At 33.6% G+C, this 66,937-nt stretch overlaps 3 protein-coding genes and 1 long non-coding RNA gene across 11 annotated transcripts; 3 read left to right on the forward strand and 1 right to left on the reverse strand.

The window, feature by feature from the left end:
- The first annotated feature begins 244 nt into the window (after positions 1–244).
- LOC114162627 (uncharacterized) lies at positions 245–860 on the forward strand. The gene has a single exon (XM_028046579.2). The coding sequence runs from the start codon at positions 314–316 to the stop codon at positions 734–736; it is 423 nt and encodes a 140-aa protein (XP_027902380.1). The 5' UTR covers positions 245–313; the 3' UTR covers positions 737–860.
- A 4,428-nt stretch (positions 861–5,288) lies between these two features.
- LOC114164678 (uncharacterized) lies at positions 5,289–17,837 on the reverse strand. 8 transcript variants are annotated; one of them, XM_028049424.2, is made up of 28 exons: positions 17,599–17,836; positions 17,336–17,510; positions 17,128–17,255; positions 16,907–17,023; positions 16,500–16,646; positions 15,947–16,324; positions 15,693–15,847; positions 14,572–14,693; positions 14,362–14,453; positions 13,981–14,227; positions 13,833–13,902; positions 13,053–13,216; positions 12,876–12,946; positions 12,614–12,784; positions 12,259–12,330; positions 12,007–12,108; positions 11,616–11,705; positions 8,057–8,132; positions 7,891–7,984; positions 7,740–7,809; positions 7,399–7,578; positions 6,930–7,052; positions 6,751–6,834; positions 6,477–6,661; positions 6,220–6,358; positions 6,078–6,137; positions 5,889–5,993; positions 5,289–5,808 (listed from the first exon to the last, which is right to left on the reverse strand). In XM_028049424.2, exons 1-28 carry the CDS (start codon positions 17,698–17,700, stop codon positions 5,695–5,697), a joined length of 3,633 nt encoding a protein of 1,210 aa, XP_027905225.2. In that variant the 5' UTR covers positions 17,701–17,836; the 3' UTR covers positions 5,289–5,694. The 8 variants fall into 8 exon arrangements, 7 of the variants coding, with proteins under 7 accessions (XP_027905225.2, XP_027905224.2, XP_027905223.2 ...); XM_028049423.2 differs by having other exon boundaries at positions 15,932–16,324; XR_014984321.1 differs by having other exon boundaries at positions 6,477–6,678; positions 15,693–16,324; positions 17,599–17,837.
- A 4,494-nt stretch (positions 17,838–22,331) lies between these two features.
- Positions 22,332–25,451, forward strand: LOC146883648 (uncharacterized). The gene is made up of 10 exons (XM_085666674.1): positions 22,332–22,388; positions 22,480–23,004; positions 23,056–23,109; positions 23,206–23,281; positions 23,466–23,702; positions 23,759–24,018; positions 24,728–24,856; positions 24,958–24,983; positions 25,177–25,267; positions 25,344–25,451. Exons 1-10 carry the CDS (start codon positions 22,332–22,334, stop codon positions 25,449–25,451), a joined length of 1,563 nt encoding a protein of 520 aa, XP_085522800.1.
- An 8,325-nt stretch (positions 25,452–33,776) lies between these two features.
- On the forward strand, positions 33,777–36,144 carry LOC114162168 (uncharacterized). The gene is made up of 2 exons (XR_003599148.2): positions 33,777–35,345; positions 35,426–36,144. It is a non-coding gene; the product is annotated as an uncharacterized LOC114162168 (long non-coding RNA).
- The last annotated feature ends 30,793 nt before the right edge of the window (positions 36,145–66,937 follow it).

The following is a 66,937-nucleotide window of genomic DNA, read 5'->3' on the forward strand; positions in this document are numbered from 1 at the left end:
CGCGTTAAGTGATGTACCAAATTCCAATTGCAATTTTTGAAGCGTTTGATTTATGACATTAATTAATAGTAGTTGGTTGACCTGTAATATCCTGCCACGTACCCTTGTGGTGGCTTCCATGTTCTTCTTTATGAATTATCGTGTTTTGAAAACCGGAACACTCTGGGCAACTTCATAGGTTGCTTAGAATTTATTTATCATGAACACCACCTCCACACGTCCTTAAACCGACATAAAAACATATATATATAGAAGAGATGTTTAATGTTTTGGAGATAGCATTTGGTTTAAATTTGTTTGGTGATTGTGAGAGATGGGGCAGAAGGTTGGTTTAGAGGATGTTTTGAGATACTTTGATGAAGATGGTGATGGAAAGGTTTCAGCTTTGGAGCTTTCACAGGGGTTGGGGATGATGGGTGGAGAGCTTCTGATGAAAGAGGCTGAGATGGCAATTGCAGCTTTGGATTCTGATGGAGATGGGTTGCTGAGTTTGGAGGATTTTGTTACTCTCATGGAAGGTGGAGGAGAGGAACAGAAGTTGAAGGACTTGAAGGTTGCTTTTGAAATGTATGACACTGAAGGCTGTGGTTTTATAACTCCAAAGAGCTTGAAGAGGATGCTTAAAAAGATGGGTGAGTCTAAGACCCTCCATCAATGCAAAGCAATGATCAAACACTTTGATTTGAATGGGGATGGCTTTCTCAGCTTTCAAGAATTCAGAATCATGATGCAGTGACTTCACTTCACTGGATTTCATTCATTTTTTTCTACATCTCTTGTCGTGTATTCTGGTTTATTACATGGTGTGTACTCAGTGTCTTTTTGTCTTGTGCATAATTCTCATACTAACGTTCTCTTCATTCTTGCTTTCCAAGTGAAAAGAAAATTCCTGAATAAGCAACTTCATTCAATTCTTAGAATATCACTAAACACAGAACGATTATGAGTTAGACATAAGTTACTAACGTGGTGAATTTATGGTTAAATTGTCTAAAAATAACTCTAGCTTGATTTTTGTCTTCCATATTTTGTCATCTTAAAACCAAACTTTTCATATTTTCCATAACTTTGGTTCTGTTTAATGCATTGATGAAAATTCAATTCAGTGTCCTGTTATTAATGTCATAATAATATGTAATGAATCTTATCAATATATCCAACACTCACAATTAATAGTGGTTTTATACTAATTGGAAACTTACCATAACATGTTAATTGATAGGAAACTTACCAGCTTCTGATTAATAATAAATTTTATTTTCCTTCTTGTAAGTTGTGAATCACTTCCATTAAAAATTGTGACGAAAGAGAACATGTTTGACATTCATTTCTTCCATTCAAAAAAGTAAGCACAACTACCAACCAAATACTACTATATTTTAGCATTTTGTTTTACCTAACGTGTTCCATGCATTTCTCAAATTTTTCCAATAATTCTCATCGCTATATATATTGGACAACTAATCCCCATGAAGTCATAACAACATTAAACAATGTTAACAAATTTGGCCTTTTAAAAATAATGTATGAAAGATAACGAAAATAAAGTGTGAAACCTTTCTACCTAAGTTGTTGGTCGTTGTACATGGTCTATTTTAATAAACAACAACATTCTATTTTTTGGTAATATTTTGCGAGATACTTTTTTTGAATGCCTATATGATGTATGAGAAGGAAACCATGAATAGTGTGAACATGAAAATAATAGTATCATTTGTTAACTATAATAACAACATTGTATTTTAACTTCAAAGGAAAAGCAGTCATTAATCTCATTACCATTCACTGTTAGTTGATACATTGGTTTGTTATTCTGAATATCCTTCAGCACTTTGTCATTTTCGATGAAAACATGAAACTGTTAATTTGAGGATAAAAGATTTCGAAATAAGTTAGTTTTAACAGAATTTGAGGGTTTACCTAGAGTGTTATTCATCATCTTTGCCACCTTTCATGAAAGAATGAACCTTATTTTGTTTAAGTGCATTTTTCGTTTGATTTTCATCCATATTTGAATGATGATAAACTTGAGAACTCTATTGAAGAAGAATATGAGCATATGAGCATGGGAGATGTTTGAATATACAAATTGAAGAAAACTAATTTGTTTTAGAAAGTGTAGAAGCGTAGATTCTTCAAATTGTACAACATGATTTTTGAAATAATTTTTATGAATTTTTGTATTTTATTAGTAGAGAGTCAGGTTTTTTATCCCAACCATATGTAGTGAATATCATAGAAAGAGTCAATTAGACGATGGTAAATAATAAAATCAATTTCACTTCTATAATAGAACGAAGTTAAAGTAGATAGTCAATTTCTATATACTTGCATATATATCCTAGCAGCATCCATTTTCCGATCAAACTCAATTGAAGAGAGGCTATTGAGAATGCTCTTGGTGCCAGTTATCTGAATCAAGAAATTCAGATATACACAAATAATGGTCAAATTTCATATTCAAATGGATGTAAAGTTCTGATCTTACCGGATCACCAGCCATTATAATCCAGGATGATTTGATGTACGAAATGAATTATCCCCACTAAATAGACAAATGTAAACCCTCAACAGAATATTGAACTATTAAAACCCTAAACATACATATATAAAGGACTAAAGCCATATATAACAACAAAATTTTTGAAATTTGAATTTCAATTTTGAAAACTCTAATAATATGCAAGAAAACAACACCAATCAAACTCAATTGAAGAGAGGATACTGAGAATGCTCTTGGTGCCAATTATCTGAATCAAGAAATTCAGATATACACAAATGATGGTCAAATTTCATATTCAAATGGATGTAAAGTTCTGATCTTACCGGATCACCAGCCATTATAATCCAGGATGATTTGATGTACGAAATGAATTATCCCCACTAAATAGACAAATGTAAACCCTCAACAGAATATTGAACTATTAAAACCCTAAACATACATATATAAAGGAATGAAGCCATATATAACAACAAAATTTTTGAAATTTGAATTTCAATTTTGAAAACTCTAATAATATGCAAGAAAACAACACTTATCAAACTCAATTGAAGAAAGACTACTGAGAATGCTCTTGGTGCCAATTATCTAAATCAAGAAATTCAGATATACACAAATAATGGTCAAATTTCATATTCAAATGGATGTAAAGTTCTGATCTTACCGGATCACCAGCCATTATAATCCAGGATGATTTGATGTACGAAATGAATTATCTCCACTAAATAGACAAATGTAAACCCTCAAAAGAATATTGAACTATTAAAACCTTAAACATATATATATATATAAAGGAATGAAGTCATATATAACAACAAAATTTTTGAAATTTGAATTTCAATTTTGAAAACTCTAATAATATGCAAGAAAACAACATAAAAACAAAGAAGTTGAAACTCTAAAAAAAGATAAAACCCTTAAAATTTGCCAAAAAAGGGGTCACCAATGCATTGAAGAAGGAGTAAAGCATAAGTATATTTGGTTTAAAAAATAGGGTTTACAAAAAAAAAAAGAGAAACCAAACCTTCAAATTTTGAACCATACAATGAGTGACTCTTATCACAACATTCGGTCAAACCTGCAACTGAAAGTAAAAGATCAAAATGGCAAAATGCAAAATGGTATTTCAGATTCAAAATCATGCAAAAACAGATAAAGAGAATAAAGAGTAAGAAAGAAAAGGAAAGAGCGGTTGAAAGGAGAAGATAGTATGGAGCAACATTTCCTTCCACAACGATGAATGTTGACCATGTGAGCGAAAAGTAGAAAACAGAGAGAAATACTTCCTAAAGAAGCTTGAATGAGAGGGGAGGCAGAGAAGGGCAAAGAGCTTAACTTTTTCCATAGAAAGCAAAGAGAAACACTAAACCCTTAACTTTACATGAAGCTACATGAAGTGAGTTTTGTTTATGCTTGATAACATAGGAGGACGTGGTGAGAGGTTAGGCTTTATTACTCTATTGAGAAGAGAAACTTGTCTTAATGTAAGTAAGATCACATATTATATTTTAATTTAGAAAACTACTAAAAGTGGTAAACTTTTTGAATTTTGTTGTAGATATTTTTTATATGTATTATCTTTTATCATTTCTGTATGATTAAAATTCAATAATTATTATAATTAAAGAGATATTATTGATTTGTTAGAAATTTAAAATTATTATTTATATTACCTATTATCAATTTAACAATTATTCTAACACGTGTATAAAATCATTATTAACATAAATTATGTGTTATTGTGAATTAAAAATTTGGTCAACGTTATAATATTTTTAATTTTAAATTAATTTTAAAATATATATGCGAGATTATCATGGCGAAGAGAATATTTACTGTGTTGTTTTTCCTTCAACAATAGTACTTTTATTATAAAAAAAAGTATTTAATATAAAAATAATATTTTTATTTCTATAATAAAAAACATGGTGAAGTGGTACTAAATTTTTACCTGTGTTGTTTCCATTGTAAAAATAATATTTATATTTAGATATTTATGTTTCAACTTTTTATTTAGATTTATATTTATATTTAAAAATAAAATAAATAAAGTGGGTATTTGAAAAGGGACATTTGCCATTGAGATAAATCAATGTGTCGACATAATATTTAACCATGTGTAAGTATCACACTTTGTCATTCGTCAAACAAATAGATTGGGTAAACTTTCTTGTTTTAGTTAATTTTTGAGTGCTGCTTTTTGTGGTTGAGTAAAACTTTTTACACTTTGTACTACCTTCAATTATATTATATATAAATAAATAAATAAATATTCCACATGCCAAATCTTATGGGATACCAACTAAATACACCAAACTTAAATCAAAATTCGTTCATTTTAAAATTTTAAAGACTAAAATGTATTAAATTAAAAAAAAAAATGAATTCCTTTTCAACATGCATGTATAATAACTAAAAACATTTAATTCATTCAAAATTTGTCAAACCTTATTTTATTAAAAAATAAAACACCACCTTAATTTTAATTTTAATTTTTTTCATACCAGAAAACTCTAGTGAAATATTTTAAGAAATCCAGGATCAAAATATCTATAATCCATAGAATCACAACGGGAATAATGCAGACATTTTTGTTTGTTCAAAGCATGATAATCCAATGGATACATTATCCTGTCTAACAGACTGGATAAATAAGAGTAAATAACTAGTAGACTCACTAGTGATAAACTCATTAACGATTTTATGTGGAATATCCACAAATTTTACCAAAACGCCGTTAATATTGCAAGTATTGAAAGTTGAATAAATTTTGCATTGTGAAGGAGAATGAACTAAAAGGGGTTTTCTATGATATGACGCATATGTACATAAGACAGAAAGCAGGGATGATCTAAATGCTTATTGTTTCCATTAGGAGGGGCAAATAAATGCTTTCACAGAGAGATATTTTCAACACACATCCTCTGAGAGGTGGTGGCCAGGGGATGAGGAACAAAATAGATGATGCAGCAGAGCCTGCCCACTATTCTTCTGCAAGGCTCCACTCCTTTCAAAACCCACCATCCCACAGGTTAGGATCAAAAAATACTCGAAAAACCTATATTTCACCTTATAAACCAAACAGCTCGGCATCAAGCCCTGCAAGCGTTATGAGGCCGGCACAAAACTACAAATACTGGAGGCTTCTGGACATGAGGGGTAGCAATAACAAAACATTTGTACAAAGGGTTTTCTCACATGAAATAGCTTAGTGTTCTTTTTACTCTTGAACCACCTTCACCGTATAGTTCATTCCATTGTTGAAGCTCGGTCATATTTACGGATTCAGAGGAAACGCTTGCACACACCTGTTTCAACATCACAAAGTTATATATTTCTATTTCAAGAGAGGGAGCATCTTCCTATTAAAGAGATCCTTTTCATTTACCTGTTGATGAGCATATTTGAAATCTTCCATGTTTAAAGATCGGATATCTGCACTTCCACTTATTGCCGGAGCAGGTCTACCTTCTGCTAGAGCAGCAGCCCGTTCCTGCCATGCATCAAATTACACCATGAGTGTACAAGTCGTTGATGCAACCTCAAAACATTCTGACTTAAAAGTAACTAGGCATACCTTTTTTTCCTTCTCTAATATCTCTTTAATTGGACAGTGTGCAGCAGTTACACACAAATTCTGCAATAAAAGAGCAAGCATGAAGGCACCCATAACCTTAAATTTAAAATGTGTACAAAATTAAAAAAGAATGCCCATTAACCTTAAGGTCACTTCCGGAATATCCATCAGTCATACTTGCAATTGCATTCAAATCAAGACCAGAAGACAAATCTTCTTTTGCCAGTATAACTTTCAATATTTTGGCTCTATTTGGAGCATCTGGCAAATTTACCATTAACCTGCAGAAGACCAATTTGATTAAGAAAAACTTCACACATTTATTCGTTTCATTAAGACCCCCTCTCTTCCCAAATAAGAACACCAAGGAATTGAAGTGCAGTTGAACATGGTGTTCACCTCCGAGGCAGCCTCCTTATGACAGCTTCATCTAGGTCAAAAGGCCTATTAGTGGCTGCAAGAACAAGAACTCTCTCAGTATCCTTTGTGCGTAAGCCATCCCAATTCACCATGAATTCATTTTTCATCTTTCGCATGGCCTCATGCTCCCCAGGATTTTCCCTCCTGCCCAACATGCTATCAACCTATACAAGAAGCCATACTAGTTTTCACTGATTTATTTTTCAACTGATGAATCAAAAATAAACTAAAAACATTCGTGCAAAAGGCTTACTTCGTCAACAAATATCACGCTAGGAGCAATTTTACTTGCCAAGGAAAAAACAGCTTTCACATATTTTTCGCCCTCACCAAACCACTGAAGCAAAATTGGAAAAGAACACAGTTAAAAAACGAAAAAAAAAATAACTGACAGCATAGACGTTAAAATAGTTCCAGTGAAACAAACCCAACCTTAGATGTGATACTGGACATGGAAATGTTGATAAAATTTGCACCAGCTTCAGTAGCAACTGCCTTTGCAAGCATTGTCTTGCCTGTTCCAGGAGGACCAAATAAAAGAATGCCCTTGCATGGCTGCATGGAAGTCAATCAGAATCACAAAATCTGATCAGTAAAAAACTTGACAATGGGCGGCCTAAAACTTTACATTATTTTAATATTTGTGATTATTATTACTTAAGTAAACTAAATATATTTCAATATTAACAACACCAAAATGAGTTTCTTAAAAACAATTGCATATCACTGAGCAGGGTCAGATTATTTATTTTCCGTTGATCAGGTCAAACAGCAAAAACAAACTAGTAAAAAGCAGGGAAGGAAATAAATAACGATAGAATCTAACTCTAACTCCAACAGTCAATAGACAAAGGGGAATGCCTGTTAAACAATAGAATGTATGTCAATGTGTAAAGTATACCTTGGTTAATTGCCCTTTGCAAAATAACTCAGGCCTCTGTAAAGGAAGCATAACCAATTCCTTCAATGTATCCTTGACATTTTCAAGAGCTCCAATATCATCAAAAGTAACACCAATGTCGTTAGGTGGAATAACATCAGCCAAAAGCCTCTTTTCAAACTCATTTTCAGTTACAATATCCTGATTTCAAAAACATAAGAGGGATATTTCAGAAAACAGCACTCACGAAATCAAATGGTTAAACCCAATAAACAGAATAATTTCCAAGTAGTAAGTTGGGAACAAAGTACTGCATGTCGCTATCTCCCACAATCAAAGCAGCAAAAGTTCATAACAACAACCTTAAGAGACTTCTTCAGGCTTTTTGACTCATTCTGGATAGACTGTAAGATGCCAATTCCATACTGGATGCTGGCAGAATAAAAAATAGCTAATGATTAATAACATGACCCTAGTGTGTTTTATATGTGTGCATGTACATTAAATAATTACCTCTCACAAGACAACACAAGTTTTGCATCAGGATCAGTTTCAGCATTCTGCATGAGATGTCGGCTTATAGCCCAACCAACAATCTTCTCTGCATCTGCAATACAGCAAAAATGATATAGAAGAGATTTAAACAGTAAAACCTTAAGCACTTACTAGTAGAACATACTTTCAATACTAAGCGTTTGATCCTTAATGCACAAGGATTCAACCCCATCACATTCCACCCCACAACGGCTCAAAACCTATAATTATGAGAAAGAATTTAGTACATCATGAAAGCAATTACAATCAACACAGCCAACATGGTCAAATAGTGAATTATTTAAAAAGACTAAAAGAAGAAACACAATTATAGCTGAAAGAACGTATGAAAGTTGTTTAGGAAACCAGTAACAGAATATAAGAATAGAAAACATCTTTATTTAATATTGAATGAAACAAAGAAAAAGAAGCAATTAATCACGAAGGGGGCCCTTCTACCAGTCGTTCAATTCCCAAATGCCATTGTAATAGTTTAGAATGCCCACTCTTATCCTTACGTCCTCCTACTTATTTAACTACCCCCCACAAAATTAACACCCAAAAATGTACAATTTTATTGAACAATTGAATATGGTAGAATGAATTCTTCTCTAGAACCCTAGAAACATTCATCCTTATTCTCATCTATTTTTGGAACCAATACCCCCAACAAACTTACTAATCCCTTCTAACTAACTGCACCAAATTTCCCTATCTAAACCTCACTTCCCTTGCGTCAGAATTTAGAGGGGGACCTTTAACATGAAGTTATTTAATGAAAAGGACCTTCTCCATATGTTAAACAGAGCATCCATAGGCATTTTAGTCAAAAAGGCTACTATTTCCTACACTGAGTAATTGGGTGCAAAGTTTTAAATACAAAACTGAGTATAAGTAGGAGGAAACCGGTTTCAAATAAGCTCAATAAACATTTCTTTTAACCTAATACCCCCACTAACCCTTCCCAAGTATGTGTTCTTTTTCTTGGACTGGCCTTGCTGCTTGATGCTGGTCGCCACCGCCGCTCATCGCTGGTAGCCATCGTCCATCGCCAGTCGCATCTGGTCTCCACTGCTTACTGACAGTTGCCACCTTTCACATTCTTCTAGACCAAATATAAACTCTTTTAATTATCTATATCCATATATTATATTACTTTTAATTCTAATATTTCCGCCATAACCCGATATGATTTCCTCCGTAACTTTAAAAAGGATTTTTAGGGTATCCGATATCAATAACACTAATTGATGCGGAGGATGCTTGCTGCATTGGGGGATCAAGGGCCATGTCGAACCTTTTGGTCGTATGATCAATCCAACCCATGAGAAGCCCAACCTTCTTCTACTAGGGTTACGTTAGCATACATGAGCGCTGCCCTTGCAGTCACCAACGCTTGCCACCCTCACAATGAGTGATGCTTAGCCTTTGTTTCTTTACTTTTTATTTTGCTCACCACCTATGTTCCTTTTAGGGTTCCTTTACTCATCTAGTTGCCTTGGTTGTTTTGTTGGCAGCTCAAGTTTTGAAAGAAAAAGATGACATCCACGCTTATTGGTTCTTTATATGGAGGACTTCTGCATTAAATTTTAGTATTTAAACTTATTATTATTTTGTACGAGTTATGTTTGTTATTTATCTTATTTTTAATAATATGAATATAATCTTTTATATTCATAACTCTTACTAGTGGAGTTACGATGTCTTATTGTCTTTCCGATCCCCGATCCCCTTACAATCCTCGAGTTTGACAACATTGGTCTAATTCTTATGAAAAACATCCACGCTTATTGGTTCTTTATATGGAGGACTTCTGCATTAAATTTTAGTATTTAAACTTATTATTTTGTACGAGTTATGTTTGTTATTTATCTTATTTTTAATAATATGAATATAATCTTTTATATTCATAACTCTTACTAGTGGAGTTACGATGTCTTATTGTCTTTCCGATCCCCTTACAATCCTCGAGTTTGACAACATTGGTCTAATTCTTATGAAAAACTAAAAGCATGCTATTCCGATAATTTCTAAAAGAGACAAGGAATTAACTACAGAAAACTATACTGTGATCATTAATACTACCCAAGGCTCCCCAAGAACAGGCTAAAGTTCCATTAAGAAACTTACATAATTCCTATCTCTTCATAGTTCATACCACGTTATTTAATTTTCTTTGTGGGCCATGCCTTCACCCCTTAATTTTGAGTCTATAACTTATGCAGCTAGTCATCAAGGGTAATACACGAGTAACAAAAGGTTACACTAACAACAATAGCAGTAATACTAAAGCATAACAACTGCAGAACAACAACGTAATAAATAGCAACCCCTGTCCCCACTGTCTCATAAGATCTAAAGTTGTACCACAAAGACAACATTTAAAATCATTTAGAAGAATAAACCTTGCACAGCCATAATTGCATTTCAAACATCCAAAGACCCACTACAAACCTAAGATTATTTATAAACAATAACCCTAGTAATAAATGTGTAGCCACATAAGAAATGACAAGATATGGAATGATTGTGTATTAGAAAATATTAGTGCAGCACTGATTGAGTAAAAGATTACGGTTAATAGGTCATCAGGTTATTATGGTTTGGACAGATGCATAGAATGTCAGTGAAAGCACCAATGAGAAAAGTAGATTGAATGATTTTCAACCCTGTTAAACTGATGAAAGGAGAGCCTTGAAGAATATTGGAAGAATTCCGTTTAGGGGAGACTCGTGGTATATAATTTCGGTAAAAATTTTATCTTCAATCAAGCCTAATGTCATCATGCAATCTATATGGCTAACATCACTTAGTGGCATAGGGCTTTAATTGTTGATAATAACATCTACGCTTGGTGCGTATGTGTGTATGTATCAGTCAAGACAATCACATTAAACAATAATTTGGATGTAAATAATATCAAATTTATAATGAGAAATTACATTCAAGCTTCTTTTCAACAACATAATTGATGTAACCATGAATTCTATGCGCAGAGCGTGTGGACAACATCTACGCTTGGTGTGTATGTGTGTATCAGTCAAGACAATCACATTTAACAATAATTTGGATGTAAATAATATCAAATTTATAATGAGAAATTACATTCAAGCTTCTTTTCAACAACATAATTGATGTAACCATGAATTCTATGCGCAGAGCGTGTGAACAACAACAAATAAAATTTGGCTCAGACACTTCAGAACAAGTTTAAATATCATATCCAGTCGATTTAGTCCCCTCAAAAATGAGTAGTGCACAAATTGCAAGGTGAGAAAGTAAAGGCAATCATTCATTTAATGTTAGATTCATTTATGACGCACTTCAATCAAAACCAACAAACAAATGTATCTTTTTTTTCTCACTTTATACACTTGCTCACTTTAGAAGAGCTAGATCCATATCAATTAAAGGATGAACTAGCTCAAAAATTATACTAATATCTTGTACAAAATCTACTTAGGTCCAGAACAACCGATTTGTCTTTAAGCACCCATTCCATGTCACCCATATAAATATAAATATAAAACCAAACGTATCACCCAAAAGTAGTAGATCCATAACTAAAAAGACGCAATCCACAAAAGTAATTTTTTGAAAACCAAATATATGGTGTAACTTAAGGTTAAATAATAATAATAATAATAATATGTCTTACCATGAAACAAATTGAATTAAAATTACAAGCTCACGCAAGAACTTACAGAACGTAAATTGTGCAAATTTCCTTTAATTTTAAGAGTCTCAACATCTCGATCAAGTTGCTGCTTCCAAGATGCTAGAAGTACTTCATCCTGGATCAGGAAACATACATTGAATATTGTTAGATATAGAACAATTCATGTACCTTCGCCCAACAGTTTGAATTTCTTATTCATAACAGTATAAAAGGTTCTATATGACCAAATGGTGACGAGTTCAATCCTTGGAATTTTTCTAACTGAAACTGAAATTTAGAATTATATCAGCATTATCCTTGCTCCAACCCAAGGGGATTTTGAGTGAGCGTGTGTAAAATATAAAACCATTTCATATACCTTCATCCAACAACTTAAAAATTTTGGTAGTTGGTTTGAAAGAAAATGTTATACAAACCTGAGGCATGTGAATTGTCACTTTATTCGGGAAAAGTTTAGTTAATGTTTTGTTTGGCTTTGGGACCTCCTTTCCCCTGTCATGCAATCTTCCAAAACTATCCTGAAAGAGAGAGAGAGAGAGAGAGAGAATGAGGGAGGGACGTTATTGCAACATAGAAAGCCTAAAGAAGACATGTAAAGTATGTACTGATAATCTTGTTCTGTTCTTTCAAATATAAATACTATACTCAAAAGGAGATGATATTCTTACGGGGAAAGCCAAATCAAGAAGAGCAGTCTGATTACTGCCAAACTTCGTAAAAAGTAAACCCCCAGGATGTGACTGCAAGAAAAAATAGTTAAATATCAATAACAAAATCATTTATACACATTCATTAAGACCAAGAATGAATCGATAATACAAAGGACCTTGTATATCTAATTTGTATCTTACTTTAACAACGGACATCTTTATCAGTTTCTCAATAAAATATAACCAGATATATATAAAGCCCACAGCTACCAAAAATATAGATCACTGGAAACTGATAAAGTCAGGTAAAAAACCAAATGATATGGCAAATAGATTATACAAATCTAGCATTACAAAAACACACAATTATCACCTTCTCCTTGCGACTGTCAGTGTGAGTATGTGAACCTATTACCACCACATTGTCCGGAAGATTTTCAAGCCTACTTTTAAATGAAAATGGATCTCCGTTTCCTACTATAGACTTCTCTGCATCTTTCATGAACAAAATGAAGGGTTCATTTCTGCTCTCACTGACCACAACCTGAAAAAAACATGTTCAAACTCTTATTGTAAGATTAAGAGACTGTATAATAGATTAGAGGGAAATGTTACTAAGTGGAGTAAAAGGTGACCTCAAATAATGTATTAATGAGTAATTTGTCAAGTTCTTCAATGCCACTGTTTTCCAACCGAAGATCATTCACTGGAATGAGAAAAAGATAAGTTCAAGATGTAGGACAAAGATAAAGTTTGTAGATAAAAATACAAAATATCTAAAAAGATGATTTATAAGACAGATAAGAGATTACCATGGCAGAAAAATCCTTGACCACCCTCACAGCAACCTCCAAGGTCAACTCCATCAGGTATGGGTTTATCAAATCTTACACCAATTTTTGACAAGGGATTATCATCAAAAAGTAAGACAACCTTCCCCCGACTTCCATTAGGTGGACCCCTGTATATGCGATTGCTGAGCAAAATTATAACCAAAAATAAAAACAATTTCACTTTGTTTGGTAAACAATATAAACAAAAGAAAGCTACTATATTATCCTTAATCACACAATCAGTAGATATCATTTTAATGAAACTGAAAGCAAAGCAAGTATTAGGCCAATAGGGCAGTTTGTACCTCACATTTTTGCCCTACATTTATTTGATTACCAAAAATGAAAGAAAAATAATTTCTAATACATCCCTCCCATTTTCGTTTCTCTCACTTTTTCCTAACCCATTTCTCCCTAAGCAAAGTAAAAGTTGCAATGCAACCTAGAGTGGATAGATATAGAATATTGTTTAAGCAGATAAAAAAACAGTAGATTTGGCATTGGCATTGGCAATGACTCAAGTAGAAGTGCTATTTATCTCCTGTAACTGGTATAGTTAGCTTAGCTTGCTGTCAAACACATTGTATTCACACACAAAATCATACGTTCTATAATTAATTATTTAAAGTGATTTGGGTTACCATGATTCAATCATAAATTGAGGTGATATGTGACTGTTAAATTTGGTAAAACAAATTCCACCTTGTATCAATGAGATCGTGAGAAATGGAAACTAGTTGAGAACAGTTTAGCACAAACCTGTACCTTGTAGAAATTGTCTGAAGCTGATATATTCCCCCAGAAGATGAACTGTATTTTACCCTGTCACCTGAAGGATTATATCTGAAAAACATTAACCTTTGTGACAAGTTAAGTCTCCTTAAATGGAGAAATGAAGCAAACATACCTAGTTTAAAGACACAGTTTTTAGCTGCCCCAGATGTAGATGGTAAATTATCAGTTTCAAACTTAAGTTGAGACTCAAAGCCACATGGAGTAGGTTCATTTGAGGAGTTCTGTGTCTCTGGTTCACTAGCTGGTGGATCCATGCTCCCAGCCATGTCTGTAGTTAAAGGACTTTGTTTAGCACAGCCACAGGATTTATCACCATTAAATCCATCTTTGAGCAGCTCAGCTTCCTTGGAAGTTAAACCCTGTTAAATATGAACATTCAACAAATGAAGATTCATAACAAGCTTACAGGTAAATAACCTTCAATGGCACATTAATGAAAAAGGTGTTCATGGAATAATCCAAATATCAGATGAATAAGAAAACTTTATCTTACACCCAAAAGCGAATGGCTATCAAATATGAGCAATTTAGCTCCAAAGTGTTTCGCAAGTGCTTTTGCCAACATCTCCTGATATATTTCTGACCCTGCAAAAAAATGGCAATTGAGAGAAACAGTGAGTTAAGAAAGGAAGGAAGTCAAAACCAAAACAAAATCATTGGAAAAGAAAAGATATAGGAGAGCAGTAATGCAATTCGCATACACCTGCAGGTCCTGAAAGTAGAATACGAGGGTTTATTGTTGTAAGATCAGTGGTGTACTTTGCATGTTCTCTATGCTTCAGGTGTATAAAGCAAGCTGCAATTAGAACATTTTTTGTATTCTCACTGAAAGAAGATATAAATATGGTCAAAAACGCTATCAACGATCAAACCAAGAAGCTATAACAATCAAGTAAAATGCATGAATGACAACACAAATGTAAAATCATATTGAACTCCAAAATTTGTATTAAAAACAAAGAACCTATAAAAATATTTCACAGTCGAGGTTTTAAATTGAGGAAAATATCACATGATACAGCTAAACAACTCATTATATACCCCTGTCAAACTAAGGTATTGAAGATCATATTAAACAGAAATGCAACCAAGCCACAATTTAAAATCTTTTTCAAAATTAACAACCACGTGTCATGCCACTGCCAAGTCCTACCAATACACATTGGATGAAAAGATAAAGCTAAAATAATTATCTTCAACCATAGTTGATAAAAAGCAGCACTGGAAATATGGCATCCAACTGCAAATGACAAATTCAAATACAAAACAGTAAAAGGAACCAAGTATAGAAGAGAAGACAAGAAATTATATACAAGGAAGCAACTGCCTCGATTAGTCTCTCTTTCATGTCATAACATTGTACCTGTTTCTTTAACCAATATTTAGTTCTTATCCCTGCTTCATATTTCAGCTCATAATGTAAGAGTAACTGAATTTTCCATCAGTATTTAGTACATATTGCGTGAATAAAAGGCTTTTTGGGTTGATAAGGGAAAAACTAGGTGTTGTTTTCCAATGTAGCATGGAACCTTTGTTAGCAATGTAGCTCTAACACGGTAAAGTCCATACATCTATCTAGTATAGGATATAAAAGTTCCCATTTATACAGAACAAAATTGTAATTGCTTAAAAATGACTAATTTATTTCCTTTTATAAATTTTAAAGAATGCAATTGCATGTTCAATTAGTCTGCAGGAAACAAATGTACATGAATTTTGCAATGGGAATTATCTTTAAATAAAGGAGAATGATAAGAAAACACATGAAAGGAACAACAATGAATGCAAAGCTGTGGAATTGACTGAGAAATCCACTAGTTATACCTTAAGTAGTAAGGGAAGTTGTCAAAGGACACTTCTATTTCATTCCTATCCAGTATTGCAGCATGAACATCCTCTTTAAAAACTGCACTGCGAACAGAAGTACCAGAAGTCGATGCAGCTTGCACATCCCTCGTCCCATGTCTTTCTTCAAATACCTGTTTAAAGATACTTTTGCTCAATTTCACTTTACAAGTAGATCCAGCTAGAATCCTGAAGAAAGGCCCTAGGAAAGCATTCACCCCAGAGATTTTTACATTGCCTGCCTCTGTGCCAGCATCATCTGAATCGCAATCCATAGGCAAATTCTTGTCGCTTGCTCCAACATCAGCAGCTTTGTCTGTCGCTATATTTGGAGGAGAGTTGCCTTCCAGACCATCCAGCCCAGTCTCTGTACCATCAGGGAGAACAGAATGACTAGGAACATCAGTACCCTGATGAGGTTTACCGGCAGTCTGAGATGGAGACTTCCATCTTGTAAGATCCGGTCTTAGGCTAGAAAGGGAAGCCAGAATAGAAGCTCCAGCCACGGCTGAAGGGTCTCCAGCCCTCCTTTCAATCTGGAAATACTTGCTGACACCACCCTGAATTTCTGCAGCCTTAACTGCGACTTCAGGATTTATTTGCTGAAAAATCTAAGTCAAAATAAATCAAGGAACCACATGCAGACAGAGATAGAAAAGGAAGAACATAAATACTTAATACAAGGAAGCAAATAGAAAAGTTTTATAACCCCGTTTTAGATAAAAAGAAAAACAGTAGTAGGAAAGACTGACAACATATTCGAATGCAAGGAGTGTAAAAGGATACATAAGAATGATTCCCAATCAAACCAAAAACCACCTCGTCCCCCGAGTTAAGCACACAACTGGTACTCTTCTTGACGAGCGTGCCATTCACTACCACCGATCCTTTGCTACCCGTACTTTCTAGCACGGCCACAGCACTTCCCTCGCGCTGATCATTTCCAGAAACAACAGTAATCATACTGCACATACATATCCTACGATATTTACCTCAAACAACTGTAAAGAAAAAAAAAAGGAAAGAAGCAAACCAAGCACACACGTTCGCACAAACATTCACGCACATCTCAATAAACAACACAAAAGAAAAAAAAAAAAATCGCTGGCAAGTGTCAAGGTTTGTGGTCGGAAAAAAAAAAAAGCAATCCTTCCATTCTTCGCACAATCACAAACTCCGAGAGATGTGTGTACCTGCGTGTGCTTGATCTTACACAAATTTCCACTAATAGTCTGATCCTTCAACGGGAAATTGCAACCCCTACTAGACCCAATAGTAAAGTTGGGTGTGCAAATTAAAACATTGGGATTCTGCAGCAATAACAAAATTGAACTCCAAGTAAACAAAATCTGTAGTGACCCCCAATTTCACTCAAAAACAAAAATAACAAAAAATTAAAATATTAAAAATTTACCTGCGCAGATTGAGACAAGAGTCTGCACCAGGGAACTGAAGCCTCGAAATTCGGGTTTTGCTTCTGAAATATAGCCCAAGAAGAGAACGAACCCCTAGGTTTATCAGCAACCACAGTCGGTGTAGAACCTTCACGCAACAAAACAATAAAAATTAAAAAAAAAAATAACAAACGAAAGATGAAAAAAGTGTTAGCGGCAAAGATGAACCATCAGCGATCGGCGGCGTGGGGTCGGCCTTGCCATCTGGATTGACGTCGCCGGCGATCTGAGCGTCTCCAGATTCGCATTCTCCGGGATCAGCGGGAGGCTCCGTCATGCCCAAATCCTTGGAATTTTCCGCCGGCGGCATCGGTTTCTCCGAGGCGGCAGCAACATTGTCGACCTGAGAAAGCATAACGGAGCGAATCAGAGGGGTGAATCGAACGAGAAATAGGGATTATGGAGAGAAAGGGTAAACAAAAAGGCAAAACCTTTTGGCGCTTGGGGGAAGGAGAGGGAGTTTTGTCTTCAGACGAAGACGGCCTCTTGTTGGCGTTAGAGAAAGATCCACTGTTGCGTCTCGTTGAAACCATGCTTCTTCTTCGTTCTTGCTTCGTGTTCTTCTTCTCGCTTCAACCACAGACACACAGAACAAGAAGAAGAGAGAATAAAGAAAGAAAGGGGATATGAATGAAATGAACAATTTTTGCAGATTTTTGGTTTGTTTTTTATTAGTTATGCTTATATTATATAGCTGAGTGTGTGTCATCATGTTATTATTAATTAATTATCAATTGTTGCTAATTATTATTATTTCATTAATTGGTGTGTGTTTTTGTTTGCTTCGTCTTTTTCCTACTATTGTGCCGTTCCTGCTTCTCAGTTCGGTGCACCGCACGAGAGGCGCACATTAGCGCCGTGCCCCTCGATTAGGACAAGTTGGTCGCGCATTTTAGTGTGGCGTCTTATACTGCGCCGCTGGAGGGGATATTCTTTGTTGTTCGTGATTTCGAGCTGCCCAAAGTTTTCTTTATATTTACGAGATAAAGATAACAAAAACACCATCACACACTTTTCATGAAATAATAAACATATTTTTCTACTTGCGGCATATTCCAAAAAATAGTAAATTTATATTAAATAATAGTTGGTTTCTTTTATATTAATGTAATGTTTTATTTAAATTTTTATTAAAAGAATTTATTTTATTAAAGGTTAAATGTATTTTTAGTCCTAATGTTGAGGTAAAATTGAAATTTGTCCTTATACCGTACGAGTATTATCTACTTATGAAGAGGCGATCGGTATGGATGGCAAAATGGATCGGGCCGGCCCAAAAAAGAGAAGGCCGGGTTGAAATTTCCAACCTGTCAACCCGCTGCAACCTGGCCCGCCTGACCCGCCAATTTAGTAGGTCAAAACGGGCGGGCCCGCCAACCCGTTTTTCTTTTTAATTTTTTTATGTTTAAAATTAAAAATAATTAAAAAATAATACTTTTTTTATATTATATAAATAAATTTATATATATAAAATTAATTTATAAACAAAATTTTAATAAAAAGTTAAAAAAATTAAAAAAAATTAAAAAAAGTATAAAAAAAAGAGATGGGCCAGCCCGCCAGCCCGCCAGCCCACCCGAAAACGGGACGGGTTACAGTTTTCGGCCCGTTTATTGATGACTGGCCAGCCTGGCCCGGCCCATTTTTGGCGAGCCACATGCGGGCCAAACCAAAAGGGTCGGGCTGGCCCGTTTTGACACCCCTAGCGATCGGCGTCCAAGAAATTTGTACAGCGTTGATTCGCTCGTGTCAACAACCATTCTCCTTGGACGTGGCGATCACGGTGAAAATCATGGAATGATGTATCAATGAGAGGCTACCTACAGGCAATACCGAACGAGTGATACACCGAGCGTCAAGGCTCCAACGATTGATCATATGAAATAATATGTCAACAAACAGCCATATCTCCCGGAACGTGATAATCACTACAGAGATTATGGAATTATGTGTCAACGAACGAGTTACAACTTTAGTAATGTCGAACAGCTCACAATGAGTCGTGTTAAGGTTGGCCATAAATATGTGTCAGATGACTTTATGACTCAAAAAATGACGTGCGGCCGCATAGTCGAACGACGTATAAGATAAACAAGTTAACTAATAATTAAGGATAAACAGGTTTTTAAAGTAATTGAGTCTTGATTAAATCAACCTTAATCAAAGGCCCATGTAGAAAACTATATATATGGGTCAAAGGTAAGGTTGTTGGGACTTTTTTATCGCATTTTCATGGAATAATAAACATTATGAAATTGAAATTCATCCATGTTTGAAACTTTGATGTATTTTTGTTCCCAAACTTTTACAATGAATTAATATCCCTTTAACCAATTACTGTTAAATTTTTTTGACGTGTTAACCGTATTTCTCAACTGATATTGAAGCGAGAACATGTCCAACGTCTCAACTGACATTGAAGCGATAATGTATCACACGTCTTAACTAACATTTACGCGTAAACATTTGAGTTCTTGACATCGTTTGACACATTTTTTCTTCAATGTCAGCTGAGACATTTGACACGTAAAAAACATTAAATGTAATTAGTTAAAAGGACTATATCAATTCATTCTTAAAGTTTGAGTACCAAAATATATCAATTTCGGATAAGGATGAATTATAATTTCACATCAAAGTTCAAGGACTAAAAACATATTTAATTCTTTTATTAATTATTTGAATTTTTATATTTTTTAAGGCTTAATAATATATTTTATTCAATATTTATATTTAATTTTTATTCAATATAGTCTTTTTCGTTATTTAATATCGGAGAAAAAATGAGAGGAATGACATTAATATTGAGAGAAATTACATTTAGTTCGTCTGAAAAATATAAGAATCATATTGAGTCAATAATAAATAGAGGAAAAACATTGAATTCTAGCTACAAATATAGGAGAAAAATGTTATAAAGCATTTGAATTAAGTATGTTTTGTTTGATTTTGTTGCTATAGGGTGATATCTTTATTTAATTGTATTTCAATGATAAAATAAAGGTTAAATATGTTAGTCCCAAACTTAAATGCAAAATATGAATTTGTTTCTTTTATAAACTTTAATACATTTTGGCACCAAATTTTATAAAAAATTGATATATTCCTTTCCTTTCAACTTATATGTCTTAAAAAAATTTATGTATTAAACAACGAAAATGTGTCAAACGACACCTCAAACGTGCCATCTTAAATGTCATTGGACACATCAAAAAAGATTTAACACAATTGGGTTAGGAAAACTATATAAATTTTAATACATTTTTGTTCTCAAACTTTATCAAAAATTGATATATTCCTTTTAACTCATGTCTTAATTTTTTTTATTTGTTAAACAGCAAAACTAACATTTGAGTTAGAATTTGTCAAGCGACAGCTGAAACACGCCAACCTGAAATATCATTTGACACAAAAAAAAATTAACACAATTGGTTTAGAATAATTATATTTATTAATTTTTAAACTATAAAACTTAATTAAAAAAAGTAATAATAAAATATTAAATAAAATTAAAATTTTTAATATAAATACAATAGAAAATATCCCAATTTAATAACTTAGAACTTAAAAACTTAAATAAGACTATTCTATAATCTACACGTTACTTATTACTTTATTCGTATATTCTCAAATTTTATTTCGATGACTCTCGCTTTTATTAATTTCCTTGTTTAATAGATAAAGAATATATTAAATTCTTAGTCATTCTTCAAAATCTTTCTAATTACTTAGATTAAAAAATAATTATAATAAAAAATGTTAAGAAAGAATTAAATGTTTTTTTAAACCCTGTTTAATATTTCTAATTAGGGTTAAATATGTTTTTGGTCCCTCAAGTTTCAGCGAAATTTGGAATTAGTCCCTCATCAAAACTTTTGACCAATTTAGTCCTTCATCTTTCAAAATGCGTAAATTTAGTCCTTTTAACCAAATTTTGTTAAGTTTATCTAACGTTTCAAACGCATTTCATGATAGTATTTAAGTTAACATTGAAGCAAAAATGTGTCAAACAGTATAAATAATTTAAATACTATCATGAAATGCATTTGAAATGTCAGATAAACTTAACAAAATTTGGTTAAAAGGACTAAATTCACGCATTTTGGAAGATGAAGGACTAAATTGGTCAAAAGTTTTGATGAGGGACTAAACCCAAATTTTGCTCAAACTTGAGGGACCAAAAACATATTTAACCCTTCTAATTATTATCCGGTAATTTTAAAGCACCGGTCAAGGACCTAAAAAAGAGAAAAGAATCAGATATAGACAGTACATATTTATAACTATTAAGGAAAATTATACTCTAACCTGATTTTTTTAACTTGTTTTTGACCCGCCTACGTGACACTGACATGTGGAATTAATTTTAATTGTTTTTGAAAAAAATTAACTAAAGGATGAGGTGACGGTTCTGACGGTTCTGAGCAACTACTGAAGGTGGGTAACGTGTTGCGGCCCCGCTTGCGCGTAACGAGACACCACGCGCTCACTATCTCACTTACAGAAAGATTTGATTTTTCTCACTGAACGCGCGAACCAACTCTCCACCCACTGGAAGCAAACAAGCGGTGCCTTCAGCTTTTCTACAAGCGGTGATATTTTCACTCAACCGACCCTGAATGTTGTACAAAAATGCGAAGTTGGTAGCGGAAGGAGAAGGAAAAACATTTGGGCAGCGGAAGAAGCGGTAGAATGAAGAGTCTTCGTGCAAAAATTTTATTTGTCTACCTTTGTTGTGTTGTTTGTGCGCCTGCTCATAGGTAGAAGAAGGAACCCCTCAAAAAATCCGAACTTGGGAACGGAAGAAGCGGTAGAACGAGGACGATGTCCGCGGTTCATTTTTAAGGTTGTGTTTTCTTTTCGCCCAAACCCTTCGCGTTTGTCCATTACATTCTTACTGCATTGTATAAAAAGATGAAGTTGTCTTTTTTTTTTGCGTGTGTGGGTATTATGATAATAAAAAAGTTTGTGTTCATTGAGTTCATTTTGTTAACAGTTGTCGGCGCCAGTTAACGGAGAGGAAAGGTTAATTTTTGTTTTGTGGAGGTTTTTCTGTGTAAGGGAAAGTCAAAATTGTTTATGAATCTCGTTGTAGGTTTTGTAGTTGAGGTGTATTGATTAGATTTTGTGTGTTTATTGGTTTTGTGTAGGTTGTTGTTGAAGCATGGCTCGAAAGGGAAAAAAAGAGGGGAAAAAAGCGGATGTTGAGGAAGAAGACAGGGTTAGTGCTGTTAATTATTATATCGTGTTCGATATTGTGCATCATAATATGATTGTTGAGCATTATTTAATTTATTAAAATTGAATGGAAGGTTCGATTGATAAATTTTGTGGATACAAAGCACATTGTGGAGATAAACAACGTGTTGACTGATGGGCACCGGAGACGTATAGGACTCACCCCTTTCAAATGGTGTTTGGAGTTAGAGAGGTCTTTAGATATCTGCAGTCCTCTGCTAGTTGAGCTACTTCGGCGATGGGATGAAGGTGAACAATCCTTTCACATATGGAAGCATCTTGTACCTTTATCTGTGGTTGATGTTTGTTTTAGTTTGGGGTTAGGTGTAGTTGGTGAAGAAGTAGAATTTGATGTATATGGATGTGGGTTAGTTGGTTCACTTTTTTGTGGTGAAAGAATATGTATTAAAGGTATAACAAACATGATTAGAAGTCTAATAGGAACCAAGCGTGATGATGTAGATAATGTTTGTCGTTTGTATATATTGTTGTGCTTTGCCGTCTTGTATTTTCCTAGGAATTCAAAAGTGATTTGCAATATGCCTTTTAGAATATTAGACGATATTGATAGTTTGGTTAAGTTCAATTGGGGGAGTGCAGTGCACAGTTTTTTTGGTTAACGCATTAAGTCGTGCATATGTGGTTCATAGCCAAAAAAAAATGACCACAACATTACGTTGGCAGGGTCAGTTGTGGTTTTGCAGGTACGTTGTATTTTATAATGTTTGAATCTTTAAATCTGTTTTATATTTTTTATGTTTGTGTTTTGATATGAATAATATAACATTTGTTATTTTTAGATTTGGGTTTTTGAGAGGTTAGGATTGGGCGCAGATAATGGGGATATAGTGTTTCCCAGAATATTACGATGGCCACGTTTGAAGTTAAGGACTTCAAGCATTGATAGGCTATTCATTGAACCAAAGGTATTTTGTTTTTTTTTTAATTTTTATACCATATCAATTTAGTTGAGTTGGTGAAGTTTTAAATGTAACAACAATTTTTTTAATCATTAGTTGAATTACATTGCATGTGATGTTCGATTGGGCTTTAACTGAAGAAGATCAATGTAATGAACTTGTTCGGGTTGCGTTAAATCTTGGTGGCATTAGTGAAGCTGGTGATAGGGTTAGTGAAGGTGGTGACGTAGCTGGGGTGTCCAATACGACTGATGTTTGGTTAAAAAAATTTAACAGCAATGAGATGGAAATAATCGAGATAAAGAAAAGATTGAAGATTTTGGAGGTTGAGGTCTTTAGTGGGAATGAAAGTAAGCCAGTTGAAAAGGAGAATGCTGGTGATGATAAGGGCCAAAATTCACATACACATGAAGTGATGGTGATGTGGCTGAAGATTTGGGTGCACGTCATGCACATGAAGGTAACACGGTGGTGGATATTTTAGATGACAGTGGAGTTGAGGATGAAGCCCAAGTTGGTGTGGATGGAAATGGAAAGTCACCAACTTTACATGACGTGCCAGATAATATTTATGAAGACAACCCAATTCATGATGTCCATTGTAGTGAATTGTTGGCAATTGTACCATGGGTTGAGCCCATTCAAGAAAACTGCAGTATCAGGCGTGTCGATGTGGTTAAGCTTTACCGGACGGTAACTCGGGTTGATTGTCCTTATAGGTATGTTATCAGTACAATACTTAATAATATTGTGTTTACTTAAGTTCCAATTTTTGACATGTTTTAGAAATGTCAAATTGATTTGTAACGTTAAATTGATTTGTTGAAGGGTTGTAACGGTGATAAATGGTCAAATATTGTCCACACATGACTGTATGGGTTTTCAATCAATGTGTTATGTTTGCAATTTGGTAATTTATTATTTATTAATATTATTTCATAGAGTATATGTTAATAATTGCAAATAATTTCATTATGGTGTGTTTTATGAATATAGGCAGTTATGTTTGGATGTAACCTCTTGATGCATAATGAAAGGAAGTTGCACCAACATGTGTGAATGATTGTTTTAAGTCCAATGTATATGGTACATCTTTGTGTTTATTAGTTAGGGGAACCAAATTTTAAGATGAATTTATTTGAGTATCAATTATTGACCACTATTATTGTAGACATCGGTTGTTCATGATAGTAATAAGAGAATTGCAAACAGACATGTTTGGAAGTTAAGCGATTACAACATGTTCTTTTGTTCCACATTGATTAGCATGGAAGAAATCTTAACCGCGAAATTTGTGAGTAAAATATTTGAGATCTTGAGTAATTTGTGTTTTTAAATTCATTTTTGCATTGAAATATGTTACCTAATAATGAAATTGTTTCACTTATAACATGTACTTTAGTTGTTTGCTCCAATTGTACACGATGATCATTGGTGGTGTTATGCCGTCAAGTTGAAGACAATGGAATTCTTTGTGCTTAATTCTCTCGGACACGGTAGAAAGAAACGAATGAGGATCGATAATAACGTGGTTAGTGTGATTATTGAAAGTTGTTTTTGTTTTTTCAATTGAAATATGTCATTTCCAATTATTAAGATGAAGTTGTTTGACATGGTTGAGGATGTGTGCAGGCCCGTAACGTGGAAAACTTTATGTCGTTGTTGTTAATTTGTAAGAAGGACCATAAACCATGTTTTGAAATCTGACATGCTTTGACCCCATTCAACCGAACCTGTGAGTTATTTATTATGTTGGTTTGTTTCATTAACGAGGTTCATTTTTTGGTAACCCTTTATTAGTGTCCTGCACTTATTTTTAAACCTGACTTTGTGTGGTTAACCTTTGCGTAGGCATGATTGTGGAGTGATCGTTTTAAAATTTATTGAGTTGTGGGATGGTAGTCCGAAATTCAATGGGAATTGCATGCCACAATACACTACTGTACGTAATTATAAATTTGGTTACATGGATGTTCATTTCATTTGTAATTTGACATAAACATGTTTGTTGGTTGCAGGAGGACCTTCAACAAATAAGGCAAAATTTGATTTCTGAATGGATTCTACATGAAGATAACGAGAACAAAGAAGAAATACTTCTGTACTATGATCTTTACCTTCGATAGTAGTTTTTATTGTTAACAAACTAATGTTGAAAAGTACTGTTAACAAAGTCTAATTGATATGATATTATATATATTTTGATTTAAGTATTGCAACAAAGTTACTGGTTGTACAAAAAATATGATGTAAGAACGCATATATGTAAGTGCAAAAAGGCGCTTAATGTGGACAGTTCATAGTGATATGTTGGCAAATGTTTTGATGCCAGAAGCCGCTTAATGTTTAGATGTGTTTCTGGTGGTTTGTCAAATTTTTTGATGTAAGGAGCAACATTTATATAAGCACAATAAGGCGTTTAATTATTTGTTGTGTTATTATTAGGTTTCCTAAATGTTGGATGTAAAAATTCATATATATATATATATATATATAACCGCAAAGACGCATTTATATAAGCGCAAATGTTTTGTAAACAAAATACCGTGGTATCCACTTGAAAAAAGTTGTGCATAAAATATAGCATAACCAATCACTTATTTATGCAAAAAAATCCACTTACTAGTTTCAGTTATTGTATAATTCACATGAAAAATTGAACATGGAAGTGCTATATCATATGTGCATTTCACGAAATGTAGAAAGTCAGTTATTTAAACACAACATTGCACTTATATTCTTGGGAGTTAATTGTTAAGGTTGATCACTATAATACATCAAACCAATTTGCTTTGTGCGTCATGGGTGGAAGTAATTCATTTATACCATTTGCGGAATGCCTCATAGATTAGCTGTTGATTTAAAATAATTGTACAAAAAATTTAGCATAACCAATCAATTATTTATGCAAAAAAACCCACTTACTTCCTACAGTTATTAATTAATTCACATGAAAATTTTAACATGGGAGTAAATGCTATATCATATGTGCATTTCATGAGATGTAGAAAGTCAGTAATTTAAACATAACAATCCATTTATATTCTTCGGAGTTCATTGTTAACAATCCACTTATATTCTTGGGAGTTAATTGTTAAGGTTAATCACTATAGTACATCAAACCAAGTAGCTTTGTGCGTCATGGGTGGAAGTAATTCATTTATACCATTTGCGGAGTGCCTCATAGATGAGCTATTGAACAAGTGCTATATGATATGTTCATTTAACGAAACGTAAAAAAGCCAGTTATTTAAATATAACAATGCACTTATATTCTTCGGAGTAAATTGTTAACGTTCATGGATGGAGTTCATCTAACCCATTTGCGGACTTCGTCATGGATGGAAGTAATTCATTTATACAATTTGCGGAGTGCATCATATAGATGAATTCTTAAGTTAAGAAAGTTGTGCAAAAAATATAGCATAACCACTCACTTAATTATGCATAAAAACGCACTTACTGTGTGTGGTGTTTGTGTCAAGTGCAACAAAATTCTGATCCCCACAACATAACACCACAATTGATGTTTACTGTTTATATAATAAAGTATTTATTAAGACTTGTCATACCTGTATAGGACGGTGAAAAGTGCATTTTAAATGTCGGTACAATTCAGGTGCAAAATGTTGACTGAAAAACAATAGTTATGTGCACAGAGAAAGACAAATAGTATTCCATATATTGTTAGCTGCAGTTGTGCAGTTCCAACGTCTGCATTGCACATTCCTTAAGTCTGCTCTTTTATTAATGTCGTTCCAGTACTATTTTTTATTGAGTAATAGTATTCATTGACAAGGATTGTTCGCAACATAGTATTGATAACAAAAAAACAGAAATGATAACATAGAACCCAATTATGTGAGACGCGTGTAGAATACTAAATGTAAAAACCCATATATATAAGCAAAGAAAGCCACTTGTTTTTTTTGTAGTCTTACTTTCTTCATTGTCGTACATGATGTCAGATATCCAAAATATAACTCATTTCATAAACACAAAAAAAGACATATTAAACCTCAAAACATGACAACTGCTATGTCTATTTTATAAGTTCATAACAAAATATTACAGGGAAAATGGTTCACAACAACTTTTTGGCTATTAAAACATGATATTGACAACAAAATAAATATGCTTATACAAACTACAAGATTTTTCGACCAACATTTCTTAAACAAAAAGCACCTAACAGTAACCGCCTTTCTGTGCTACAATATATGTGTTTCTACTTCATACTTTTTGTAACAAGTTCCGTGCGTTTGAAATGTCTAACATTACAGGAAAAGTGGTTCACAACAACTTTTTGGCTATTAAAACATGTCATTGACAACAAAATAAATATGCTTATTCAAATCACAAAAATTTTCGACCAACATTTCTTAAACAAAAGCACCTAAAAGTAACTGAGTTTTTGTGCTACAATATATGTGTTTCTACTTCATACTTTTTGTACCAAGTTCCGTGCGTTCGAAATGGCTGAGATTACAGGGAAAATGGTTCACAACTTTTTTGCTATTAAAACATGTTATTGACAACAAAAGAGATATGCTTATACAAATCACAATCTAACTAGACCAACATTTCTTAAACAAAAACACCTAAAAGTAACCGAGTTTTTGTGCTACAATATATGTGTTTCTACTTCATACTTTTTGTACCAAGTTCTGTGCGTTCGAAATGGCTGAGATTACAGGGAAAATGGTTCACAACTTTTTAGCTATTAAAACATGTTATTGACAACAAAAGAAATATGCTTATACAAATCACAATCTAACTAGACCAACATTTCTTAAACAAAAGAACCTAAAAGTAACCGAATTTTTGTACTACAATATATGTGTTTCTACTTCATACTTTTTGTACCAAGTTCCGTGCGTTCGAAATGGCTGAGATTACAGGGAAAATGGTTGACAACTTTTTGGCTATTAAAACATGTTATTAACAACAAAAGAAATATGCTTATACAAATCACAATCTAACTAGACCAACATTTCTTAAAAAAAAGCACCTAACATTAACCCCCTTTTTGTGCTACAATATATGTGTTTCTACTTCATAATTTTTGTACCAAGTTCCGTGTCTTCGAAATGTCTGAGATTACAGCCGAAATGGTTCACAACAACTTTTTGGCTATTAAAACATGTAATTGACAACAAAATAAATATGATTATACAAATCACATTATTTTTCGTCCAACATTTCTTAAACAAAAGCACCTAACAGTAACCGTCTTTTTGTGCTACAACATATGTGTTTCTCATTCACAAATTTAGCACAGCTTGTTTTCATTAAAACGAAAATTGTTTGCAAAGACTTTAGGACAATTAATAGTTGTTATTAAAAGCAAAATAGATATGGTAATGCACATCAAAAAAAGAATTTCAAAGATAATTTATTACACAAATATAAGGTTTTAACAGCAACAACCTTTTTCTGTTATAATATATGTCTTTTTGATGCACAATTTTTGAACTACATTCATTCAACAAAAATATCACACATATATGCTTCCCGCAAATACTAACCATTAATTGTCTTAAGCATACAAAAAACCAGCAACCTTTCTTAACATCTGTGGTACAAAAAAATTATGTCAACATTCACTTCCGCATGAAACAAGAAATGATCAATGCCTTCATCCATCATACCAAAAAATAAGCTTCATCTATGTCACAACAACAATAATTTTTGCGAACCCAATTTTTTGGCGGCATTCCCAGTGTAAGGGATACGTAGTGCGTGACTTTCGTGACTTTTCATCCGTACCCGTCGATGAAGCTTCATACTGTCATACATATTGCTTTGTGGTAGAATTGGCTCCTCTGCACGGTTCACATCTTTTGACAACTCTTCATCACTTCCATTTGGGGAGTCCACATTAACTTCTCGGACTTTGACACCAACACTACGCTTAACAATACTATGCAATGGGGTCCCTGCTTCATGTGATTGATGTCCACCTTCGTTATAAAAATGGTCTTCAAATTTTTGAACTCTTTCATTGTGAACATTGGTGGAAGGAGTAACAGGATCGCAGTCTTTCGTTCTTTCCGTCTTCCTCTCATGAACAACTCCTTCTAAAATGGATAAGGATTGCCGAAGTTCACCTATTTCACGTTCTTGCTTTTCAATTAGAACCTGAACTTCAACCTTCTTTGTTCCTACATCTACTTTTCCATATAGTCTCTTACTTCGACCAACTTCATGACCAACCACTTCATACGCTTCTCTAACTATTGCATGAAGAAGTTCTTGCTTTGACACACAAGGATCATAAACTATCTGTCAAATAAATTAAGAAAATTTAAATTAAAAAGAGGTACATTCAGACAACAATCAACAATCTAACTAAATCAAACCCAAATAACTTACCACATTCTTCTCCAAACTACTCTTTAAAGCACCGTCACCCACTTTAATATTCATCCTACGCAACAACTTTGGAAATTCATTGCCACCGCCTGCACCCTTTCTTTTCACAAATAGAAAGTGATCAAAACACCAAAGCTGAAAGTCGACAAATAAAGCAAATGTAAATGAAAATAAATCATTATTCATTACTATTTTTCTAATCATGATGTAACTAAATATAATTTACTTGTAATAAATAAACACAACCCACAACATGAAAGTGTTTTCTATGTCTTTGTATCTTCAAAACCAATGACGCATTGCACAAAATCCCAACCAAGTACTCGTAAACTACACGACCCCAGTTATATTGACATAAACTTTTCAAGTCATCAACAATCTTGAACAGTATGGGGGAATACAGTTCCATTCCTATTAGGCAAAAGAAACTCGGATATGCCTATTAAGATGTATAACCTGCAAAAATCATCTACTCCAACACATTTCGAGTGCTTCAAAAGATAGTTATATATCACCCCGACAGTAACCTTCTTCTCACTAAAAAATGTTCCTACATACACTTTCAATAACGACTTCATCCAAATCCACTACATCTCCAACAATCCTCAATCCTAAGCCTAAACAAACATCTAATAACTTAAATGGCACAATTATAGAGTTAAGTAAAAAACCACCTCTTCTTTCTCCACAAATTGCACAAAACACCAAGAACATTTCGCCTTATCTTAACATAATCATTCAATAAAGTGAACCACCAAAATGGTGTTCTTTGAATACACAACTTTTGGTCCACACTTAAGTTCTTATTCAATAAAGATAAATATGTCATTCTACAAGAATGCTTGAACAAAATCTGCAAAATAAAAACAGCACACGACCACAATTAACAACACATTCTTTCAACTCAATATCAATAAACATTGCTACCATTGCTATTACTGAACAACTTACCTCAGTACTATCACTGAACTCTCCTACATCACGACCTTCACTCCCCTCACTATCATCACTACCATTGCTATGTTTACTTGGACCACTATCTTCACTCATGTCTTGTAAAATAAAATAAGAACGACATTAATAAAAGGTATTAAATCAAAACATTACAACACACCTCCAATTTATCTTCACTTTAACAACAAAAGCGTCAAATTAAATCAAACATTACAACACACCTCCAACCAACAATAAAACAACTACCAATATACCTAAATAACTGGAACGAGACCAACAACGAACCAACCAACAGTGACGCAACAAATTATGTATCGTTCCACCTTCCGGATCAATGGTCTGCATTCATAACAAAAATACCACCGTCAGTTTTCGACACTCAAAACACCAAAGGCTTTCCACGGTCCACCAAGGGTTTGCGACTTACCAAAAATTATTCCTCACCACCCTCGCTTCACACTATAACACTCATTTAACGAAATAATGGACGAAAGCGAAGGGTTTGGGCGAAAAGAAAACACCTTAAAAATGAACCGCCCACGCCGTCCTCCTTCTTCTACCTATGAGCAGGCGCCCGAACAACAAAACAAAGGTCGACAAATAAAATTTTTGCACAAAACCTCCTCGTTATACCGCTTCTTCCGCTGCCCAAGTGCTTTTCCTTCTCCTTTCGCTACCAACTTCGCATTTTTGTACAACATTCAGAGTCGGTTTAGTCAAAATATCATCGCTTGTAAAAAAGTGAAGGCGCCACTTGGTCCGCTTCGAGTGGGTTCAGAGATGGTTCAAGGGTTAAGTGATAAAAATCAAATCTTTCAGTTTGTGAGATGGTGAGCGCGTGGTGTCTCCTCACGCGCAAGCGGGGCTGCAACACGTTACCCACCTTCAGCAGTTGCTCAGAATCGTCAGAACCGTCACCTCATCCTTCAGTTAATTTTTTTCAAAAATAATTAAAATTAATTCCACGTGTCAGTGCCATGTAGGCGGGTCAAAAACAGGTTAAAAAATCAGGTTAGAGTACCATTTTACTAACTATTAAATATGCTTGTGATACTTTTTTAGATGATTACTAGCTTTCTAATTGAAATGTTTTAGGAAAATACTTGTTGGTTAGATACAAAATTTTAAACGAAATTAATTTTTAAAATTATGAAAATAGTTATAAAATTGAAAATATCAAACGTAACAAGTTACTTTTCTTTCATTGTTTTTATTTCTTCAACAAGTAATGGTTTGGCATAATATTTTCATTTAATGGTTATTTTTCTATTTATACTATTAAAGTTTTTTTAGTGTGAATATTGTCATTTTCCACTGTACATTAGTTAAGATTTTCTTTTAATTAAGATTTTCTTTGAATTTAGTGCGAATATTGTCATTTTCCACTTTATTTCTTTAAATATCGGACATTAAATCAAATTATTTTGAACTTATGCATAAGTTGTTTATTCATTAACATATACTAGTAAAAAAATAAAAAATTAACAATGACTTATTATGGAATGGTGACAATTTTAATAAATATCAAATCAATGGACATTATAATTATCATAATAAATAAAACAATAACATTTTTGTAATAAACATCAATTTTGTAATAAACATCAATTGTATTATGTCAATTAAGATTATAACTATCATAATAAATAAAGTGGTCATTAACACACATAAATTTGTCTGATATTTTCGGCTTTTGACATTTGTTCAAACTCTGATGTCGTATCGGGTAACATTAAAATTGATGTCGGAGTGCAAACCCGGCGACCAAGAACATCAATTATACCAGGGATCGAGTCTTTTGAAGTCTGGTAGTGCAACACGAGACATCAAAATCAGTTTTTTTTTTAAATTTTGTTGTATTTACAATTTTTCCACACCTGAAAAGCAAAAATTTTTTAGCACAGTTCACAAATATTCTACCTTAGGTGAGAGTGCGAAGTAGTGGAGAACGTCATTGTAACAATAGGGGAGGCTTGGAAGAGAGAGCACGAAGAAACAATGTAGGGAATTTGATGTCACATTGTTTTTAAGCAATTTGACGTCAGATAACTAGTAGATCTGACGTCATTTGACTTTTACTAGTAGGGAGTTGACGTCCTTCGATGTCTGCTGATGCGGATCCGACGTCCTTCGATGTATGCTAATGGGTACCCAACGTTCTTCGACGTCTGCTGGTGAGGATCTGACATCTTTCGACGTCTGCTAGATGGGATTTGACGTCCTTCAACGTCTGCTACTAAGGGCTCCAACGTCAAACATGCATTAGACTTCTGTGAGAAGGGGCTCCGATGTTAACTTTTGCATTTTAATTACAAAAATGCCACTGGTCATTTTTTACGTTAATTTGTTTTAGGGGCTAATGTTGAAATAGTGACATTAAAGACCCATTTTGCACTAGTGGGTGACAATTCTATAATAAATATCAACTTTATTATATTAGTTGAAATTACAAGTGTTATCTACTTTGAAAGTTGGAGTTTCGTCATGGATTTTGTTTTGGTGTTCATATCAGGTTGAAAATGTGTTTTCTACTAAAGTGTAAAAAATGAAAGTTTAGGTTTTTTCCTAGTGAATGTGTATAGAGATGAGTTGTGTTTTTTTCCAAAAACTTTGATTATAAGGGGGCTTGACATTCTTGTTTTCTTTTCTTAATTTCCTTGTTGTGTTTGTGTAAAGATAATGAGAAGTGTTAATGATGGTTTTTGTATGTTACTATGTTCATGTTTGCTAATGTATATGTGATTGTGTATGTGATGTATAATTATATGAATGATGTTTTGTATGTGTGGACTATTGTTAAGAGTCGTGAATATGATATTTTTGTGTGGACCATGTGTCGCAACCGTAATCGCGACGGGACGACGAACCAAAAAAAGAAAATGGGTTTTAAAAAAAGAGATTTGGGAGTCGCCTCCATAGTTTTTCCGGTCGCAACCGTAATCGCGACGGGACGACGAACCAAAAAAAGAAAACGGGTTTTAAAAAAAGAGATTTGGGAGTCGCCACCATAGTTATTCCGGAAAACTATGGAAAACCATAAAGATAAGACAAGTCTGCGAAAAACAAGATTTTGGATCCGGGAGTCGATTACGCGTAGGAAAGGTATCACCACCCTACAACGCCCGCCCGAGGGCGGTACCTTTAATCAAATATGCCAAGTTGATGTGATTTTCAAAATGTTAATTTTCCCCAAAAATAATGAGAGTAGAATGCTAAAAAGAAACAAAAATATTTTTTTAATTTTTTGGGCCCGACAAGGATTGACCTTGGTCCTACGTATTCTCATGAAAATGAGAAATCAGGGTTACGTAGTTCTTTAAAAGCTTGTTTGTTTGAAAATGTTGATGTTTTTTATATTTTGAAAATTTTGTATTTTTTTTGATATTTTTGGATTAGTTGAAGATTTGTGTCACACGACGCGAACGGTCGGACAGACACTAAAAAAGGGGAAAGAAAACTTTTTTTGGTATTTGAAAATGAGTGTCACGCGGTGCGAGCGACCGGACAGACACAATAAAGAGAAAGAAAACTATTTTTGGTTTTTTTAGATTTTTCCTATTTTTTTGATATTTTTAATAATTTTCAAATATATTTGTTTTTTTTTTTTAATAAAAGAAATTAAAAAGGTGAAATTTATTTAAAAAAAAAGGGATAAAAAAAGGAAAAACAAAATATGAGGTACATGGGTAATTAGTGGAAAGTGCATAAAGTAATTTGCGGGAGGTGCATGAAGTAAAATAAAAAGAGCCCAAAATAAGAGATAAATACAAATGAGTGGTGGGGTCAATAAAATTGGAAGTGTGCGAAGTAGAATGTGAGTTGCACACAGTAACAGCGAACAAAGGAGTCCAAAACAAAATAGGGGTGTGGTGTTGGTAAATATAGGGGTGCGCAGAAAAAATAGTCAAACAGTCTAGCTCAAATAAAAGGAGGTGCAGGCATAAGAAGAAGGGAGTGTACGAAGTAAAGGGGATGTGGCATATGAGACACCTAAACCCTAATTGCTCAAAAGAAAGCCTCCTCTCCATCTCTCTCGACACCAACACGCTGCCACTGGCCACGCCAGCGAGTGCCGCTGCCTACTTCACCGCGCTGCCCTCACCTCTGCTCCGCCACGCCGCCCCGCGACTGGTTGCCGGCGACGCTAATCGACGCCGGAGGGTCGTCCTCCCTCTCGGCGGCTCAACCACCTTGCTTTCACTCATGCACCGGAACGCAACTCCAAGAGATCAACGCCGACGCAGCGCCTGCAACCCACCGTGGACGCCGCCACCGCCGCGACCGACGCGCGTCGCCTACGGCGCCCATTTCCCCTTCTGCGCGAGGATTTCTTCCCGGTCGAAGCTCCGCGCGTTCATCCGCTGCCAGCCCGTCGCGATCGCTTCGCGTCGCACCGCCTCGCCGCCACCGTCGAGGGAAACGTCGGCGCCGCTGATGCGAACAGGGGGTGCGTCCTCTCCTCTAATCTGCGAGGTCGAACAGAGGCCCACGGCGATAATGTTGGTGAGCGAAACTAGAGCCGCTGTCGTTAAAGCCCCGACTCGCCGGCGGCAGCGCCGCCGGCGATCTTCTCTCTTCTCTGTTTCGATTGGAAGTCTGTGATCGGGGAAGATTAAGACGGGGGTCTTTGGTGCTATTACGGATTTCGGTCTGGTGTGATGTTGAGTCGCAGAGATGGGGTTGTAACAAAGGTAATGGGTGGTGTATATTGAAGGTAATGGGTGGTGTATATTGATGGTGAAGAATGAGTGTGGTTCTGGTTTTTGTGCAGGTGGGAGACAAAGATGATGGCAAGTGAGTAAGCGGGTGAAGACGCGCTCTACAAAACCGTTTGTGAAGTATGTTTGGGGTTCTGGTTTGGACCTCCTGCAGGTGGATGAATGAAGCACGAGCTTTTTGGTGTGTTGATGATGGGTGAGGGGGATAGAGTTTGGGTTGCCGTTTTGGTTTGATTGGTTGCGAGAAGAGAAGGATGAATTGGGGGTTAGATGATGGGTTGAGGAGCTTGTTCTGACTGGCTATGTGCTGATGAGTGGTGAGATAGATCTATCTTTTCAGTTATTTCGTGCAGGTCGGATGAATAGCGATGAGCAAATAGTAACGAAACGAGGACGACAACATCTCAAACCAATAAAACATAACAAATCCAGCAGAATACAAGATCATATTCATTCAAGCAACCAACATAACACAAGATCATATTCATTCCAACGTTCACGTTCAATTGGTGCTTACCTCTTGTAGTCTCCCTGTGTTTGTAGGGTGTGATCAATGGAGGCTCCCCTGTTCTCGTTCTTCCTTTCAGATGATTCCTTTCAGATGCTCTCGTTCTTCCTTTCAGATGATTCCTTTCAGATGCAAGGGTGCTCTCTTCTTTTTTGTTATCTGTTATGAAATGCGAAACTGTGTATCCTCTTCCCCGTTGCTCTCTTGCTCTTTGTGATATTGTATCCTCTCTTCTTTTCAGAATGGTTTGACCGTTCTTCTTCCCATGCCAGTTTCCTCTTTCGCTCATATTTTGTGTTGGTTTTAGAAAAGGGCCAAAAGTGAAATGCGGGTTGGCTTCTGCCATTCCACCGGCGCTGGCATGCAGTGATACACCTCCCCACCATTTCCTTTCTCATGCCAAGTCTCAAAAGTGCAGAGAAAGCGCACCATTGACTTTCATTTTAGTTTTTCTCATTTTTATTATTTTCACCCCCTTTTTTATATTTTTTCAAAAGAATAAAACAAAATAAAATAATAAAATTAAACGAAAATATTAAAATTTAAATTAAAAGTTTAAAGATAAAATTAAATAAAATAAAAAGGATAAAATAAGATAAAATAAAATAAAACAAGATTAAATAAAAATTAAAAAAAGGGATGAAAGTAAAAGTAGGAAAATATCTATATACAAATCAATGCTCACTTTTTCCTATTTTTCCCTTCTCCTAATTATTTGAAAAAAAAAATTTTATTTCTTACCCGGACGAAATTGGGTGTTGACACCATGTTACCTCAAAAGGTTAAGGGGGAAATGTGTATTCAAATTGTCCTTAACTTTGACTCAACAGTGATGTGAGAGTATTGGATGCATTGAAATACCCAGTTAAGATATAAGGATAGCAAGGTTGTTGGTTGTTGTAAGTTTAAACTGTAATGAAGTCAACTAAATTATTAAAGCACACATTAAAGGAAGAGATAAACTCCTCAATAGATTCCCTTTAGATAACCTTGAATGGATAAGTTGCAACTTCCTAGAGTACTCAAAAGCATCCATATCAACAATGGAAGAAAATTTATCCTTCCTTTTTCCTCTTGGCTAAGCTCGACTTTGTGGTTTCTAAAACCTCTTGAAAGAGATTTTTATGCTTGCCTTTGAGGGTGATATCCTTGCTAACCAATGCAACACAAATCACCAATGAAGGTAGAAAAAAAAAGTTATTACATTACATAGAAAAGGCTTGGCTTGATAGACACGAATGAGGATAAAAGATCACTATATTTTCCTTTATCTTTTCCAACTTTACTTTCCAACAAAGAGGATAAATCTTTTCATATCATAATCTCAATGTTTCTAACTTCGTTATTGGGTCTAAAAATGAACAAAATGCAAGAACAAACCTATATTCATCTCAAAATTTATTCAATTTTGTCATAATGTTTTAACCATGTCTTTTATATCTCCACCCTCATCTTTACAATTTACATTAAGGTTTAATTATGCCTTTGTCCCCATTTTCATAGCAAAATATTGATTTGGTTCCTCTATTTTTTCTTATCTCAATTTGGTCCTTATTTTAGGAAATTCGATGCAATCAAGTCATTTATGTTAGTGGTACAATAACAACATTAAAGGAGGTGTCACGTGTCAGTTCTTGGAATTTTTGAAATTTTTTATTATTTATTTATTTTTTAAAATTTTTTAAAAAATAAAAAATTGTCACGTGTCATACTAACGTCATGCCACATGGCGGTGACAGTGTGATGTGGTAGTGACAATGTCACATGTCACTATTATGCCAGGTGTCATTTCCTCATTCTCAATTTGGTCCTTCTATTTTAATTTTTGTCTCAATTTAATTACAATTTTTGTAAAAAATTAAGCAATTTTTTCTCTCTCCAAATTGAAACCAAATTTAATTTCTATATAAACGTACACAAATTTCCCAAAACATCTTTTAACATTGTTACTATACCACTAACGGAAAGGACTTGATTGCATCAAATTTTCCAAAACAGGAACCAAATTGAGATAAGAAAAAATAGAGGGACCAAATTGATATTTTGCTACAAAAATGAGGACCAGAGGCATAATTAAACCTTACATTAAAGAGCATTACATTTTTTAAACTTGTAAAAAATACAAATTAGATGTACCCTTACCTTATGACACATAAATCAAATTTGTAATATCATAAAATGATAAATCAAAACATTCGTAAGTTAACCGCTTCAAAAAGCATAACTTGCTACCAACAATTAATGTATTTATATCAGTTGATGAATCCTTTTCTAAGTGTCCTATGCAAATGGCTTGAAGAGAAGCTAGGTTGGTGCAAAAGCAATGAAGATATGGAAGTGATAATGGTTTGGCAATGGTGAAATGGAGGTGTAGAACTGCTTTCAAGAGGTATTAGGTCAACTCTCAAGGAAGGGTGATTAAAGGAAACCTAAAATAGAGCTCCAACCTAGGTGATTCACAAAGAGTGGAAAAGTATAAAGTCATCTCAAAAGAGTTTCTTTACTATATCCATTAGTAAATTTACAAGAGGGTGCTCCTCTATTTATAGGAGCAAAGGAGAGTTAGGTGCCCCTAAAAAGAGGGGGAAATTCAAACTCTAAAATTTAAAAATTGAATCCAAAGGTGAGCATGCATCTAAAATTTAAAAACCCTAGCTTGCTTTGGAAGTTAGCACACATCCTAGAGTAAAAGCCCTAATCCATGCCTCTCCACGCAAATCTCATCTCCTCTAGGCCCAAAACACTACTAGGCCCAAAATATCAACAAGGCTCAAATACAAGGCCCAAAGAAAATCCTATACTACTTGACCCAAAAAGGCCGAAAATAAACCTATTATAATATTTACAAACAAAAAGTCTTAGACTAGGTCTTCACATCCTCTTTAATGCATGTGAACTTCAATTTGGCCCTATTAAGCTATAAGGAAGCATAGTCTTCTTGTATCCTCTTGGCCATTGATTTTGTTGTAGGTCCCTTGATGATGTGACCCTAACAAGACTTATAGCATTGGGCCAATACCTAGGCCCATTCCTTTTAATTTCTTTTATTTTTAATTAAATAAATGTGTTCTAATTGGGTTTGTTTTGCTACTTGAAGCCTATTTTTCTGAATCTGCCAATTATTGAAAGTGTTGGCATTGGGCTTGTTGCCCAATTCTTCTCTACACCAAATTCAATGTTTTCCATGTTGAACAACCTAGTTGGGCCTACATCAATTCTGGAAGCATCCTTGCGACCCATGTTGATAAGTGTAACAACCATTTCTTCAATTTGCAGCGTGTGATGATGTGTGGAATGAAGTGTGTCTGTTGGGCCAGCTGAAGCCAACATTTGTTTCCTACGTAGCAGCACTTTTAATTGGGCCCGAGCCCAATTCTCCATTCACTCACGCATGGCATGCTATTCCATCCACACCCCTTCACGCTTCTGCAGAGTGAACCCAACACCCACTTCTTCTTTCTTGGAACGTTGCTAGGGTTGCATCCCTCTTTGTGCCTCTTAGAACTAGGGTTCCCTTTCAACCATCACGGCTGTTTTCCTCACGCTTTTCACACCTCACATTAGGGCTATGGTTCTATGACGCCGTCCATACCAAACCTTAGCTGGTTTTCGTTTTCTCTCTTGCGTCGTTAGGATTTATGTTAAACGATATCCCCTCTCTCCCGCTTTCTTTCCGGTTGCCTTCCCCATTTATAAAAGGCAAGCCATTCCGTTGTAAATGCATCTTTGATGAATGTTAAAATTGGTTGAGATCACTCCCACCATTCGTCAACTCAAACCCTAGATGAGATTTCATCTCGTCGGGTTGCCTCAAACACCGTGAGTGTGTGAGTTCCGTGTGAGAACGAGAGTCTTCCGTTGCATTTAGTTGATTCCACCGAAGGAATCAACGTCAGGAGGTCATTCTGACGATTCACCGTCAGTTGGAGTAAGTTCCCCCCGATTAACGGCGCCGAAGGCCTCATCAAGTGGTATTCAGAGCCAATCAGTTCTCAAAGTGTCGCAAGCTAAGTATTCTTCATCTTAGTTCGTATTCTTTTATATTTGTTTGATTTTGTCTTGTTCATGATACGCTTGCATCTAATTCTTTGTTGTTCTGTGCTAATCATGGTGTTTTTCTAGCTGAAATTGATTCATTAATATTGTTCAGATTACCTTGAATCAATATTGTGATGTTGAACTGTCTTAATCTTCATTCTGCCGCTCAATGCATCTCAATTAGGTTTGATTTCATTTTTTTTACTTAGCTTTGAATTTGTTGATCCCGTGTTTTGCCTTAGGTAATGTTTAGTTGCTTTATATGTCACTGAATTACATAATAGTTGTGCCTAAAATGTGTTTTGTTCATTGTTGCGTATTTGTTTTAGTAGCTATTCTGTTTTAATAATTAGTTCTTGTGATTGTATGAGTTCTGAATTTGCTATTAGATCATTGGCAAATTGTCTATAGTGCCAATTGATATTGTTCTTGTTCAATTATGCTTAAACTGCCTCTGTTTTCAAATTATGTTGTTTGAAAATCCATTGCTGGCCAATGATTGTAATGACTGAACTCTACTTCTTCCACTTAATTCATGATACATATAATTTTGTTCAGATTGTTTACGTGGAAGTTTAGTTGGTTTTGGTCCACACATAGGGTGATTCTTTGATGTTTTGTTGGCATTAGTTGTTTTTACGCTCCACTCTAACTTTTATGCTATGTCAAAATTGCTTCAGTTTTGCTGGTCATTGTGCTTTGAATTCCAACCATATCTATATGTTTGCAGTAAATTCATGTTGATCCTTGAAGTTGATTTCCAAACTGCATTCGTATATTTTCTTTGAACGCTACATCACCAATTCTTGTTTTCTGTGATTATTCTATGATGTGGTGCTTTTATGCTTGATTTCAGTTGTTGTTTGCACCATTAGCTTTGTGTCAGAGTCATTCTTTCTGCTTTGGATTTTATGCATGTGCTCCAAGTATATTGAAAACTGTTTTTGGTGTTGTACAATTCTTGACTGTGTTTATTTGTTCACACACCAACTATCAGCTTTTCACTCTTTACCAATGATGGTTTAATTGTTTTCTAGTATTTTCAAATCATGTTCATAATTAGTTGGTCGAACCTATGCTGATATGATGCCTGCATTGACTGTTCTTGTTGCTATATTCTATCTCTGCAGATTTGATATAACACATTAGTTTTGCTGCATCATATTTGGCCTTAGTTGTTGAGTGTAGCAGTTTGTCTGGCCTTACTTTACTTAGCAGTTTATGTTTTATAAGATTACTTTCTTTTAATGTGTTTCAGTTAGCTGTTTCTTTCTGGTCCATTTGCCTGCGGCCGTGGTATCTTGAGTGCCTTTGTTGTGGCCCTGATTCATTGATTGCATACACAATTCTGGTGTTATTACTTTGATTTGTTGCTAGTTTTTTTGATCACACATGTTCAGATTTTGAGATTGTCAAATGAATTAAAATGCTGCAACTTTTGTGAGCTGTGTTTGTCCAGTGGTGTTCTAGGTTGTCTGATTCAATCTGTGTGAACTCTGCTACATATTGATTTCGATTCTGTAGTGGTCACTTTGTTTTGAAATTGTTATTGTTGAGTGAATTCTGCTGCCTATTGTTGATTTTTAATGCATTAATTTGTTCATGTCCTATTTTTCTTGCTATGTCTTTTCTAATTATTTTTTTAGTTGAATCACTTGCATTCGGTCATATGCGTTGATTACTGAATTGGAAGTAGCCCTTTGAAACTGATGTGAGATGTTGATTAAGGTCTTTGAGAGTTAAAAGAAAAAAGAAGAAGTCCAGTGAAATTGAAATATGCTGAAAAATACATGAAAAGTACTTATGGTCTGCAAAGTGAATGTTTGATCCACTGATTTGAGTAAAACAGAGTGCACCACAATCACAAATTTGTTATTGTCCTCTTAATTTTCAACTTGCATATGCTCATGATTCAACTTATTTTGAGTCTTGTTTGATTTTAGTTTTATTCATCTTACTCTAGATACATTCCTTGGGTTCTCTTTTGTGTGCCATCCTTTGTTGCTTTGCCTTTTTCTTGCTTGTCTTTATTGGCTATTCTTTGAGTTTGTCCATATAATCCATCACTTGATGCAGTCCAGTTTTAACTTTGAACTTTTCTTGATTTTCTGAATTGCTCTTCTTAAGTGGCAACACTTGATTTTTTTGGTTTTCTTTGCTCTGGACACTCACTTTTGTTTGGCAGCCCTTGTAGGTGAAGTTTCATCTTGGAGTTATGGAGTGGTGAGTGAACCTGTTGTGGGAATGCTATCCGAGAGGAATTGTGGAGTGAGATGAGACTCCAAAGAAGACAAAATAATTGAGAGAATATCATTTTTTGGGGGCTGGACCGAGAGGGAGCATAGCACAAGACACTGCAACCCAAGACATAGCATAGTTCTTTTTTTGTGTATTTCTGTTTTGAAGTCATGGATTTTGGGTTGTATTTCTTTTTTTGTTTGCTGTTTTTGTTTCATTTGGCTTAGGTGGAAAAATGCTTTAGAGCAATCCCATCCTTAACATTTAATTGTAATAGTTTAAGCGTGTAGTGTGAGGTTCAAGGGGTTCCAAATGCCACTTGTATCTTCACTGAGGATTTAATTTTGTCGTCTAGTTTATGTTTTTAGTTTTTATATTTTCAGTCTTTATGTTTTAAATATCCAGGTTCTGTTGTGTGTGCTTCACTTTCTGTTTTAGGTCTCGTGATATCTAGGTGTTATGTGTTTACCACCTAGTTGACCTTCTTTTGGTCTTTAGATTTCACTTTGTTCACACACTTTGACAAATTGTTTTTCACACAATCTATTTTCTTTAGAATTCTATTGAGAATTTTTGTGAAAGTTGTTTAGAAATCTCTGGCTAGGAAAGGCTTGGTTTCTAGGCTTGTCCAAGAGACTCACCTCCCTTCCCTAGGAGTATTTCTAGACCATTTTTACTTCATTTTCTCTTTAGTAATTCTTCAAATTTCTTTGTTTTGATAAAGGTGTTTTTGAAAAAAATGAGTTTTCCTTCTTTTAGCCGTATGCATGTAGGTAAGCATAATAGTGTGCATTTAGGTAGGCATAGTAGTCATGAGTTGCATCATACCATTCATAGTGACATTCCATTCTTTGAGGAAGATATAGGACCAATATCATTTAGAGATTGGATGTGGGATACAGAGAAATTGGTGCAACCATTGTTTAGTAAATATAGTCAATTAGACATTCTTAGGCATGTTACTTATAGGTTTCTAGGATGTGCATTTGATTGGTGGCAAGAGAGGTAGTTTAATGTGAAAAAGGGAGAAAATCATGCATTCAGACATTTTATGAATTGAAAGCATGCATGTGGAAATATTTCATTCCCCCTCCATTTAGGATAACTAGAGAGCAACAATCTAGGATAGAAAACTTCATTGATATGGGGGATGCATTCATCCAAAATCTTGTTAAGTTTTCTAGACTAGAAAAAGATTTTAAGCACAATTTGGACTTGCTCTTAAGTGAACAAAAAGAGAGAAAAGCATAAGAGAGAGCAAACAAAACTTAAAAAACTTCGAGAATATGAAAAGAAAAGAGAAAAAGAAGAGCTTGAGAAGCTTCGTGCTAAAAGAAAACAAGAGGAAAAAGAGATAAAAAAGGGGAAGAAAAGAGATGAGGATGAAAAGGCTAAAGAGGAGAGTCTTAGAAAAGCCAAAGAAGAGAATGAGAGAAAAGAATTAGAAGAAAGAGAGAACATAAAACAAGAGACTGAGCTTGAAAGACAATCCAAAGTGGTAGAGTTAAAGAACATTTCAAAAGAAAAAAGGGACCTCATTGTTAGGGATTTGATGTACCATTCTTCCCCAATTCCTTCCATGAAGCCTCCATTTTAAAAGGGAGTTCTCCCATCATTCAACTCTTCTCACTTTTTCATTAAATCTTTTGTTTTGTTTCCTTCTCAAACTTTTTGTTCTCCATCTCATTCACTTATTTTATCCTCCTCAAAATATTGTGCCAAAATACACTTTGACCCTAAATTCCTTTTCAAATATCATGCAAGTTAGAGTGTACGACACTCTTTCTGTGAAGTGGGCTGGATATCACCTTTTTCAAATTTTAACAGTCCATTTTCACACATTTCCAAATCAATTATATTGCATGGTCATTATGATTTCATTATAATTTTATTTGATGACTACTGCAGGTTTATTTTTGATCCTGGTGGAACTTTTAAAATTGGTTGTTGTGAGCCTTTCAATAACCCTCTTAATCTGAGGACAAATCCGATTTAAGAGGGAAGGGATAATGTGACCCCAACAAGGCTTATAGCATTGGGCCAATGCCTAGGCCCATTCCTTTTAATTTCTTTTATTTTTAATTAATAAATGTGTTCTAATTGGGTTTGTTTTGCTACTTATAGCATATTTTTCCAAATCAATGTTTTTCATGTTGAACAACCTAGTTGGGCCTGCATCAATTTTGGAAGCATCCTTGCGGCCCAATGTTGATCAGCGTCACAACCATTTCTTCAATTTGCTGTGTGTGATGATGTGTGGAATGAAGCGTGTCTGTTGGGCCACTTGAAGCCAACATTTGTTTCCAACATAGCAGCACTTTTAATTGGGCCTAGGCCCAATTCTCGATTTCACTCACGCATGGCATGCTATTCCATCCGCACCCCTTCACGCTTCTACAGAGTGAACCCAACACCCACTTCTTCTTTCTCTTGGAATGCTGCTAAGGTTGCATCCCTCTTTGTGCCTCTTAGAACTAGGGTTCCCTTTCACCCATCACGGTTGTTTTCCTCACGCTTCTCACACCTAACATTAGGGCTATGGTTTTATGACGTCGTTCATACCAAACCTTAGCTAGTTTTCGTTTTCTCTCTTGCATCGTTAGGATTTATTTTAGACGACATCCCCTCTCTCCCGCCTTCTTTCCAGTTGCCTTCCCCATCTATAAAAGGCAAGCCACTCCGTTGTAAACGCAACTTTGATGAATGTTAAAGTTTGTTGACATCACTCCCACCATTCGTCAGCTCAAACCCTAAACCCTATATGAGATTTCATCTTGTTGAGTTGCCTCAAACACCGTGAGTGTGTGAGTTCCGTGTGAGAACGAGAGTCTTCCACTGCATTGCAGTTAATTCCATCGACGGAATCAACGTCAAGAGGTCGTTCCGACGATTCACCGTCTGTTGGAGCAAGTTCCCACCGATTAACGGCGCCGAAGGCCTCATCACTTGACTAGAGGTACCTCATTATCCCCTTCCTCTTGAGAAGGATTTGACCTCAAATTTGAAAGATATGCCTTATCATCAGTTGCACCTGCAAAAGATTAAAGGTGGCATTAACTTCATACTCTTTAGGCAACCTTAGCCTATAAGCATTATTTTTCACTCTTTTAAGGACTCTAAAAGGACCATCTCCTTGGGGACTAAGTTTGGACTTTCTTTTGCTTAAGAAATCTATCTTTATTCAAGTGCAACCAAACCCAATCTCTTTCCTCAAAGATGACCTCTCTTGTTCCCCTATTGTATTACCATGTGTACCTCTTAATTTGTTCCTAAATTTGATTCTTTTAACCCTCTCATGTAATTTCTTGATAAACTCAATTTTATCTATCCTTCATACCAAACCTTAGCTGGTTTTCGTTTTCTCTCTTGCATCATTAGGATTTATGTTAGACGACATCCCCTCTCTCCCGCCTTCTTTCTGGTTGCCTTCCCCATCTATAAAAGGCAAGCCACTCCGTTGTAAACGCAACTTTGATGAATGTTAAAGTTTGTTGACATCACTCCTACCATTCGTCAGCTCAAACCCTAAACCCTATATGAGATTTCATCTTGTTGGGTTGCCTCAAACACCGTGAGTGTGTGAGTTCCGTGTGAGAACGAGAGTCTTCCACTGCATTGCAGTTAATTCCACCGACAGAATCAACGTCAAGAGGTCGTTCCGACGATTCACCGTCGGTTGGAGCAAGTTCCCGCCGATTAACGGCGCCGAAGGCCTCATCACTTGACTAGAGGTACCTCATTATCCCCTTCCTCTTGGGAAGGATTTGACCTCAAATTTGAAAGATATGCCTTATCATCAGTTCCACCTGCAAAAGATTAAATGTGGCATTAACTTCATACTCTTTAGGCAACCTTAGCCTATAAGCATTATTTTTCACTCTTTTAAGGACTCTAAAAGGACCATCTCCTTGGGGACTAAGTTTGGACTTTCTTTTGCTTAAGAAATTTATCTTTATTCAAGTGCAACCAAACCCAATCTCTTTCCTCAAAGATGACCTCTCTTGTTCCCCTATTGTATTACCATGTGTACCTCTTAATTTGTTCCTAAATTTGATTCTTTTAACCCTCTCATGTAATTTCTTGATAAACTCAATTTTATCTATCCTTCTTTATGAGCAAAGTCAAAATATGTAGAAAGTGGTATTAAATCCAATAAAGTAAGAGGATTAAAACCATAAACAACCTCAAAATGAGAGATTTTAGTAGTTTTACGAACTATCTATTGTAAGCAAACTCAATATGGGAAAGGTACTCATCTCAAGATTTGTGGTTACCCTTCAAGATTGCCCTTAACATAGTGGAAAGAGACCTATTAACAACTTTTATTTGCCCATCAGTTTGTGGGTGTCAAGAAGTAGAAAATTTAAGCTTAGTTCCTAGTCTTGACCAAAGAGTTTTTCAAAAATGACTAAGGAACTTGGTGTCTCTATCTAACACTATAATGTTGGGTATTCCATGAAGTCTCACCATATCTATAAAGAAGAGTCTAGCAATGTTTCTTGCATCATCCACTTTGTTATGGTAGGGTATAAAATGTGTCATTTTACTAAAACAATCAACCACTATAAAAATGGAATCTCAACCCTTTGTTTTTTGGGAGACCAAGAACAAAGTCCATGCTAATATTTTGCCAAGGAGTTGAAGCAATAGGCAAGGGAATGTAAAGTCCACAAGGCATTGTCTTGGACTTAGATTGTAAACATGAGATGCATCCATGATAGTGTCATTGGACATTCTTTCTCTTATATAGCCAAAATAATTTTTCTTTAAGCAAGCTAAGGACCTTCTCTACACAGAAATAACCCAAAAGTTGATGGCCTTCTTCTTTGCTTCTCCATCAAAACCATGAGAATGAGTGACTCCATGAAAGGATGAAAGTTGCAGAACCTTAGTTGGATGAAGGTTTGATGGTGTTTGGTTTGGTTGAAGAGAGTTTCCTAGAGAGAGGTGAGGCCAACTCCTAAGGAAGGTGATGAGTTCAAATTTATGCCCTCATTTAATGTTTAAATTTGGGGATTTAATATAATTTTTGTTCTTAAGGATTGATTTAATTAGGATTTGTGATTATTGGATTTATGAGTTCGTAAGTTAAAAATGTCGTAAAAAGTTATTTTAGTTGCATAAAATATTATTGGATATTCTAATGTTTGTTGATGCAACTGAAGTTTAATTTGGGTCATTAAAGTGTGGATTTCAAATATTCAAAGTTACAAAATAAGTCCAAAATCAATAAATTCTGGAAAGAAATAGTTTGGAACTAAATGCACCCCCAATTTTTATTTGACACACTTCTCCTTCAAGTGGATCATGTAAGACCCGAGAAAAATAAATAAATAAATAAATAAATAAATATTTATTTAATAAATGCGAGGGCAGGAATCCCCAAGTTCATTAATATGGATAAAGAAGATAAGGAGCAATTGTAGCTCAAGTGGTTAAGAGTACTTGACTATTATGAGAAGACTTAGGTTCAAGCCTTGTGTAAGTCATTAGCATATTAATTTAATTGTTTTATTTGAATGGTTGTGCAATTGTTTGATAATTGAGTTAGGATAGGTTCAAACCTTGGCTAGCACAATTTAGTCTTGACTTATTTTCATTTTATTATTTTTTTGGTTCTGCAATGTTAGGGAAAACTTAGAAACCCTAGTAGCTGTCAAAGAAATCAAAGAGGCATGGAATAATCTCTTACATTGCAATAAACTCACATTTTAATTCTTGGGAAGGCATTTTCGTATGGCTACCAAAAAGGAGTTTTAGAACCCTAAAAACAGAACTTAGGAGAGTGTTAGAAGGCTGGAAAGAGTGCCCAATGGTGGGAGATCAAATGGGAGATCAATTATGGTGTAAGGAAGGATTCTAAGAGTACTTTTGGAGCCAAAATTCTAGATTAGAGGAGCTGCCATTTCCTGTTTTAACGATATTATATGCAATTGCGTTATATATTGATGCATGAAAGCTTTCTCCCGAATCAAATTCTTGTATTGTTTAACTTCTTGATGTTTGTCGTACATGGTTTTAGAGAGAGTATGTGTGTGTTTGTGGTTTTTGTTGTATTGAGTTCTCTTTGTGACCCAATCATTGTTATGATTATCATGATTCTTCTTTTTGGTTTTTGTGACCCAATAATTGCCATGATTATCATGATTCTTTTTTTTTGGCTTGACAAGATGTTTATAGTTTTTCTTCTAAATACAACACACTTAATATTATTCTTATTACTCTTATTATTTATTTTATTTTATTTTCCCATTATTATTATTATTATCATTATTACTATTTATTATTATTATTACTATTATTATTATTACTATTATTATTATTATTTTATTTTACTATTATTATTATTATTTTATTTTAATTATAATAATAATAATAATTATTTCTATTATTATTATTGTTATTTTTATTATTATTATTATTACTATTATTATTATTCTTATTATTTTTATTTTATTTTACTATTATTATTACAATTACTATCATTTTTATTTTTATTATTATTATTTATATTATTTTATTTTATTTTATAATTATATTTATTAATATTATTATTTTATATTGTTTTTATTATTATTGTTTTATTTTATTGATGATTTTATTATCATTATTATTGTTTTATTATTATTTTTTATTTTATCATTATTTATTATTATTATTATTATTTTATTATATTAATATTACTGTTTGATTATTATTATTATTATTATTTATTTTATTATTATTTTCATTATTATTATTATTTTTATTTTCAAAATTTCGTTTTATTATAATTATTATTATTAATATTATTATTATTATTATCATTCTTATTTTATTTTATTTTATAATTATTTTTATTATTTTATTTTATTATTATTGTTATTATTATTGTTGTTTTGTTTTATTAAAGGTTTTATTATCTTTATTATTGTTTTATTATTATGTTTTATTTTATTATTATTATTATTTTTATTATTATTATTATTTATTATTTATTAATTTTTTAATATTATTACTTTATTATTATTGTTTCATTTTATTTTATTATGATTATTATTTTCGTTATTTTTATTTTTAAAATTTCGTTTTATTACTATTACTATTATTATTATTAAAATTTCGTTTTATTACTGTTACTATTACTATTATTTTATTATTATTATTATTATTATTATTATTATTATTTTCATTTTATTTTATTTAAAATAGTAATATCCAACCAGGATATTATAGATCACCTAAAAACTAGTTCTACAAATCACCTAAAATCTTGTTCTATACCCCTAATTTCTACTAAGTTGCACATCTCCTACCACTTAAACCTATCTCGATCATTTTATGTGGAATTTTTCACCTTTCAAATCATGTCAACCATGTGCTGACACGTGTAATTATCCTTGCAAACACATATACACCAATTAGAAAGTGACACCTCATCATCTCCGACCGTCTTCAAACAGAAACCCTAGCCAGCATGTATCCCCACCTAGACAACCACCATGACGCCGACAACATATCCACCGTGAGCCGCCGAAAACAACTCCATCTTGATACCGTTAGTTCGTGTGACCACCATCAGCCATTGATGTCGGCTACCATCATCTCCAAACCACTGCAGCGAACGCGAACAACACTGCACCGCGCTTACCTTCTTCTCACGTTGCCACCAACAACCACATCCAAAAACTGCAGCAGCTTCATTGCGCATAAGTCAGGAACCACCACGACACACTCATGAGCAGATATGCAGCAGCCATCCAAGCTTCATTCAAGTATCCATGGCAGCACCTCTATCAGAAGCAGAGCGAGACCTGCAACATCACGAACCACTCCTGCAACAATGCCAGAAACAACTTGCCATCTCCATTGCAGAACCTGTAGCAACTCTAAAATGCAAATATAGTTTCGTGAACAGGCACCGTGTTATAGCAATATTTTTATTAAATTTGATATTTTTGTTCAAATTTATTTTTTTAATATATATTTTTAATAAAATTAAGTTTATTTAAATTTGTGTCTCACATTCAACTTTATTTAAATTTTTTTTCAAATTTCAAATTTATTTGTCTTAGATTGTTACATAAACTAGTTAAAATTATTTTAAAAATATATATAATTGTTATTTTACACCAACTCAAACATTTGTATAGAAATTATTAAACTTTACACATTTAAAAATATACAATTATTTGAAATATATATTCAAATAAAAAAACAATATTAAAGTATGATGTAATAAAATATCAATATAATTTATGATTTTTTTCTATTAGCATTATTTTCTATTAACAACTTTAAAACAATTTTAAATAAAGTTCAATGTAAAATTTAATTTAAATAAACTTAATCTTGTTAAAAATATTTACTAGAAATATCAAATTTGATAGAAATATCTGTGTACATTTATATAAAAATTAAATTTGGTTTCAATTTGGAGAGGGACAAAATTGCTCAATTTTTACAAAAAAAATATGACTAAATTGAGAGAAAAATAAAAATACAGGGACCAAATTGAGAATAAGGAAGTGACACTTGGCATTATAGTGATACGTGGTACTGTCACTGTAACATTACACTATCACTACCACATGGCACGACACGAGCTTGACATGTGGCAATATTTTAAAAATTAAAAAAAAATCAATATATATATATATATATATATATATATATATATATATATTCAAAAAATTCACGAATTGACACGTGGCACCCCTTTAATGTTGTTACTACACCACTAACGAAAAGGACTTGTTTGCATCAAATTGACACTAGAATTGAATTAACCAAACAAAATGAAAGAAGACTAAAGTAAACACAAAAACATGCACGATGAAGTAAATGCTCGTTTGGATTTTCTTGAAATAAAGATCCGAGAAGACTTGACACCAAGGGAAGATAGTAAGCATACCTATTCTCCCCCGCCCACCCCCCTCCCCCGACATATTACATTGTGTCCAAACAAGAGAAAATTAGTTTTTACCTTTATCTAAATAGTGTCAAGGTACCACAAGGATACTTTTCAAATATTAAGAGTTTAGTGTGAAGCTTATTAGTCTGATGTCTCACGATTGTCACATCTTAATGCCACAATTAGTCTCACGATTGTCACATCTTAATGCAACAATTTTTACCGGTGGTTATTCGTGGAATTTTATCCAGTAATGTTAGACAAAATATAACTCATTCGTGTTCTTTTTTATTCAATTTGTTGTAAAGACATTGATCTTGTAAAGTTAAAGAAACTTCAAGGTGAGATTGTTATCATCTTGTGTCAGCTGGAGATGTTTTTCTCTCCATCCTTTTTTTTCATCATGGTAAATTTACTTGTTCATTTGATAGAAGAAATCAAGTTTTGTGGACGAGTATACCTAGGATGGATGTAACCTATTGAATGTTATATGAAGATTTTGAAAGGGTATGAGAAAAATCAATATTGTCAAAAAGTTTCAATGGTTGAAAGGTATATTGTTTAAAGAAGTGTTGAGTTTTGTTCAAATTACATGACAAAAGCAAATCTGATAGCAGTTCCTCACAGATGATGAATGATTGACTCCAACTAATGATGGAGGCACATGCTTAAGAAGACTAAGCATGTTTAGAAAGGAAGTTCATTAATCCTTCATCCATGTTCATTTTTGTCATTATGTTTGAAATTCCCTAAGTTGACTTAGTTGACTTATTGACCTTTGACTAGGTTTGACTTGTTGACTAGAGTTAACTAGAGTTAACTTGACTTAAGCCAACATGCTAATCCTTATTTATGTGTTTTGTAGGTTTAAGTAAGATTCATTATGGTGGGTGATGTGGCGCAACCTTAGTGGAGAAGTGGTGATGAGATGGAGCAAGTGTACCTATGTACCTTTGGTCTCCTTTGTTTTTAGCACACTTGGGCCACCTTTTGAAGACATATGAGACACCTTCTTTGTCTCCTTTAGTGCTAGAACGAAATTAGCCTTGCATACACCATAGTTAGCTCTTTTGTCTCTCATTTTTGTAACCTTATTTGACCTAGTTTCTAAAAGGTAGGGTTAGGTTTTTGTAGAGACATCCTTAGGTATCTTTTATTTGCATAGAGGCTTCTAAACTCTTCTATATAAGGAGTGCTCCTGGACATGTAAAAGGGTTGACCATTTTGAAGTAAAAACACTTTTGTGTCTTAACCATTTGTGAGAGTTTCCTCCCTAGGGAGTGAATACTTTTAAGCCTTATCTTGCATAGCAAGTGGCGGCACACATCCACTCATCTTCAAGGTTACCATGGCTTCTAGCCTAGCCTTGTAGTGGCGTGCTTCTCATATTTTAACCATTCATTTCCTTTCCATTTTATGTTTTCTTCTTCCTTTAATTGTTCTTGGTTTTCTATGGTTTATGTGCTTTCCATTTCCTTTTTGTTTTGGATCAATCCATCATTTTCTTCTCTTGAGCTTTGTGAAAGGAACCTTCACATCTAGATAGCTTGCTATCGTAATGTCCAATGGGGATTTCACTTAGCTTTCTTAATCAACTCACACAATATTCAATAATCTTAAAAAGGAATAAGATAATCCTTCATCATTTGGTTATGATCTTTCTTGGTGTACGCATGACTTGATACTTGGTAGTGCATGTCAAGTATTTTCCATAGAGTCTTTAAACATGTGCTTTTCTTGTTTTTGTCTTGTTAAAGTTTTGTCACATAGTTTTCCCATCTTAGAGTTTAGCTTTCCTTGTTCTTGTGCTTTTCTTGCTTGTCACACCAAACAAAAACAATAATTGATGAGATTTCTTCGGGATTTGGAGTTGTCTAGGAAGGAGGCCTTTGAACAATTGAGAAAAGATAAGGAGCAAAGTGACCTTAGAATCCAAGAGAACATTCAAAGGCTTGAAGCTAGAGAGCAAGAAAGAGAGGCTAGGAAAAGAGGACATTCTAGGCGTAACCCATCACAAAAGAAGCAAACTCAAAAGATTCCCAAGTTTTATGGTGGAAGCGATCCCAAAATCTTCCTTGATTGGGAAGCTAAAGTTGAGCAAATTTTCAATGAAAATCATGTAAAGGATCAAGCACAAGTTGATCTAGTAGTTTTAGGATTTTTGGAGTATGCCAATACTTGGTGGCATAAAGTTTGTAAGATGTATGACCAAGGGCCACCCACGGCTTCTTGGATGGACATTAAAACTCTTATACGTGCTAGATTTGTTCCTCCCTCCTATAGGAAGGAACTTCTTTTGAAGCTCCAAAGGCTTCACCAAGGTCCTATGAGTGTGAGTGAGCACTTTAAAGAATTAGAGTCTTAAATGTGTAGGATTGAAATAAAAGAAACTAACAAAGAGAAAATAAAAAGATTTGTGAGTGGTCTTAGGAGAGACATACAAGACTTAGTAGAGTTGTATGAGTACTCCACTCTTGAAAATATTTTCACACTTACCCTTAGGATTGAAATTCAATTGAAAAGAAAAAGAAGGGCAAAGAAGAGTTACTCACTGAACCACTACTTTAGTCACTCATGGAAGGGAAAGGATAAAAAGAAAACTCATCAAGAACCACCAAGTAAAAGTAAGTCACCAAGTGATCACATTCACCATTCCACTTCTCCAAGATCAAGTTTCATTAAATGTTTTAAATGTTTGGGTTATAATCACATTGCTTTAAATTGCCCAACCAAGAGGACTATGATCTTAAAGAAGAGTAATGATGTTGAAAGTGAACACTCATCTCCCCATTCTCTTTCAAAGGAACCTTCTTACTCTAGTAAAACTAAATTTTTTTAGAAAGACCCTATGTTGTTAAGGCGCATGTTAGGTCAAGATCAAAGTGAGCTTGAGCCAACTCAAAGAGAAAACATTTTTCAATCTAGATGCAAAATGAACAAACGAGTTTGCTCTCTAATTATTGATGGAGGAAGTAGTACCAATGTAGCTAGCACAAGGTTGGTGGAAAAGCTTAGCTTAGAGACCATTCCTCATGCTAAGCCCTACAAGCTTGCTTGGATAAGTAAAGAATGAGAAATAGATGTCAATAAACAAGTCCTAATTAACTTCGCCATAGGAAGCTACAAAGATGAGGTGCTATGTGATGTTGTTCCCATGGAAGTCACACATATCTTACTAGGTAGGCCATAACAATTTGATAAACAAACTTTACATGATGGCCATACCAACCAATATGTTTTCTTCATAAATGGGAAAAAAGACCACTTTACTACCTCTATCACCTCAAGACGTTAATAAGGATAGAAATATAATAAGAAAAGATAAAGAAGAAAAAGAAAAGGGGCAAGCTTTCACCAAGGTGTTACTTGCCTACAAAAAAATTCTTCCAAAGCAAGATGTGCATCACTTTTCCTTCTCTTCCCAAGGCAAAAAGGAAGGCCCAAAGCACAAACAAGAAAGGAAGAGTAGTCTAGTAAATAAAGATGGCCTAACCAAAGCTACGGGTAATACCCTTAGAAAGGATGGAACAAGAGCTCATAAAACGGAGGCGCAAATCCTTCCCCAAATCAAGTCAAGATCCATCTACAAAGGCTTAAAGAATTTGTGGTCAAATTCTCTCCAAGGAGGGGAGGATGATGAAGGATTGACTCCAACTAATGATGGAGGTAAATGCTTAAGAAGACTAAGCATGTTTATAAAGGAAGGTCATTAATCCTTCATCCATGTTCATTTTTGTCATTATGTTTGAAATTCCCTAAGTTGACTTAGTTGAATCAACCTTAGTTGATTTGTTGACCTTTAACTAGGTTTGACTTGTTGATAAAGTTGACTTGACTTAAGCCAACATGCTAATCCTTATTTATGTGTTTTATAGGTTTAAGTAAGGTTAATTATGGTGGGTGATATGGCGCAACCTTAGTGGAGAAGTGGAGATGAGATGGAGCATAAGTGGAAGAAAGAGAAAGGGCAAAAAGAATAAAGTAAAAGACATAAAGCAAGTGTACCTATGTAATTTGGTCTCCTTCAGTATTGTTAAGAAAGTAGCCAAAAAATTAGTTTGGGTTAAGTTAACCCTAAGTCGTCTCCCAACGAACACGGAATTGATTTTTAACAAGTTAGTTCTTATAAAATTTATACAAAACGGTTAGTCAAATAAAATAATAAAAATATGAGGTATAAAAATAAAAAGATAAAATAAGATAGAAATAATAGTAAAGAAAATAGATTGATTCCACTACTTTTTCAAAATATATTCATCATCGGTTATCTAAAGATTATTAATTAATTATTGTTGTAGATTTACAAATTAATCAATGTAAAGTATCAATTAATTTGTTGGTGTTCTCACTTTTAATCAAAGTACAGTCTCAATTAAAAGTGAGAACTTTTAGATTATCCAAGTAAATTCAACCAAAGTACAGTCTCAATCAAATTTTACTATGCCTAATCATATATATTATTTTATCTCTTCACCAAATAAAAAGCTTAATTAATCAAAGTAAAGTCTTAATTAATTATAGTTAGAGTAAATACCTTTAACCAAGTTAAAGTCTCAATTATTGGTAAAAACTCATTTAATCACATGAAAGTTTCTAAATAAAATCAAAGTAAAGTCTCAATTCAATTTAAAAAGCCTTGGACTCATATGATCAACATGCATAAAGATTAAAAATCATTACTTCTTACGTGATTCAAAGATAAAAGACATAGATGACTGAAAACCTCAACAATAATAAAAAGAAGGCTTAATTACTCGGATCATAACCATTTTGGTTCGAAAATTTCAAAATGGTACCCACTTTGATCTTTGTCTCAATTTAGTACCCAATTTTGATTATTGCATCAATGTAGTACCCTCCGTTAAATCTTCACAAACGGCGTTAACTACCGTGCCACATGTCAGCCTCTGGATTTTTTAATTATTTTTTTAATTTTTTAAATTTTTTTAAAATTTTTAATTTTTTTTGAATTTAAAAAAAAATGCCACGTGTCAAATCCTTGATGTGACACGTGGCATTGTTAGTGACACGTGGCAAGGTATCACCACGTGGCAAGGTACTTGCCAAGTGTCATTGTCTTCATTTCAACTTAATCCCCATATATGTCTATTTGTTTCAATTTAGTACCCAATTTATTTGTTTGAATTTTATTCAAATATTTTTTTTAAATGGAGAAATATTGTATCTCTTTTAAGACAAAATTTATTATTTATATAAATGTTATATTGATATTTGTTACTAAAAATGAGTTATAAAATTAAGTATTGAAATTTATATTAAAGTTAATGGTAAAAGTCATGAATAACATATTTGTAAGTCATTTTTAATAACAAATATAAATATAACATTTATATAAATAATAAATTTGGTCTTAAGGGAGACACAATATTTTTCTATTTTGTAAAAAAATATTCAGACAAAATTGAAACAAATAAATTGGGTACTAAATTGAAACCAATAAACATATATGGGTACTAAATTGAAACAAATAGACACATGTGGGGACTAAGTTGAAATGAAGACAATGACACTTGCCAGGTACCTTACCACGTGGCGATACCTTACCACGTGTCACATCAAGGATTTGACACGTGACAACAAATTTTTTTTAAAATTCAAAAAAAAAATAAAAATTAAAAAAGTTTTAAAAAAAATTAAAAAAAATTAAAAAATTAAAAAATCTAGAGGCTGACACATGGCAAGGTAGTTAACGCCGTTTGTGAAGATTTAATGGAGGGTACTACATTGATGCAATAATCAAAGTTGGGTACTAAATTGAGACAAAGTTCAAAGTGGGTACCATTTTGAAATTTTCGAACCAAAATGGGTATGATCCGAGTAATTAAGCCTAAAAAGAACAAAGAAATTATTTCATTCTAACCTTAGAATCCATAATGAAATTACAATGGAATCAACCCAAGAAGTTTAGCCATCCATAGAATACAAAAGTAAAATAAAAATAGAAAGAAGAATAAAGAGGAAGGAAACAAAATTAGGCCCCCCTAAGGGTTCCAAAACTTCGAAGTCCCCAGCTTGTTTTTTCTGCTTTCCCTTGGTCTCTTTATATAGGACTAGTTTTTGTTGCTAAAATCTCTCAAATATCTTTTAAAATAAAGATAAAGATAAATGTTTAAAAATATTTGGAGAGATATAGACTATTTGACAAATATAGATGGTTGATAATATCAATATCTAATATAATGAAATAAATAAATTAATTAAAGATATATGATAAATTATCACCAATTAATATTTGTATTAATTTTCCAAATCAACCCTTTGCAATCTCCTTAAATTATCTTCTAAATAATCAAATATCTTCAAGATATATTTGTTTGTTGTGGATGTAAAAAGATTCAAGAAGATCTTGTCATATTTAAAAAGATTTGGTAGTTATTATCTTTTAATATTTTATGATATAATTAAATAAGATAATTATTTAAAAATATCAAATAAAATATCTAGAGATATATTTTTCCCATATTATCTTCTATCATAAAGATAAAGAAAACCGCAAGGTCCAATTTTTTTGTTGCTCTCTTCTTGGTTTAACCAAACTTCTTCACTTTTTCAAGCTTTTCTTGTCGTCTTCATGCAGTGCTTGGCTTAGATTTTTGTGATTTTGATAATTTCTTATTCTTGGATTTATCTTTAAGGTGTCATGAAGCTTTAAGAAATTTATTTTCACACCTCCATGAGCTCAACTTAGCTGCAACTGCACTAACACACCTCAAAATATCTAAAGAACATTTATGCAACTAAAAAGCTATTTTTAACATGTTTTTGTATCTCAGGCTCAATAAACCCAATAATAGGATATCTCAAGTAAATCAATCTTTAAGCACACAAATTCAATTAAATATCCATAATTAAACATTAAATAAGGACAAAAATACACACTCATCAGGCCACCTTTTGGAGACATATGAGACACCTTCTTTGTCTCCTTTAGTGCTATAACGAAATTAGCCATGCATACACCATAGTTTGCTCTTTTGTCTCTCATTTTTGTAACCTTTTATGACCCAGTTTCTAGAAGCTAGGGTTAGGTTTTTGTAAAGACATCCTTAGGTATCTTTTATTTGCATAGAGGCCCCTAAACTCTTCTATATAAGGAGTGCTCCTAGACATGTAAAAGGATTGAACATTTTGAAGTAAAAACACTCTTGTGTCTCAACCATTTGTGAGAGTTTCCTCCCTAAGGAGTGAATACTTTTAAGCCTTATCTTGCATAGCAAGGGGCGGCACACATCCACTTATCTTCAAGGTTGCCATGGCTTCTAGCCTAGCCTTGTAGTGACGTGCTTTTCACATTTGTACCATTCCTTTCCTTTCCATTTTATGTTTTCTTCTTCCTCTAATTATTCTTGATTTTTTATGGTTTATGTGCTTTCCATTTCCTTTTTGTTTTGAATCAATCCATCATCTTCTTCTCTTGAGCTTTGTGAAAGGAACCTTCACATCTAGATGACTTGCTATCTTAAAGTCCAGTGGGGATTTCACTTAAATTTCTTAATCAACTCACACCATATTCAATAATCTTAAAAATAACAAGATAATCCTTCATCACTAGTTAATGCTAAACAAGTGTTCTATAAGTAAGTGCATCCAAGGTGTAAGTATGGTATCCAAAGATCTCGAAGAATCGTTGCAAGCATACTTATACACACTGAACAACACAAGTGAGGTGATCCTTTACTTATCTGCAACAAAGACATTGTGAAAGAGAATATTTCGAGACAACCAAAAAATGACAGTTGATAGAGCATAACAAAACATTCATGCCTTGGTTTAAAGATGAGGTTTTGAAAGATTCAAAATCTCCTAAGACTTTGATGTGGCTAGCAAATGGATTGAGGTTTGATATCGTATGTTGTACAAGTTACAAATTAATAATTGCACATTCTATACGAAGTCTTTGGATGATAAAAGCACGATACAAAATAGTGAAGTCAATCTTGAAGTTAAGTTGCTAGAATTTTCCACATCCAAAGATCAAAATCATTTATTTGGATCAATGATGTACTATGGTATAATATAAGAGATCTGGGAAGTTGATTGTTGTCACAACCGAAATCACGATGGGACGACAAACCAAAAAATAAAATTTGTAAAAACAGAGTTTTTGGATTCGCCACGATAGTTTATTTTGGAAAACTAAGGAAAAACCAAAAAAATAAGACAAGGTCTACAAATAACCAGATTTTGGGTCTGAGAGTCGGTTACATGTGGGGAAGGTATTAGCACCCCCACAATGTTTATCCTAAGACAGTACCTTTAATTAAATGTGCAAAAGGATGTGGTCTTCAAAATATTTATTTTTCCCTAAAAATAGTAATACAAGAATGTACAAAAGAAACAAAAATAATTTTTTAGCCTTTTAGGCCCGACAAGGATTAATTATCGCTCCTACGTATCTCCACTCACAACGGAGAATCAGGGTTACGTAGTTCTTTATGAAAAACTATTTGGAAAATTATTTGAAAAATTATTTAATTTGTTATATAATTTTGAAAACCTTTTTATTTAAATTCTAGTATTATTTTAAAATTGGTGTCAATCGACGCGAGCAGCCGGACAAACACTTGAAATAATTTTTTTCTAATCTTTTATTTTTTTATTCTTTTAGTCATTTATAAATATTTAATACTTTTTTTTAAAATTATTTTAAAGTAGTTGTGGATGTCATTACGTCATGAGAAACCAAATAGATATAAAATAGTAAACAAAGAAAATTATTTTTTATTTTTAGATCATTGGTATATGTTTAAAAAAACAAAAGTCTAAATTAGATGTCATGCGACGCGAGCGGCCGAGCAAACACTAAAGAAAGGAGAAAAAAATATTTTTTATGATTAAATAAAAGAATGAAAATTGAAAAAAACTAAATCAAAAGATGAAAGAACTGAGAATGATGTACCTTAAAAAATTTCAATATTTCCCCACCACCTTTTCTCCTTTCTTTTTTCTTGTTTCCTTTTCTAATATTTTTGTGTTTGTTTTTCCAATAGAAATAAAAATGAGAGCTGTCTATGTGGGTGGTAATGAGAGAAAGAGAGAGTGTAGAGAATATTTTTTTCTCTCTTTTTTTTCTACCTCCTTTAATATGTTTTTTTTATGTTTTTTTTTTTGTGAAAGAGAGATAAAGAAGGAGGTGTGTATGTGGGAGTGGTGATAGGAAAGAATTAGAAAAGTGTAGAGAATCTTTTTTTTTCATGATAGAGTGCGTATTTATACTTACACCTTGCAATATCAATGCAATCTCACTCATAATTGTAATGAACAATATAAGGAAGGAACTTGTCATGATAGTAGAACATTATGGAGATCAAATCATAACAAATAAGAGCACAAAATCAATCAAGATCAGTAATATTGATTCTAATCGTTAACAAATCAGAGCACAAAAATCAATCCTAATGAGTAATATTGATTCTAATTATATGAAGAGATATTGCTTTTAATTATTAGAATCATATCACTAATTTCTCTATCAAGAACAAAAGGGTATAAAATATTTGATTTGTTGGGCTCATGAAAATGAGTGTGATAATTAATAACAAATTGGCTCTTCTTTCTATTTTCCCTTCTTTTTTTTCATCTCTCTTTTTTCTTTTTTTTTTCTAAATCTAGAGTTTGAAAATGTATGAAAAAAATTTGGTTTCACATTTTTTTTATTTTCCATTAACTAAAAACCTTTTTTTTAAATAAATTTATTCATCGAGATGAAATTGGGTGTTGACAACTGTTCCTCTTTACTTAGATTTTACTAGATAATATGAAAATTTGATTTTTCATATTATCGTAATAAAAGATAAGTAAAGATAAAAACACTAATTTCGTTTGGGTTTCAAAAGAAGACAAATTTGAAGACAAACTTGACCATTCCAGAGGAGATGGTCTATATCTGAAAGAAAAGAACTAGGAGATCATTTCCAAGTAGAGGGTCTCCATCCGACACAATAATTTTTTTTTGGTTTTTCTTTACTTTTTGAAAGAACAAAATTAGACCAATCCCGTGGAGAGGGTCTACTCAAAAGATTTGGTGACCATTATCATGTAAAGGGTCACGATCTAACAAATCACTTTGTTTTATTATTTTCTTTTCTAACTTTTAAAAAAAAAACAGTTGAGACCAATCCTAAGGAGAGGGTCTCCATCTGACACACCATTTTTTTGTTTTTTGTTTTTACTTTTTGAAAGAACCAAATTAGACCAATCCTGTGGAAAAGGTCTATTCAAAAGATTCGGTGACCATTACCATGTAGAGAGTCACAATCTGACAAATCACTTTGTTTTATTATTTTCTTTTCTAACTTTTTGAAAAAAAGTTGAGACCAATCCTAAGGAGAGGGTCTCCATCTGACACACCAATTTTTTTTGTTTTTTTTTTTTTACTTTTTGAATGAACCAAATTAGACCAATCCCGTGGAGAGGGTCTATTCAAAAGATTCGGTGACCATTACCATGTAGAGGGTCACAATCTGACAAATCACTTTGTTTTATTATTTTCTTTTCTAACTTTTTGAAAAAAAGTTGAGACCAATCCTAAGGAGAGGGTCTCCATCTGACACACCAATTTTTTTTGTTTTTTTTTACTTTTTGAATGAACCAAATTAGACCAATCCCATGGAGAGGGTCTATTCAAAAGATTCGGTGACCATTACCATGTAGAGGGTCACAATCTGACAAATCACTTTGTTTTATTATTTTCTTTTCTAACTTTCTGAAAAAAACAATTAAGACTAATCCCAAGGAGAGGGTCTATATCAAGAGGAAAGAAATCAATGACCATTACTTCACAAAGGGCCTTGATGTAAAGAGATCGATGACCATTGCCTCGTAGAGGTCCTCAATGTGACATAAGAAATCAATGACCATTGCCTCGCAGATGGTCTTGATGTAAAGAGATCGATGACCATTGCCTCGTAGAGGGCCTCAATGTGACAAAAGAAATCAATGACCATTGCCTCGTAGAGGGTCTTGATGTAAAGAGATCGATGACCATTGCCTCGCAGAGGGTCCTGATGTAAAGAGATCGATGACCATTGCATCGTAGAGGGACTCGATGTGACAAAAGAAATCAATGACCATTGCCTCACAGAGGGTCTTAATGTAAAGAGACCGATGACCATTGTCTCGCAGAGGGCCTCAATGTGACGTAAGAAATCAATGACCATTGCCTCGCAGAGGATCTTGATGTAAAGAGATCGATGACCATTGCCTCGCAGAGGGATTAGATGTGACAAAAGAATCAATGACCATTGCCTCGCAAAAGGTCTTGATGTAAACATAAGGGAATCAATGACCATTGCCTCGCAGAGGGTCTTGATGTATAAAAGGAGAACCTGAATTTTTTCTTGAAGTATGGACAAACACCGCATGAATGCCTAACATTTGTGCGACTTACAAAAAAAATGTCATTGCTGACTTTTTTTTCAAATTTCTTTATTTTTTTTGGAAATGATTTTCAATGATTTTGTGGAGTATGATGGATGACATGATGTGAATGTGTGTACATTGCATGGTATGATGAAACAAATTGAGAAGACTCTTTTTGTATCTTTCATTTTTTTCCCTTTTTCATAAATCTAAGAAATGTGGGAGGAGTTATGCATATGCACACGATATGAATCATTGATGATGTATAACATGCTATGATTTTCTTTTTAAACCTAGAGATGATGATGCATGCATGGATGCGTGGATGCATGGGTGGAATTTGCTTTTTTTATTTTTTATTTTTCCTTTATTTTAATTTGAAAGCAAAGAAAACAAGGCTTAGAGGCTAAAAAAACTGGGCTTGGGGCCAAACAAAACTTAGTTTGGGGGATAGTGTGAAAAATGGGTTTGGGGACCAGTGTGAAAACTGGGCTTGGAGAATAGTGTGGAAACCGAGCTTGGGGGCCAATGTGGGAACTGGGCATAGGGTATACTGGTCATTCATATGAATGAAGAGGACCATAAATTTGAGAAACATTAGAAAAACAAATTTGGGATTTTTTTTATTTTCTTCCTTCTAAAATGAAATGATTCAATAACTATTCATATGAGTGAAAAGGAATTTGATTGAAAAGGTAGAAAATATTTTATTCAAAAAGATGGATGACACATGTATGCATGACTTAGTATGATGTATGAAATACCTTATGTATGAATTTCTTTTGCATTTTTTTTAAAACAAATTCGAATTGTTCCCCATTTCATTGTTATTTTGAATTCATGGAATCATTCTACTTTGATATTTTTTTTTTACTTTTCCAAATCATTTCTTTGATCTAATCAGCTACTAACGAATCATTTTTTAATTATTTCTTTTGAAACATTATTTGAATGACATGCATGAAATTGCTAAGGGCTTGAAAAGGTTTGGATGAGGTGATGAAAATTAACTAGGGAGTTACCCCAATTTGAATTGGTCTCGAGGCACAAAATGTGTTTGGGCTTTTCCTAGTTATTGATGGTATGAAGAAAATGATGGGGACTTCAAAAAATTGCCCCTAGTATGAGAGCTTAGGATGGTCTTATGGTGCAAAAGTGTTACTTTTCTCAATTGAGGAGATTAAAAAAATGGGGTCTTCACAAATTGCCCCTAATATGATCAGAGTCTTCAATATAAATAAATGCCCAAATCAGAATGAATGATGGGAATATATGAATTACAAACAAAGTGATTGTCCCAGTTTGGGTTTGGGATTGATAAAGATTGACTATTTTAAGGTTGGTCAAGGTTTAGGCTTAGAGCGGAGGATATTGTATGAGCAAAAATGGAATTTCATGAAGAATAAATTGAAAGGGGACAACCCAAATTTAACCAGATTGCTTGATTGCTCGTGCTGATTTTGGAGCTTTGAAAACATGTCAATCAAACATAAATTGTCCCAGTGTTTAAAATAAAATCTCTGAACATAGTTTTTCAATCCTTTTTTTAATAATTTTTTTTAGAACAAACCTGTTAGCAAATAATAATTTTCCTCTAAATTATAACCTTCGAAAGATAACAATCAATCTTTTATTTGTGTGGACTTTATTAGGCTTGTATCGTGGCCAAGGCTAGGGGTATGAATGTAAATGATAGTAGAAGCCCAAAAAGTGATGTGAAGGTTGTTTTAAACAAGGATCTTTGAATAATGTTTTATTTAGAATTTGTTTGACTTCTTCTTGTTCACCTTTTGCTTGCCTTTTTCTTTTGTTTTCTTGATATAACCATATCTTTTCTTTTCTTTTCTTTTTGATATTTTTGTATTGGTGAACTACCATTCGGATGAAACAAACATTATGTCAACCCTTAGTGTGAGGGTGACCTTTGTTTAGGGTAATTTGAAAGAAATTTTTTTGGAAGGCTCAAAATGGGTAATTACTTCTATTTTTTTGGATAAAGAAACATGGCCACACATCATTTCAAATCATGGTTGTTTTCTTTAAACAAAAACTTTAATTCAGAGGAAAAATATCTAGTCCATGTGACAGGATGTCTCTTGTTTTGTTCTTTTTTTTTCACTTTTTTGTCTTATTTTTGCCTAGACTACCCATCAGAGTTTTTAGCCTAGCTAATTATTCTTCATTTTTTTTTGTGTTCAGAGAGTTTCTTGTAATCATTTTTAAGGTATGTGTCCCCTTTATGATAATTCTCCATGAAAAAGAAAATAAGGTTTATGGTGTAAGAGAGATGGAAATGAAGATAGATTTAAGCAATTTCATGCATGCAAGATTAGATGGGTATTTCAAAAGAAATAATAACAAACAAAATTTTATTTCCTTATTAAATCCACTGATTTGACCAAAGAAGTTTTATTATTTACTTATTTTTTATAATAAATATTCCAAGAAATCATTGACAAGCAAAATGAGAAACAATTTGAATTTATTTTAGTGCAAACTTTTTTTTTGTTTTGTTTTTTTTTTAGTTATGCATATGCATGTTGAAACTATGAACATGGTACCATGGATGACCACAGATTGGGAATGCAAATGCATGTTTGTGCATTGCATAACACTTATTCATTGATATGCTTATTCATTGATATGCTAATGAAATGCATTCTTATACCTTAGGAGGCCTTTTTCTTTTTATAATGGTGTGATTGTGATGAATTTATTATTATATACAAGGAAAGGTGAGGGTAAAGAACGCAAATAGTCTCCCTTTAGTGCCTTTATTTAACATGGGTTTGATGCTTAAAGTTATAAGGGAAAGTATATGTGCTCACAAGGATAGTTCCCCAATACCTAAATATCAAGGTCCCTAGAGTTATGGCCCACTTCATGGCATTTCCCACGATGGTTGGTAAACAACAAGAAGTGAGAGTACCAATGAAGCAAACAAACTCTAGCTGTGGTTCTCACAATGACCACTTGGAAAGTACATCCACTGTGACACTACTACACAATCCCCTTTAATTCTAAGCAATGTATACCCAAACCCACACCTGACAATTATTCCAAATACAAAAATAAACAAGAATATACACATACAATTATTCTAAATATAAAAAAAAGATAAAAAAAACACATACCCAAAAAAAAAATGAGAAAGAAAAAATATGAAAAAAACCACATCAATTTTGCACATCTAAGTAAATGGTCTGACTCTCTAGCAGCCCCAGTAGAGTCGCCATTTGTCACAACCGAAATCGCGACGGGACGACAAACCAAAAAATAAAATTTGTAAAAATAGAGTTTTTGGAGTCGCCACCATAGTTTATTTTGGAAAACTAAGGAAAAACAAAAAAAAATAAGACAAGGTCTACAAAAAACCAGATTTTGGGTCCGGGAGTCGGTTACACATGGGGAAGGTATTAGCACCCCACAACGTCCGTCCTAAGACGGTACCTTTAATTAAATGTGCAAAAGGATGTGGTCTTCAAAATATTTATTTTTCCCCAAAAATAGTAATAAAAGAATATACAAAAGAAACAAAAATAATTTTTAGCTTTTTAGGCCTGACGATGATTAATTCTCGCTCCTACGTATCTCCATTCACAACGGAGAACCAATGTTACGTAGTTCTTTATGAAAAACTATTTGGAAAATTATTTAATTTGTTTTATAATTTTGAAAACCTTTTTATTTAAATTCTAGTATTATTTTAAAATTGGTGTCACGCGACGCGAGCAGCCGGACAGACACTTGAAATAATTTTTTTTCTAATCTTTTATGTTTTTATTTTTTTAATCATTTATAAATTTTTAATACTTTTTTTAAAATTATTTTAAAGTAGTTGTGGATGACATTACAACGTGAGCAACCAAATAGATATAAAATAGTAAACAAAGAAAACTATTTTTATTTTTAGATTACTGCTATATATTTTAAAAAAAAAACAAAAGTCTAAATTAGATGTCATGCGACGCGAGCGGCCGAGCAAACACTAAAGAAAGGAGAAAAAATATTTTTTATGATTAAACAAAAGAATGAAAATTGAAAAAAACTAAATCAAAAGATGAAAGAACTGAGAGTGATGTACCTTAAAAAATTTCAATATCTCCCCACCACCTTTTCTCCTTTCTTTTTCCTTGCTTACTTTTCTAATATTTTTGTGTTTGTTTTTTCAATAGAAATAAAAATGAGAGTTGTCTATGTGGGTGGTAATCAGAGAAAGAGAGAGTGTAGAGAATATTTTCTTTTCTCTTTTTTTTCTACCTCCCTCAATATGTTTTTTTTATGGTTTTTTTTTTGAAAGAGAGATAAAGAATGAGGTGTGTATGTGGGAGTGGTGATGGGAAATAATTAGAAAAGTGTAGAGAATCTTTTTTTTTTCATGATAGAGTGCGTATTTATACTTACACCTTGCAATATCAATCCAATCTGAGCCTTAATTGTAATGAAAAATATAAGGAAGGAACTTGTCATGATAGTAGAACATTATGGAGATCAAATCATAGCAAA

This window comes from Vigna unguiculata, chromosome 9, assembly GCF_037176805.1.
Source record: "Vigna unguiculata cultivar grain cowpea cultivar isolate G323 ecotype 2 chromosome 9, ASM3717680v1, whole genome shotgun sequence".
Classification (NCBI taxonomy): Eukaryota; Viridiplantae; Streptophyta; class Magnoliopsida; order Fabales; family Fabaceae; genus Vigna; species Vigna unguiculata.

Bases quoted from the DNA above. Each gene is read 5' to 3' on its own strand.
- LOC114162627 (XM_028046579.2), top strand. From the start codon at position 314: ATGGGGCAGAAGGTTGGTTTAGAGGATGTTTTGAGATACTTTGATGAA.
- LOC114164678 (XM_028049418.2), bottom strand. From the start codon at position 17,700: ATGGTTTCAACGAGACGCAACAGTGGATCTTTCTCTAACGCCAACAAG. The intron at 16,325-16,499 runs GTATCCTTTTAC...ATTTTGACTTAG, and splicing joins TGATTGGGAATCATTCTTAT to ATTTTTCAGCAAATAAATCC. The intron at 11,706-12,006 runs GTTTGTATAACA...TTCCTGATCCAG, and splicing joins TGACAATTCACATGCCTCAG to GATGAAGTACTTCTAGCATC.
- LOC146883648 (XM_085666674.1), top strand. From the start codon at position 22,332: ATGGCTCGAAAGGGAAAAAAAGAGGGGAAAAAAGCGGATGTTGAGGAA. The intron at 23,703-23,758 runs GTGATGATAAGG...ATGTGGCTGAAG, and splicing joins AGTTGAAAAGGAGAATGCTG to ATTTGGGTGCACGTCATGCA. The intron at 24,857-24,957 runs GTTAGTGTGATT...GGATGTGTGCAG, and splicing joins TGAGGATCGATAATAACGTG to GCCCGTAACGTGGAAAACTT.